This window comes from Lissotriton vulgaris, chromosome 3_1 (genome assembly GCF_964263255.1).
Source record: "Lissotriton vulgaris chromosome 3_1, aLisVul1.2, whole genome shotgun sequence".
Lineage (NCBI taxonomy): Eukaryota > Metazoa > Chordata > Amphibia > Caudata > Salamandridae > Lissotriton > Lissotriton vulgaris.
In genome coordinates, this window is record NC_141689.1 from 1,578,901,050 (window position 1) to 1,578,973,138 (window position 72,089).

Here is a 72,089-nt window from a genome sequence, read left to right on the forward strand (position 1 = left end):
CCGCTAGGGAGACTGTTGATACATAATATTATCTCTATCCATTGCGGAAGTTCATCCAGCTGTAACTGGTCTTCCTGGGACAATTGCTCCTTTGGGATCAGATTAAGATATGTTGCTATATCTTCCACATTTCCTGCTGTATCCTCACTATATAGCTCTTGATAATATGAGTAGAAGACATTTCGGATTCCTGATGGGTCTGTGATCATCCCTCTCATGGGATCTTTAATTTCGACTATTATATTCCAGATTGCTTTTTGTCTGGATCTCATTGCTAGGTGATGCCCAACCTGCTCACTGTACTCATATGCTTCCTCACGCCATATGGTAAGTTTGTCCGCAGTGCTTTCAGGTATTATCTCCATGATTGCTGATTTAATAGCTATCACTTTTGCCTGTGCTTCTGCTGGATCACCCCCATTCTGTAGCACTGTAATCAATTCCTCTTCTGCTATAGCTAATCTGCTTTGCGTATCATTTATCACAAAGCACTTTTTTTGTTCAGGGATAGTGAGAATCTAAGTGTTTCTCCCCGTATTTCTGCTTTCAGTGTATCCCAGACCACTTAAATCCCTGCACTCCCTATATTCTCCTTAAGAAATTGGGGGATCCACTCTCTCATATAATCACAATATTCTTCATTGATAAGGAGAGCATGTTCAAAGCTACATGTAATATCACCCCGCCCGTATGCCCTTTCCCATTAAGTTCTACATTTAGAGGATTTTGGTCTGCCAGTATACGGGGGTTTCTCAATTGAACAGTTATGTAGAAGAGCGTGAGACACTAATACAAAGTCTAATCTTGCTTGTTTGCTGTGTGGATACTAGAAATAAGTAAAGCCGGGGTTGTAGGATTCTGCTAGTTCCAAAGATCGGTGAGCGCATGTTCTAAATATAATGCTCTTAAGGCTCAAAACACCTTAGGTTTTTGGCTGCTATATACCCAACCAGTTTCCGAGCTTATGCTCTTATGGGCAGGCAAGTTTATGTCGAAATAACAGCAAATAATAATCAGCAGTGGCCAGTTAGCTAACTCATTATTGATATGAAGAAACACTGTTGGATCATCTTAGGTGCTGCCATAAATTGAGCATATAGTGAATAAGTCACTGTAATCCTTGTGGCATTCAGTGATTTCCCACCACCCAAGCTAGTCTACTAATGTGCATCTGATTTGTAGTGAACGGTTGGATGTCAGAATCGCAACCCCACATGTCCATGAATTTTGTGTCGTGGCCCCCAGCAAAGTGTTCCCAATAAGTGTATCTAAGCGCTTTCGATGTGTGTTTCCTGCATGCAAATTACATCGGCCTTCAATACCCGAAGTTCAGACGCAGTATTCTGCCTTTTTTTTAATCATTGAGACCACAGATATTAATTGTGGCTATACATAGTTTACCCATTTGTAATAATTAAGGGACTGCGACTAGTGAAAACCCAAAAGCTACAGACCTTCTTCCCTTTGTGCTAACCCCCTTCCCCCATGCGCCACCACCCCCTCGCCCTTTCCCTCCTCCCTCTCCCTCCTATAACTGAGGTTACCTGGCACAGCCTGCGCCAGGGTAATGGCATCTGAGTAATCAGAATCCCGCACCCCGCCGGTCTGCCCCCCCCTCCTTTGAGACACCCTCAGTGAAGATAGAACAAAGGAAGCAAAAGAAAGCAAAAGAAAAAAATGTTTTTTTTACAAATTCTGTCTCAAGTTTTTAGGCAGCGTTAAATAATGTCAAAAATTGGTCATAACTAACTGTAATAGGGTTCTTGAGCTAGTATGCGCCTTAAAAAAGACGCAAAAAGTAAGCAGATATCAAGAGAGCAGAAGATATAGAATAATAGCTTAGCTGGAGTGAACCCCCATACTGGCAAAGTTTTCAAGGCAATTGACCACTAATTTTTGTCCCCCTTTCGGCCGGTGATCTCTTGTAGACATGCCTGGGCCTGTACTTCGGAGATAAAGCTGCACGTAGTCCCCTTATATACAACCTTTAGCCGGGCAGGGTTTTGTAAATACACATTGGCCCCAAGTTGTTGGAGGTGGGCAAAGAGCTGCCTCAGCCACCATCTATGCTCGACAGTGGCATGAGCAAAATCAGGTCTTGTGAAGAAGGTGATTCTGTTGTATTCCCTATGGGTTGTTGGTCTAGCCAGATCGTAAAGTAATTGGCGAAGGAGAAAGTTACCAAAGTATAGGAGCATTGCACGAGGATGCTGAGGAGCAGACGAGGAACGTTTTGAAGGTGTTAGAGGAAATCTATGTGCTCGCTGGATCTCTTTCTCCCAGTCCCAGGTGGGTGATTCCGGGAAGGCCCCCTTGAGGAGCGTGATCATGAAATTCCTGGGATTATTCCCCTCTGCTTCTTCCGGAACACCAAAATGCGAAGATTGTTGTGCTGTTGTCTATACTCCTGTTCCACCATCTTCCACATTAGGTCCTTAACTATACCCTCATGTGTATCTCCTTGTGTCTTCAGGGTGACTTGATCCTTCTCAAGACTTTCTGTCTGTACTTCGACAGAGGCCAGTCTATTTGCAATTTCAACACAGGTTCTGCCCACCTTCCTCACGGCTCCTTGTAGCTTTTTGGCTGCTAGACGTGATATCCGATTATCTAGTTTGACCTCTTCCTGAAAGCCCTTGATTGACTGTAGCACCACTGCGAGCGAAGGTTCATTCTTGGCCCCTGGCCCTCCATCTTCAGCGTTGCCTGTAATTATGCAGTTTACCCTGAGGATACGGTTAAGGCGGACATATTTGAGAGTTGAGAGGCAGAATAATCCCATCTGAGGTCCCCAGCACTTCCTCGATCAGGTGTCTCACATCTCTTTCTCCGGTTTCCCTTTTTCATTTGAAGTTTTTTCTGGTCATGACCTTTTGTAGGTGGATCTGAGTCTGAGCTGCTATTCCAATTATTCCCCTCTCCCTCACTGGAGGCAGATATTCTCACGTCTGAAATTTCTGACTTGTCAGTGAAGGAGTAAAACTTCTCCAGGTTGTCAGGTGTCTTGGGAAAAGAGGCAAAGGGATTTATCAGTTCATGCCTCCGTTTCTTTTCCAGTTACTTTGTTGCCAGCCGAGAGTGCACTGCCGGTTGCCCTTTGCTTTCCTCCTGTGTCTTCATCTTGCTTTTGTAGGTTGTCTAGGGACTCGGGCTGGGAGTTTTGCTGCTGGTCAGTTTCCAGGCTGTGAGTTGGAGTTGAATGCAGGTCAGGGCCTGTGGTGATCACCCCCATTGCAATGGGTGCAGCTACAGCGTTAACGACACCAGTTTGTTCATTAGGCCCCTCTACCCCTTTCTTTCTCTCCATCTGAGCCTGGTTTGTTTTTCCTTCACTTGGGCCAAAGATGTTGGAAATTGATGACGGACAGTTACTAGAGTCCCTGGAGGTTTGCATCTGTGTTTTTTGGCATGTCAGTTTTGCCTGTATTTCCGGTAATCTCGCCTTTGTCGTTTTTCTCCCCCTTGTCCCCCTTTTCAATCTTGTCTCCCACCTTGCTTACCCCCCCAACCGGCCATCCTTCCTTATTTATGGCCAAATCCCTTGTTGCAACAATGTATCCTGCAAGTGTAGGAAGCTGCCTGGATACCGGCGTGCCTCTCTGGAAACTGACGAGTGAGAGGAGCTTCCTTCAGGGCCAGCAGGGCTCTGCAGATCGCCGACAGTATCCTCCTGAGTGACAGCGTGGAATCCCGCCACAGGGCTGAGAGTGTCAGAGATGTTGGATCCAGGCGAACAGCATCAGGATTTGACGGGAGGAGAGATTGCTTCCACACTTAGCCGATTCTTGTTTCCTTGTGTCGGTCGGCGACTGTGAGCAGAATTTGTAAGTATTGAAGCTGCTTCATTAGTTAAAGCTTTGCCAATGCACTCCTCTGCGGTTTGAGGGTATACTGGGGGGTTATTACGGTTTCTAGGGGTCTGACCGGTGAAGCATCACGGGAGGTCCATTACTCAGACGCCATCTTACCCTTGCACCAAGGGAATTATTTCTATGCAAGAAGGGCATAGAAATGCCCCTTACCGCAAGGGTTTCCCTGGTGGTGACGGTCAGTGAAAACTGACCTATATGTTCGCCTATCTAATTTAGGTTATGAGATTAATTCAAGCAATCCACCCATCAGTTTTTTTGCAACACTTAAGTGTGTCCCCCTAAATGTGACGGGTATGCACAGACATGGGTCCTGTGCACACTGAGTCACTGAAACCAAGCGGTACCCGGCTGATGAGCCCATTATTAGGGCAAAACTGGTCCTGGGTTGCTTGTGTTCCAGTTCCGGGAAGACCTGGCTTGGCAGTTCAGTCTGGACTTCTCTGACTGGAGCAGGGTCAAGACTGATTTGCATAAAGCTGCGTCCAAACAGAAGTAACATGGTGTACAAAATAACAATGGATTGGGTTGCAGCTCAGAGAAATTACAAAAGTGATCCATCCATGGCTTTTTTTTGCATACTTTAGTGCATGGGTACTCACAAACATTTTCCGGGGACAGAAAGGTTTGGTCACTGATGGGACCGAGGGCTGCACAGATACCATCACGGAGTGGGGATCAGTGGGGGGCATGGGGGCAGGTGTAAGGTGGGTGTGAGGGGAAGGGAAACATGTGCATCTACTGGCTGAATTGAATTGCACAATGTGAAAACCGAAACCCAGAAACAATCCCGCCTTTCAACATTAAATAAATTGTGTGATCCTGGGCGATTGTTTTAATTTTTCTTTCCCTCCTGTTCCTTCATTTTCACATACAAGAGGACTTCAAAATACATGACTTTAAAATGTGCACTGTATAAACACTTCTTATGGGTTTCATACGATAAACTATAATGTTCATGTATGGTAGCAACCCCAGACACCCAAAGGGTGCACATATTAACTGACTTGCCACTTAAGGCACTATTGACATTGTTGCAAGGATGGTAGAGAAGCATGAATGTTTCTAAATTCATGTTTGAAAACTCTCACCTTTAAAAAAAAATACTTCTCAATGCGCTAATAGAATCTGCTTTACTAAAGTGAAAGGTTGTTTATGTTAATGAAATACACTTTTTGAACTTTGAAGAGACTTTATCATATTTTTTCATGCTTGCTGAAAGATGTCTTTACAAATGAAGGTGTTCCTAGAGTGTAGTAGTTCAGGAAACCCTAGTTATTAGCTCTCTTTAGCTGCAAATAACATTTAAATAAACACTTGCATGTTTGTTTAATATATTTTAATGTTAGAACTCTATTGAGTAAACAGCAGCCCAGGGCAGCTATTCATTCACCAGAGGGCCGCACCTAAAGGTCAGGAGGGTCGCATGCGGCCCCCGGGCCATACTTTGAGTATCACTGCTTTGGTGTATTGGTTTAAGTGGGACGGGTGTGCTTAGACGTGGGTCCTGTGCACACTATGTCACTGGAACCAAGCTGTACCCGACCGATAAGACTATAATTAGGGCGAAACTGGTCCTGGGCTGCTTATGTTCCGGTTAGTAGAGGACCTGGCTTGGCAGTTGAGCCTGGACTGTTCCGAATGGAGCAGGGTCCAAACTGAGGTGACATGGTGTGAAAAAAAAATGACGATTGAGATGCGGCCAAGATTAACTATGTGTTGCTGAGCATTCAAGTACTCCATCCATCACATTCTTGTATGCTTTAGTCTGTTGACCTAAGTGGGATGGGTATACCCAGATGTGGGTCCTGTCCACACTGTGTCATGGGAACTAAGCTGTACCCGGCTGATGAGCCCATAATAAGAGCAAAGCCAGTCCTGAGTTGCTTGTATTCCGGTTCAGGGAGGACCTGGCTTGGCATTTCAGGCTGGCCTGTTCCAAATAGAGCAGGGTCAAAACTGATGTGCATATAGCTGGGTCCAGACTGAGGTGACATAGTGTGCAAAATAACGATGGAATGGGATGCGGCCCAGAGTAATTACCAGTGGCTGAGATTAATTCAAGCATCAATGCACACAAGGGGTCCGGGGGAGCACAAACTCAGCCAATGACATACTGCTCTCTAGTCAATGAGAATACACACAAAACTTGTCTCGTTATGAGGAGGGGAGGAAAATAGGACATAAGGAGTTAGAAGGAGCGTGCTGCTTAAGGACAAGAGCCCTCACTCAACCGAAGGTGACATGCTTCATTGTGGGGTTCCCTCTGTACACCAGAACCATAAGGTGCCTGGTGTCACCTACAGCTCTCAAAAGGAGAGGAGCAGAGGTGTTTTTTAGCAGATGCGCAAAGGGTTATGAATGAGGGGCAGAGTGCATAGAGAAACGTGATATAAAGGTTTATCCTGGTGGGCTCTATCTTTATTTTATTCTGGGCCCCCAGTGGATAGGATTAAAACAAAAGAGAGCCCAGGGGTTTGTAAATAATTCCCCCTATAGATGGTCAACATGTTTATGCCCGTAGGTGACCCACGCAGGTGTTCAAAGACATTCATCAGGAACAAGGTAAAGCTTCACTCTGCAATTAAAGTAAGAAAATACAGGTCTCACAAGAGTAAAGCAGGTGGTTACTAGGGTGCCCCACCATAAATCCGAGGGTCCATCGTCGTACTGGAGCGTGCCAATTAATACCGCTCTCAAGCCTCAGACATCCGCCTGTGCCGCAGAGCTGTAGAGTCACTGACAGCATCTCTCAAGGCGTGCCTGGTGAGAAGATCCTCTGCTCCCCTCCTTTCAAGAGTTGTAGCCCACACCAGGCTCCTTGTGGTGCTGGTGAGAGGAGGGCCCCTAGTTTCTGCACATGTGTCCCATTACACAGCACTATAAATCAGTACCAGTAGGTTAGGTGAGAAACAAATATCATATGGCAATGACACATTTAACGTGGGTCTTATTTCACAAAATACCGTTTTTGAGATTGCAATGATATCAATTTTAAACATAAATAGAGAATATTTAAAACAGAAAAATATTTAATCACAGTATTTTTAACTTTGTGTGCATCATGCAAAGTAAAATGAATGTGTGGTAGTGTGATTTGAACCTACTAAAATCTTCTTTTTATACATATGTCTGTTAAGAAATATTTGGCAAATTGTTGCCTTCTATTTTCAAACTCTCCTGTTCCAACAGGAAAGTCATGGGTTCACTATTTAAAATGGCCCTGCTTTAGAGTGAGTTAAAGGATTCATGCAGGACTCTAGAGTAGCATATTTAGAACATTTTGTCAGAATTTGTCTATATTTGACACTGTTTTTGATGGACATCAAATGGAACCAAATGGCAAACACTTCAAATGCCTCCTTATTGCTAATGTTCTATCTGAACTCTAACAGGATTGCCTGGTGGGATGCAGTATTTGCTCTTAGCATTTGCCTCTAATTTCAGCAGGAAGGAGGGTTGGGGCTAGGAGCTCCCTGCCAGAGAAACAGAAAACAAAAGCAAAGAGTAGGGGGAGGCCTTTCTACTCAACTACCTCTCAATGTGTTGGGGCAACATCTCTGGTTAAAATGGAGCAGCAAGGGAGAAAAAGCTGTCCCTGTCTCCTGTCCTCCGATGACATCGGCACTGGTTTACCGTAAACACCTCAGGAATGCATTGGTGCATTGGTTGAGCCTTGCAATTTACATTGCCAGGTATAGGAATTTTTCAGATTTTTGCTCACTAATAACTCTGCCCCCATTTGATGAATCTTCACAGAACTTTCCAGACATATAGTTTTTTAAAATGGTGGAGCATGGAAAATTTTGCGGTGATTGGTCAAGGTGATGCAAAGATAAAAGGGGGTTCCAGAAATGCGTTCTTCCACCAATGCATTTTCTGAAGACTTTTTTATAGCACATAGCGTGAAAATGTCTGAACGGATTTCCATGAAATTTGGTAGGATTACACATTATGGTGTGCATTATATATGTGTGTGTATATGTATATATGCAGCTGCAACCACATACACATATAAATTTTTTTAGGTCTCGCCTATTCTATCCCCTAGGGATTGAATAGGCGAGATTATAGTAAGCGGAAAAGAAAAGTCTACTTAGCTGCGGATCGCATACAGTTCATGTGAGACAGGCGCGTGGACATCGCACATCGCGCACCCACACCATTGCCAGCCACATCCCACACCATTTGTCTGAGCCTCGGCATCAGACTTCAAAGTAACCCGCTCCCCCGCCCCCCCACCAGACTTCAAAGGAAGCCGCTCCACTTCAAAGGAATGCGCTCCCCCCCCGCACCACAGCAATGCCGAGAGCTTGTTTTGTTTATCTCTGTTTCTTCTCTCGAGTCTGGCCTTTACTGCGTCTCTTCGCCTGCTCTCATCACTACCACATCCTCTAACGTCCCATCCCTTTTGATTCCACTCACCCCATATCTGCTCGTAGCCACCTTCATTGCTACTTCCCCATTCTCCCTGTTAACTTTTTCTCATCCTTTTTCACTTTACTTTACATAAGGCCTTTCTGCAACAGAAGCGTACACAAAGAGCATATGCACACAACTCAACGGTAGGAAATATCCCTAAACCACAAGGGTGTGGCGTAATGGCTTGAGCTGCTAAGTGGAAAGTTGGGGACACATGCTCATGTCACGTCGTGGGTCGCCCCAATGTAATATTGCACAAATCAGTTAATATCTGCGTGCCTTCCAAAAGGATTTTTTTTGTGTGTTTTCAGCCTCTGGCCAACTGGTTATAATTAGGGTTCCGCTAACAATGTATTATTTTTAACAAACGTTTCAGCACTATGTTATGCTTTTCCTTAACATATATTTGCCTTTCAATGTGTCTATATTTTAATTAAGGACTGTTTCCTTAGGGATGCAAGGTGTTTATAGGATCTATTTTACCGTGACTGGCTGAGGAACTGTGGTTCAATGTTACCATGAAGGTTTAAACAGTGGGTTTACTAAGAAAACAGTGTTAGGTATAGTCTTTTGGTAAACTTTTTAACCCAAAGAAAATGACAGCTCAAACCAAAAGAAATCATACAAGTCAAGTTTAAATACTTTATTCGACAACATTGTCATAAAAGCATGTATCCCTAAGCTAAACAGAATAAATACTAATCTAATAATAAAAACGTATTAAATACCATACAATTTGTACTTTGTTGGCGAATAACAATTTAAAGAAATTACACATTTTTGAGGAATATCATCACAGCACAAAGTTTAAAAACAAAGATTAGTTGCTCAAATAGTTCAAAGGAGTTTTAAAGTGCGCATGCGTATTATTCAAGCCCACCCCAAGAATTTAGCCACAGCAATTGCAAGATTAGGGGCACAATTTGATTTCAGGATCCTTAAGGCCTCTAGACATTTCCTTGTGCCCAGATTTCTGCATGCGGGCTTCAACCATCTGTTCCTTGGGGCAGCATATAAGGGGCATACAAATAGAAAATGCGAAATGTCCTCTACATGTGTTTTACAATAAAAGCATGTGTTTACATTATCAGAAGACCATTTGATAGTAAAAGCATTTAAGGGTAAGGTGCCAATTCTGAACTGGAAATACAATTTCCTATCTAGAGGCTTGGAGATCAAATCCCAGTACTGTTCAAACTTTGGGGAAATTTTAACTTCTAAGAACTGGGATGTCAGGACAGAAGGTTGACTAGAGGTCAATGCAGCATTGTTTATCATGTCCCGGTATAACTTTTTTAGTGTAGTCTTTGAAGGAAAATCATCTAGGTCTACTGCAGACCACAAGTGTTCAAGGTGCAGTTTTTGGAGTAATTTCCTCACTTCTTTTAGCCAAAGTACTTTATGGAAAATATCAGAGTTATCAACATCCAAGAGGGCGGCTGCGTAATGACTCAACTCAGGAGTGGTTTTTATGCGCCTCCAATATAGGAGGGGACGCAGTCTGACCATATCCTCGATCCTTTTCCTCCCGAGGTCATGGTGGAGTGGGGTCGAGGGGGTGCTCTGTGGAACACCAATTAAGCCCCGCAGGAATTTGTTTTCTGCCACTGTTAAAGTGTTCAAATTGGTGAAACCCCATAATTCTGATCCATAAAGACATGCACCCAGCACTTTCATGCCATAGATCTCCATTATTGGCTGTATTGGTTTTGTGAATGAAGATTTGTGCTTTTTGGCTATTGCCCCTGCCAACTGGTTAAATTTTAACACTACAGAGTCCATATGAGATCTCCAGTTCATGCTAGCATTCAAAGAGATACCTAGGTAGGTGAAAGCATCCACTTCTTCCAAAAAGGCCCCATTGTGAACCATTTTCCCCTTGAATTTCTTAGAGGGATTCAGATTCATAAATTTAGTCTTAGTTGTATTTATTTCCAAGCCCCGAATCCGGCAGAAATCACCAAAAGCGTTTATTGTCTTTTGTAGACCACTAGGGGTCCGCGAGACCAGCAGGGTGTCATCTGCGAACATTAGTACTGGAACTCGCTTCCCGTCTAATAATGGAGCATCCGTCGGAAATTGCTTCAAAAAGTCCACTATGCCATTAATGTAGAGAGAGAATAAGGTGGGGGCCAGGACGCAGCCCTGTCTCACGCCTTTCTCAACAGGGAAGGATTCCGTGACCTCTCCCTGGACTCCCCACCTAATCCGGGCATAATTGTTCTCATGGAGCCTTACAAGCAAAGTTAGTACTTTAGGACTTATTCCTAAATCCCTTAAAACATCCCAAAGTTTTTGCCGGGGAACTAAATCAAATGTTGACTTCAGGTCAACGAAAACAGCAAACAGAGGACCATTTAGCAGGGTTACATTTTTCCAGTATATAGTTAGAAAGTGGAATACCTGATTGACAGAGCTGGTTAAAGGGCGAAATCCCGCTTGATATGGGGAAAGGATGTCCTTATCAACTATCCAGGCTTGTATCTTGTTTTGAACCATCCTGCCCATCAGTTTTTGGGCGCAATCGATGAGGCTGATGGGCCTATAGTTGCTTGGTAGAGCCTTGTCCCCTTTTTTGTAGACTGGGATTATTTCTGCTCCTTTCCATGTTGCTGGTATCTTTGCCCCTTGTGCAATGGCATTTCCAAGCCATACAAAGTATTTACACCAGCTATCTCTGTCCGATAGGAAAACATCTGCCGGTATACCATCGATTCCTGGCGCCCTACCTCTGGTCACTCCATCCATTGCCTCGTGTACATCTTTTAATGAGAATAATTCATTAGTAAAAAATACCCTTTCTAGGAGGGGAACAGCTTGCGAACCTGAATTGTCTGCATATTGGGGTTTGAAAAAATCCACCCAGGACTCCTTTGCTACATGATTTTTCGGGCAGTCAGCTACACCCCCTGAGCCCCACTTTAGTATGGCCCAGAACTCTTTCTGGTGTTTATCAGCACATGCTTTCTTCAAATCTAGCCAAAGGTTCTCATCCCATTGCTTTTTTGCCTTGATCTGAATTTTTCTATATTCATCCCTAGCATTTAAAACTCCCGTTTTAGATCTTAGTGCAATGCTAAGGTTTTGTCTTGCTATTCTACAGGATTGGTCGTACCATCACTTCTTTATGGGTGGTCCAGTACCATTCCTCTTCTTGTTTGTTTTAAAGAATAGCTTCTGGATGTTAGCAAAAAACTTTGGCTGTGACTCTTCAATTCTTAATTTAAAATTTTCATCTTTCATTAAAACCTGTAGTCTGGCGACTTCATCAATAACTAACCCCTCAAGGACCTGCATATCCTCTGGGTTGCCTGCTAGAGTTATCCATCTGATATGACGGAGATTATTAGATGGAACAACATCTAAGGTCGTAAAGTTCCTAGCTAAATTTTCTATAGTTGCTTTTTGTTCTAAGTTGAATAGCAAAGACAAAGGATTGTGATCGCTCTCCAACCTGGATATGACCTGCATGTCAACCACTTTGCTCCAACCTCTAACATCTATCCGAATATAATCTATCCTACTACTTGATCTTAGGTTATCAAAGGTATGCCTGCCCTGTAAGTCAGAAGGGGTGCGGCCATTGGCTGCCCTTAGTCCTCTGGATAGGCATAAACTTTTAACATGTATAGCTACTTCTGTCCATTTTTTTACCAACGGAAGGTCTAACTGGGGAATTCCCCATTTGGTGTCTTCCTCATGTGTCAGATCGTTATCCTCGCAACCTAGAGGTTCAAATGTTGTGTTTAGGTCTCCACCCACCAGAATAGTGTACTGCGTGGGTAGCATCTCTAGGTCATTGTCTAAAGCTCCTACTGTGTCAGAGGACGTGCCCCCTTGGGTTCCCCTTGCATAGATATTATATATTGCCAACTTGTAACCGTCATTACAAGTGAGCACTATAGAGAGTAGGTCGCTATTAGTAATATGGCTCTGCTTGATAGTGCATTGCAGAGATTGACGTATCCAAATAATTAGACCCCCTGAAGGGCGTCCCTTGGTATTCTTTTTCGCGGGCACATAAAAGTTTAAAAAGCCCTGACGAAAAACTGGTGACACTGACCATGCTTCTTGTAGTAGCACAATGTCATAACAGTCTATAAAGTCACACCATTCTGGAGTCTCTATTTTATGTTGGATGCCCGCAATATTCCATGAGATGATCTTAATGCTACCTTCCCTTTCCATATTCCTCTTATTTAAGGGAATAGTCAGGTTAGGGAGAGGCGCACAAGGTGGAGAACTAACTTCATCTACATTAATACCAGTATGAACAAGTAGTGAGTTGTTCTCTACTGGATTAAAAGTGAAATCTCTAGGGTCAGGTATCTTGCACTCACAACAATCTGTTCCTATTGTCATGGGAATACTAGTATTCCCGTGTTTGACCTTTGCAATCTTTGATTCCCCTAAACTCATTGATTTTTCCAGTCAATCACATTGACTTAGCCCTGAAAGGGCAGAGAACCTGTTTTCTATCGAAATTCCCCAATTGTTTTTATTTACAGGGAGATTGGCTTTTCTTATTACAGGGTTCCATTTGGTTTTTAACAGTGTTGGGTTTATATTGTTTCCCTTTTTTATGTAAAAGAAATCCAACGTTAGTGGCACTATTTCGGTAGATCTACGCTGAGGGGGATATATATTAGCTAGTATGTTTGGTAGGACTTCGGGATCTGAGAAGTGCAACACCACGCAATCCCCCTTGAACTTTTTGATGCCACCCCCGATCCATTCAACCCTTCTAGCTTTCACTACTTCCTGTGCCAACTGATGCCGAGAGCTTGTTTTGTTTATCTCTGTTTCTTCTCTCGAGTCTGGCCTTTACTGCGTCTCTTCGCCTGCTCTCATCACTACCACATCCTCTAACGTCCCATCCCTTTTGATTCCACTCACCCCATATCTGCTCGTAGCCACCTTCATTGCTACTTCCCCATTCTCCCTGTTAACTTTTTCTCATCCTTTTTCACTTTACTTTACATAAGGCCTTTCTGCAACAGAAGCGTACACAAAGAGCATATGCACACAACTCAACGGTAGGAAATATCCCTAAACCACAAGGGTGTGGCGTAATGGCTTGAGCTGCTAAGTGGAAAGTTGGGGACACATGCTCAAGTCACGTCGTGGGTCGCCCCAATGTAATTTTGCACAAATCAGTTAATATCTACGTGCCTTCCAAAAGGATTTTTTTGTGTGTTTTCAGCCTCTGGCCAACTGGTTATAATTAGGGTTCCGCTAACAATGTATTATTTTTAACAAACGTTTCAGCACTATGTTATGCTTTTCCTTAACATATATTTGCCTTTCAATGTGTCTATATTTTACCGTGACTGGCTGAGGAACTGTGGTTCAATGTTACCATGAAGGTTTAAACAGTGGGTTTACTAAGAAAACAGTGTTAGGTATAGTCTTTTGGTAAAGTTTTTAACCCAAAGAAAATTACAGCTCAAACCAAAAGAAATCATACTATTTTGTAACGCAGGTATGAACATCCCAAATTGCTCTTTAAACGACACCCATACGTCCAACTACATTAAAGCCACATATGCATCTCCTACCGCTTATACCGATCTTTACAACTATTTTCTTTATTGTGCCAGGGCAGACTCCCATTCAACCACAGGTAGTAACTATTGGGAGGTTTCACACCATTCCAGACTGGATGGCGGCTACACTTGGTAGTCTTTTAGAAGCAAGGGGTTAGTGCATTTCTAAAAGATTCGACTTACAAAGTTGACTAAATGATACATTCTCCTTCCAGCCAACTAGGAAGCATGTTTCACAAAGAAACTTATAGCAGCTATTCTTACTTTTTTTTACCACTGCCCTTTTTTAAACCACAACTATACAGCGCTTAAACAACGAACTACTTTCTTTAAAACAGTACCTCCACAGAATCGATACCATACAACATTCCTTGCTACTCGAACACTTGGGTAAGTACCATATATTTCTTTAAACTTTTCAACCACTTTGGAATTAAAATTAAGACATAAAAAATGAACTACAAATAAATATTATTTAAAACGTTTATTAATGAATTTACAACTAATTATAAAAGTTTTTCACTCTATCTATCTATATATCTATCTCTCTACCTCACTCTATCTATCGCCCTCACTCTATCTATCTATCTATCTATCTATCTATCTATCTATCTATCTATCTATCTATCTATCTATCTATCTATCTATCTATCTATCTATCTATCTATCTATCTATCTATCTATCTATCTATCTATCTATCTATCTATCTATCTATCTATCTAACTATCTATCTATCTATCTATCTATCTATCTATCTATCTATCTATCTATCTATCTATCTATCTATCTAACTATCTATCTATCTATCTATCTATCTATCTATCTATCTATCTATCTATCTATCGCCCTCTATCTATCTATCGCCCTCACTCTATCTATCTGTCTATCTATCTACTGCCTTCACTCTATCTGTCTATCTATCGCACTCACTCTATCTATCGCCATCACTCTATCACTCTATCTATCTATCTATCTATCTATCTATCTATCTATCTATCTATCTATCTATCTATCTATCTATCTATCTATCTATCTATCTATCTATCTATCTATCTTTCTATCTATCTACCTCACTCTATCTATCTATCTATCTATCGCCCTCACTCTATCTATCTATCTATCTAGTGCTATCTATCTATCTATCTATCTATCTATCTATCTATCTATCTATCGCCCTCACTCTATCTATCTATCGCACTCACTCTATCTATCTATCGCCCTCACTCTATCTATCTATCGCCCTCACTCTATCTGTCTATCTATCGCACTCACACTATCTATCGCCATCACTCTATCTATCGCCCTCACTCTATCTGTCTATCTATTGCCCTCACTCTATCTATCTATCGCCCTCACTCTATCTATCTATCGCCCTCACTCTATCGATCGCCCTCCCTCTATCTATCAATCGCGCTCCCTCTATCTATCTATCACCCTCCCTCTAACTATCTATCGCACTCACTCTATCTATCGCATCACCACAGCATCACTCAGCACCACCACAGCATCACTCAGGGGCACCACAACATCACTATGCGCTACCACAGCATCACTGAACGCCACAGCATCACTCTTCGCCACCACAACATCACTCAGCGCCACCACAGCATCAATCTGTGCAACATTCAACAACTACTGGTTCAATTATGTTCTCTCAATGTTTCAACCTTTATTACAAATGTCACAAAAAGATGTTAATATTTCACTTCTGTTCTTGGATTTTCGTCACAATAAAATACACTGAACATAATCTTCACAAAAGTTATTTACAAAAGTTTAAGCTATTGCCATTATAAATTACAATAACTTTTATTTAAGTATTAATGATTTTAAAAAATTAAAAGCCATTGTTATTTGTAATATCAATACATCTAAGTCACGTAAATACAACACATATTGCATTACAAATGCTATAGGTGTCACACTTGCGAAAGCTACAACTATTGGCATTGTAAATGACAAAGCTATTAAATTCGCTATTTCCAAAACCAACACATAAGTAAAAAATTTGGCATTTACAATACCAATAGCTCAAACGTTCCTAATGCGAGACCTATTGCTTTGGAAATGCTTGTTCTTTGTAAGTTCTCTGGCAGACAACTAAAGCTGCTGTCTCTAGCTAGCCCATAGACAACTTTAAATGTTCAGCTTCAGTAAAGAGGTTATTCGGCATTCCAAAGACCCTCTCAGTATACTTGTTTTTCTCTTATTTTTCGTTACTACACGAGCTCGGCAAAAAGCTATGAGTCACCAAACAGAATCAAGCAGCTATGGAATATTAAAAATAAAAAGCATACGAATTGAACGGAAAGAAAATGCATCAAAATCCCTTCCTTTCCCAAGCATCCTTCATTATTTGCAATATGCTGCACAAGCCTTTTCCAAAAATCCACCCAATCACCTCCCCTCTCGATGTGGACAGTAATCATTATCATATTCAGAGATGAATCTAGGGTAGGATGCAATTGATTGATAGCATTAAGTCCTTTTTAACGGTATCCCGTTTTGCAGCAGTTCTTAACAAATAATCTATCCGGGGTGCAGACCTTTTTTATCAGGCGAAGGCAGATTGCCTGGAGGTCTTATCTCTGCAGGCCAGTTAGCTGGAGCGATCGCTTTTCACAATGAATAGGGGAATCCGACGCTTAGCACATGCCTCACAAGACCCCCTCCTTCCAGGCCCCCTTCCCTTCGCCTCTTCGTCTGTACACCCCGCCAATCATGGACTCTGCAGCTTAGTTGTAAACAGTCCCCCTTTAGCATTGGCAGGCAGCCTAAGTTTCAGACAGTGATGTGACATCAGGTACAACAGGGTTTCCTGAGCAAGGAGAAAGGGGCGGAGAATCAGACAAAAATGTCCTAAAAAGAGATTGCCAGGCACGAAGTTTGTTAGATCCACTCCAAGCCATTTATAAAGCTGAAAATGTCAACATTTGCTTCCTGACACCGGGGAAAGCGGCCAGGCGAGCTGATGGCAGTAAATAGAAAGGCTCTTATGAGTTGACGATTTATTATGAGAAAACTAGCTGCTGCTCAAGTCATGTTTTTTATCCCCAAGCGAGCTATTTTACTGGAAGGCTCGGTCTGGCTGGAGACTTATTTATTTTGGCGCGGAATGGAAGAGCGAAGATATATACGTTTGCAGAGAGTCACAAAGGCGTTGAAGAGTGATGGGGCTCGTCATTGTGGTCATTGTGGTAACACAAAGCACCGGGCAGCACGCTAGAGTGCTTATTTGAGGACCACTGACAAGAAAGACAAGGCAGTGGGTTACATCTTTAAAATATGGGCCTGCAAGTCGAGCCCCTCTGTGAAAACGCATCACACAGATTGAGGCGGCCATTTTGTTACCATCAGTGTGAGGGTGGAAGTCTAGGAAAGCGAGAAAGTGGGAAAGGCGAGCAGTCTGCACAATGAGAAGAACACATTGCCCTGCAGTCATTGCAGGGGATTTGACACTAGCGGAATTGGACGTTGCCTCTGTTGCACTTTGTCTGCCCTCATAGAGAGACAGGATTCCCCCTCGAGCACCCTCAGGACACTAGGCACCCCCCACATCCCCCACTTCCCCCGAGATCACTAGCCTCAGTGTAAGTGGTCTGCTCTCTGGTGAAAATTAGAGATACTCCACGCTCCCTTGACATGGGTGCAACCCTACCAAGTTTCGCTGGTCGGTGTGCTCGATGTGCTGCCCCAGTCCAGGGGTTTAGGCCACAACCTCTGAGTCAACCTGAAAAGTATACTTAGAGTGGCTTCTATATGTAAGCAAGAAGTAGAAAACGGAGTAATCTGTCCACAACACTGATACCAATTTTAGACATAAACTCTGATCCCTGTTCAGAAGCATGCTTACCCATTGGCTGGGATTATAGGCTTTGTGGTTATTTCAGCACGCCTGCATTTTTTCCAGGTGAATTTTCAAGGTCAGACCTGCTGAAATTTACTCATGGAAAAATCCTTAATAAAAAAGATACATATGCAAGATTTGGCAATGAAAGGAGCAACTTCCAAATAGAATTCCAAATTTTCACGGGGAATAATTGAAATATGGGTCCTATATACCTCACCCGTATTGTTAGCATGTAATTTGTGTACTAAAAAATGCCCCCTGCCATCCCATCCAGTACACTAGTAATCAACACCCATGGATAGTTTTGGAAGACCTGAACTTTTTAAAAAGGGAAGGTAGTGTGTCTTCCACTCCCAAACAAAGGGTCAAAAGATTTCTGTTGGGCATGCACTGGCCTGAGTACCATCTGACACTTCCTTGTGGATTGCCAGAACAGGATTAGGTTACTGAATATAGAGGATCATGCGAATATACATGATTGGATTGTTGGATTGTTGGACGTAATAGTGTGGTGCTGAGAAAGAAGAAAACGTACAGGCCAGAATTAACATTGTTTTGAGTACTTGTCAGTGAATTGGCCTAGTATTGAGCTTTTATATGCACTGTTCCCAAGCAGATTAAATAATCATGTGCTACCAAAATCAAACTCAAAGCTGATGCTGTCCTCATAAAAATAGAAATATTTTAAAGTAATGAGAAGCATTTTTATTTCTCAGTCTTTGTTCTGACCGATCTCTAAAAATGTCAGTTTGTTTATCCTTGGAAGCTTGGTATTTTATGAGAAGCCAGGTCTCTCAGTCACCACCTCCACCATATTGTTTTATATCATGAGTGGGTTCTTTGTATGACAATTTTTAGTGCCCTGACATGTTTCGTCGAGATTTCTTTCATTACATGACTATTCTGCAAAAGAGACATGCAATGAAATAAACACAAAACGAAGTGCAGCATAACAGTTAATGAATATGGTGATCATATACTGTTTTCCCCTGCCAAAAATGTACCTGTTTCTCTTCAGTGTACTTACAGCAAACATAGTGCCCACACTTGAAAAATTTATTTGGTTGGTTGTGGATTCCCATACCATTGTACAGCAGCACAATATCACTGAGTGTCACACTGATTCAAAAGATCCTTTAAGCTGGCCCTTATGTTGAAAGCTGTAAATGGATTCTTAGACTCCTAAGCCTTTATGTTCTCATGAAGCTTCAGTAAGGCCAATGTTTTTTTCATAATCAACAGATATGGTTGCTTCTGGCATTATACTTTGTTACACTTTTTACTTCACCATCATTCTTAGATTTCTTACAGAGCTTATTTTTCCCGGCATATCTATGCTCATTTACTATTTGGATTTTATCACCTACTTATTTTATAAATTTATTATAACATCTTCGGCGGAATCTCTCTCTGACTACTACTTCTTTATTCATATTCTTCTGCCTCACTGATAAGCTGTATTTTTCTTGAAAATTCTCCTAATGGGAAATTATTAGCTTGTTCTTTGGTATGCCCATATCTTGCATGTGAAGCACAATTCAATGAAGTAGATTCCAACAGAGTTGTTTGTCTTCCAGGAATTCAGTGTTCTATCTGATTGGTTTGATATGTATTCTCTGTTTGCTCCTAAACTTAGAACAATTAGAAACCCCCCCTCTAGTCAGGGCAAGGAAGTTACATGCTTAAGATAACCCCTGCCCACCCCCTTGGTAGCTTGGCATGAGCAGTCAGGCTTTTCCCAGAGGCAATGTGTAAAGTGTTTGCGCAACACACACACACACAGCAGCAACATCCTAGGCACACCACAAAGTTAACTCCACACAAGGTTATACGAAAATAGCCTTTGTATTATCCAGAACACATTAGAATACTTAACACACAATATACACTGTGCCAACTGGCACTAGGCAATATTTACAGGGGATTATACACACATGATAGGGCCAGTCAGGCCACTGTCAAACCTTTTAGAAAGCACTAGTAACAAGTGGGAATTAACTCAACCAGTCGCTACTGGTAGAATAACGACTTCAGAAAACACAACCAGTTACTACTGGTAAAATACTGTGCACAGCATTATATCACCTTAACAACATAAACACATGATGCATAAATCCTTTTAGATCAGGCCTAATTAGCAGCACAAACACAGTATGCAATAAATCACATTATGCAATAGGCATCACAAACATAAACACATGATGCAATAATTATGGGGCCTAACACACTGAAACTGACCCCAGGCCAACTGGCCTTTCACTGGAGCTCAAATGCCCTGTTAGAACTGGCTGTCTCTAGTTGGCAGAGGTATACACTTCTGACAAATAGGGACAAACCTTTTCTAGTCAGGGCAAGGGGATCACACCCTTTGATAACCCCTGCTCACCCCCTTGGTAGCTTGGCAGAGCAGACAGGCTTATCTCAGAGGCTGAGTGTTAAGCATTTATGACCACATACAGTAATAAAGTGAATACACTACAAATAGACACGACACAGTAGTATTATAAAAATAAGGATTTTTATATAAGGCTTAGCACAAGACCAAATAACGACAAAAATATACACAATCTTAAAAAATACTCTTGGAAGGAAAATAATAGTTCAAATGTAGTTTCTTCTTTAGCACAAAGTCTTTTCGTATCAAAGCAACTCTTCTTCTTGGCAACACAGTTCTTAGCAACAATGTAACCCACACGGGAGTTACACGACGTCGAGGCAAAGTTAATCCAAAGGTTCGGCGTCGACCGCGAGGAGCGCTACGTCGAGCCCGGAGTCACACGGACCCCCAACAACACAGTACCTTAGGAAAATGAAGCACACGATGATCAGCGGCGTCGAGCAATCCGGCGTCGCGTCTTCGGTGTCGATCAGGCCTCAGCAGGCGTCGTTGTCGATGATGCAGTTGCACAGTGTGAGCAGCGCTCACGGCGTCGAGAGGGCACGAGGTCGATGCGATCAGCAGCGGTGCAGACACGAGGTCCCTTGGAGCTGGAGCCGAACTCACTACTCACTGGCGTTGCTGCTGGCGTCGATCGGGCCCGGCGGCCGGCGTCGAGGGAGCGGGATACTGGAGCCGTTACTCACTATGTCGAGCTGGATTCGGCGACGTCCGTCGGCGTCGAGATTGCTGGTTCTTTCAGAGGTGCTGGATTCACAGGTTCCAGCAAATAGCACTTTAAGCAGATGAAGTCCTTTAGCCCTGTGACTTCAGCAGGACACTGGCACTCTTCCAGTCCTTGGAGATTTTCTTAGCAAGCGTGAGAGTACACACACAGTTCCTCTCTCCTGGTTCCTTGGCAAAAATAAAGAAGCACTGCAGGATTCCCCCCAGCAAACAGCACACCGGCAGAAGGGGTAGGCAAGTCCTTGGATCAGCAGGCCTCTTGTCCTTGGTTTCAGGGTTCCTTGTCAGAAGTGATCTGATTTCTTGGTTCAGGGGTCCTTCTCTTATACCCCTTTTCGGCTTTGATCCCTTTGTCCATGCAGGGGAATTTCCCAACATCCTGGGTCTGTTGTGGGCGGAGCCAGGCAGAAGCACCTGGCCTATTCACTGAGCAGGGCTGGCTCCTCAGACGCCCAGCAGGAGGTGGAGCCAGCATTGTCACTAGCAGGAGCAGAGCTATCGGCCTCCTGGTAGGAGGTGGGGCTAGGATCGTCCATGGCAGGCACAGAGCCATCAGCTGCTTGGCAGGAGGTGGAGCCAGCATTGTATCAGGCAGGGCAGGCTATCAGCAACTACTCTCCCCCTACTCTCAACGCAAATGTCCCACTCATCCCATACTGACTCATCCAGACCTCTGGAGCCACCCAGCTCCTGTCACACACACGCAAGACCAGCAGAAACCAGAAATGGTTAGACAAGAAAATAGACACTTTCTAAAAGTGCTATTTTCAAACCCAGAGTCCAAAAACTATCCACACCAACGGATGCGTAATTAAACCCCGAGTTCAGGGATACCAAACTCGACATTGCACCATGCTCCCCGAGCCAACTAGGATCATAGCATTAATAATCCCGGCGGCCCATTCTAACTAATGGAGAGCAGGCTACCTCGCAATAGTGAAGAACGAAGATGGCTGTTGTTCACTATTAGGACATGCCAACTTGGTCAGGCGTGCCCTACCTTATACTTACAACGCACCCTGCCCGTGGGCCTACCATAGGGGTGACTAACATGAAGTTAAGGGAAGGTTTGAGGGACTGGCAAGTAGGTATACTTGCGCAGCCCGTGTGACAGTACCAGACTGCACGTAGGTAGACATTCTTTTACGAGGCCGCTCTTGTGGGTGGCACAACACGTGCTGCAAGCCCACGAGCGGCATTTGGATTTACAAGCCCCGGCACTCCTGGTGCACTAGACTAGGGACTGATAGTAAACCAAATAAGCCAAACATGGAATACAATCGATACATCAATTTAACATCGGGAGCACTTGCGCTGTGGCACTGATCAGCAGTGGCACAGCGCCCAAAGCATATACCAGCAAAACATTGTAAAACAGTGGAGGCAAACAGAAAGAATGGAGGAGAGACTCAAGCCAATGATGTCAGGTCTAACACGTGTCCCCTCCAGCTGAAATGTGGGGAGAACTACCCTTGACCTAGGGAGTCCTCTTCACTAAGGCGGAAAAATCTGGACAGACCATCAGCATTGGCGTGATCTGTACCAGGGCGGTGTTCCACCGTGAAGTCCATCCCCTGTAGGGAAATGGACCACCTCAACAGTTTCGGATTCTCACCCCTCATTTGCATCAACCATCTGAGGGGCCTGTGGTCTGTCTGAGCCCGGAAGTGAGTCCCAAACAGGTAGGGTCTTAGCTTCTTCAGCGCCCAGACCACAGCAAATGCTTCTCTTTCTATCGCACTCCACCTCGTTTCCCTGGGAAGTAACCTCCGACTGATGAAGGCTACAGGCAAGTCTCGGCCCTCTTCATTCACCTGAGCTAGAACAGCCCCCACGCCGTGCTCTGAAGCGTCCGTCTGGACAATAAATTCTTTCTAGAAGTCGGGTGCCTGGAGTATAGGTGCTGTGCACATTGCAGTTTTCAGGGTGTCGAAGGCCGTTTGACAGGCATCAGTCCAGATCACATTTCGTGGCTGCTTCCTGGAAGTCAGCGAAGTCAAGGGGTGCACAATGTTACCGTAATCCTTGACAAACCTTCTGTAATAACCCGTGAGTCCTAAGAAGGCTCTCACCTGAGTTTGGGTTTTGGGCGGCGCCCAAGCCAGGATGGTATCAATCTTGGGTTGCAGGGGGGCAACCTTGCCGCTCCCTACTTGGTGCCCCAAGTACACCACAGAACCCTGCCCAATCTGGCACTTACTGGCTTTGATTGTGAGGCCTGCTCTGCGCAGGGCCAACAACACTTCCTGGAGGTGGCGCAGGTGTTCCTCCCAGCTGGCACTGAACACTGCGATGTCGTCCAGGTAGGCGGCACCGAAATCCTCCAGTCCAGCCAAGACCTGGTTGACCAACCTCTGGAAGGTGGCAGGGGCATTCTTCATCCCAAAGGGCATTACCCGGAACTGGTATAGCCCATCTGGTGTGGAGAACGCTGACCTCTCTTTTGCCCCATCGGTTAAGGCGATCTGCCAGTACCCAGACGTCAAATCAAACGTGCTAAGTTACCGGGCAGCCCCCAACCGATCGATGAGCTCATCTGCTCTGGGGATGGGGTGCGCGTCAGTCTTCGTGGCTGAATTGAGTCCTCGGTAATCCACGCAGAACCGAAGTTCTGGTGAAGCACCAGGCGCGGCAGCCTTCGGGACCAAGACCACTGGGCTGGCCCAAGGACTGCTAGAGGACTCAATCACCCCTAACGCAAACATTTTGGAGACCTCCTCCTTAATGTATGCTCGGACCTTGTCAGTCACCCTGTAAGCCTTGTGCTTCACAGGAGGGCTGTCTCCGGTGTCAACATCATGGACACACCAATGAGTGACACCCGGAACCAAGGAAAACAGATCCGGGAATTGTCCCAACAGTTGGCGACAATCCTGTTTCTGCTCAAGGGTCAGTGTGTCAGAGAGGACCACACCATTCACTGACCCGTCTTGCTCTTTAGCACACAGGAGGTCAGGAAGAGGCTCACTCTCCTCCTCCGTTCCAGCATCTGTAGCTAGGAGCATGCCCACTTCGGACCTTTCTAAGTGGGGCTTCAAACGGTTGACATGCAGGACCCGCAAGGGGTTCCTGGGAGATTTCAAGTCCACCAGGTAGGTGACATCGCTCTTCTTCTCCACAACATTAAATGGTCCAGTCCACATGTCCTTGAGCGCACAAGGTTCCACAGGGGACACGACCCAAACTTCCTGACCAGGCTGAAGCTCTACCAGAGTGGCATTCCGGTCGTACCAAAGCTTCATCTCCTCCTGGCTGGCCTCCAGATTTGCCTGAGCAAGATCTCTGAAGCACCGAGTCTGGTACCGAAAGGCCAGCATGTAACTGTATACATCCTGGGGAGGTTTCCTGGGAGATTGCTCCCAGCCTTCCTTGACCAGACTCAAAGGTCCTCTTACCGGGTGACCATACAAAAGCTCAAAGGGGCTGAACCCTAGAGACTTCTGCGGCACCTCACCGTAAGTAAACAACAGGCATGGCAAGAGGACGTCCCATTTCCGCCTCATTGGTTCTTCAAGACCCATGATCATGCCTTTAAGGGTCCGGTTGAATCTCTCAACCAACCCATTACCTTGAGGGTGGTAAGGAGTGGTGAACTTGTAGGTTATCCCACACTCCTTCCACAGAGACTTCATATAGTTAGAAATGAAGTTGGTGCCCTGGTCTGACACCACCTCTCTGGGGAACCCCATCCGGGAGAAAACATCCATCAGTGCCCGTCCTACCACGGGGGCCGTCACTGTTCGGAGAGGGATGGCTTCCGGGTACCGTGTGGCATGGTCCACCAAGACCAGGATAAACCTGTTGCCCAGGGCTGTCTTGGGGTCCAGGGGCCCAACAATGTCAATCCCCACCCGGTCAAAGAGGGTACTGACCACTGGAAAAGGTTGGAGGGGAGCCTTCTGCTTCCTTCCACTTTTCCCACTTGCCTGGCAAGTGTGACAAGTCTTACAATGGATGTCTACATCCCCTCGCATCTGAGGCCAATAAAAATGGGTGACAAGCCTGTCATAGGTCTTGTCCTGCCCCAGATGTCCAGTTAACAGAACGTCATGAGCCAAACCCAGTAGGAAGGCTCTGAAGCGCTGGGGTACCATCAGCACACGGGCTGACCCAGGCTCAGCAGCCTTAGGCTCGCTATACAGGAGGTCGTTCTCCCAGTACACAAAATGTGACCCTGACTGATCACCTGAGGATTGGGCTGAGGCCTGCTGCCTCATACCCACAAGAGAAGGGCACACTTTCTGCTCCGCACAGAATTCCTCCCTGGAGGGACCACCATCCTGCTGCCAATGGGTCAGCTCGGGCAGGTCTCCCAGTTCGGCAATTTGTTCCCCTGTGAGCTCCAGGGCATCCCCCTCAGGGTCTACCTCCTCCTGGACCACGGGAACTACGGGGGCCGGTTTCCCGCGCCTCCTGCCTCTCCTCTTCACAGCTGGGTCCTGGGCCCTACTTTCAGGCTCCGGGACCCCATCAACACCCTTACTTGCTGTCATCGATCGAGTGGTTGCACACACCCACTCTGGCACACCCAACATTTTCAAGTGCGTCTCCCTCTCCACCTTAGCCCAAGGGGAGTCTTCCAAATCATTGCCCAGGAGACAATCGACAGGCATGGCGGGCCTCACAGCAACCTGAAGAGTACCTGACACCCCCCCCCCCATTCAAAGGAAACCTGAGCTACCTCACACTCTTTCTGGGAGTTGTCGGCAGCTATCACGGGGTAGAATGCGTGGGGAACCACCTGCTCTCTGGACACCAAGTGACACTTGACAGCTGTCACACTCGCTCCGGTGTCTCTGAGAGCTTCCACTCTATGGCCATTAATGGTCACCCACTGCCTATATTTACTAATGTTACTAGGCAGAGGGGGTGGAGGGACCATTTGCATGTCTCCTAGCGAGACCAGGGACATTTCTGCGGGACCCCTCCCACCAGGGACAACCACCTCTTCCCCTCCCAGGGCTACACTCGTCAACTGACGGGGGGGTGCACGCGGCGGTGCATTCGAATTCTTCATGGGACACTGGGGGTCATAATACCGGTGTCCCACCTGCCCGCAAACGTAGCAGGTTAGGGGGCCCCTATGAACAGGTTTACCCGTCGGGCCCCTGGCTTCTTCTCAGGGGGAGGCTGGGAACCTTTCCCTTGGTTCCCTGGGGGATTATTTTGGGGCCCTTTCTGGGACTCCTTCTGTTTACCCTTGTCCCCCCCACTCTTCTGCTGGGGACCCTGCCCACCTTTGGCTGAGTCTCCCACGGGACCCTTGTGGACCCTGGTACTGACCCAGCGGTCCGCCTCCTCAGCAAGCTCTGGAAAACAGTTATTAGACAAATGCTCCCAAGTAAACAAATCATAAAGAGCTTCATAACTTTCCACTTTGCTGCCCTTTACCCAACCATCCATGGCTCTGCAAAAATAAGACACATATTCAACCCACGTCGTACCAGGCAACTTCTTACATTCTCTAAAAACTTGTCTGTACTTCTCGGGGGTTAGGCCATACTGCAACATTAAAGCATTCTTCATATGAGCATACGACATCCTATCCTCAACAGGCATGTCTAACAGTGTATCTCTCCCCTCATTCACAAAGCGACCCCACAACCCCGCTCCCCAATCCTTCTCAGGGACCCGGTGGGCCAACAATGCTAACTCATACGCTTTAAACCACTGACCAATATCTTCGTTCCTATGATAATCTTTTATCACATCTTTGGAAAATAAAACCTACTTTCTGCAGGCCCAGATGGGATGCTGCCACCAGAGGGATTCAATTCTAACTTCTTAGCTTGGATGTCCAACTCCCTCAACTTGGTATCACGCTCCAAAGCTAACTTTTCCCTTTCAAAATCCAACCTTTTGGTCTCCAAATCAGCTTCTTTTCTACCTCTTGCATTTTCTAACTCCAACTGCCCATTTATCTTTAGCCTTGCCATTTCCATGTTGTATGCACGCTCCTTCGCCCTTTCTTCTCGTTCTTCAGGGGAAAGACCTCTGGAGGAAACACTGCTTCCGGGAGAAGACTCAGGCCCATTCACTGGCGCCTCCTCTTCCCCTTCCACTGGCGGCACCACCACCGGATCAGTGGGATCTCTGGCCTCCAACCAGGCCTGCAATGCTTTGAGATATGTTTCCTTAGCCTTGAGACCTTTGGTAGGAACTTTAAATTTCTTGCAAAAGGATTTCAGCTCCTCCAATCTGTAGACGTTTATCTTCGCTCTATCAAATTCCTCCTCAACAACAACAGGGGTAGTGACTCCGGTGTCACTCATGGTCAAAACTGTCAGTGTTCAAAAAAATCAAGCTTCAGAAAAGCGGAGAACCAAAAATGGAATCCTTCCAAGTAGATTGTGGCTGTGCTATGGTCTGCTTTCACTATGTAGCGCACACTAATCACTGCACATGGGTCATAAATGCAAAGTTCAAATCCTCACCGCTGACCCACCAATGTTAGAACCGGCTGTCTCTAGTTGGCAGAGGTATACACTTCTGACAAATAGGGACACACCTTTTCTAGTCAGGGCAAGGGGATCGCACCCTTTGATAACCCCTGCTCACCCCCTTGGTAGCTTGGCAGAGCAGACAGGCTTATCTCAGAGGCTGAGTGTTAAGCATTTATGACCACATACAGTAATAAAGTGAATACACTACAAATGGACACGACACAGCAGTATTATAAAAATAAGGATTTTTATATAAGGCTTAGCACAAGACCAAATAACGACAAAAATATACACAATCTTAATAAATACTCTTGGAAGGAAAATAATAGTTCAAATGTAGTTTCTTCTTTAGCACAAAGTCTTTTCGTATCAAAGCAACTCTTCTTCTTGGCAACACAGTTCTTAGCAACAATGTAACCCACACGGGAGTTACACGACGTCGAGGCAAAGTTAATCCAAAGGTTCGGCGTCGACCACGAGGAGCGCTACGTCGAGCTCGGAGTCACACGGACCCCCAACAACACAGGACCTTAGGAAAATGAAGCACACGATGATCAGCGCGTCGAGCAATCCGGCGTCGCGTCTTTGGTGTCGATCAGGCCTCAGCAGGCGTCGTTGTCGATGATGCAGTTGCACAGTGTGAGCAGCGCTCACGGCGTCGAGAGGGCACGAGGTCGATGCGATCAGCAGCAGTGCAGACACGAGGTCCCTTGGAGCTGGAGCCGAACTCACTACTCACTGGCGTTGCTGCTGGCATCAATCGGGGCCGGCGTCGAGGGAGCGGTATACTGGAGCCGTTACTCACTATGTTGAGCTGGATTCGGCGACGTCCGTCGGCATCGAGATTGCTGGTTCTTTCAGAGGTGCTGGATTCACAGGTTCCAGCAAATAGCACTTTAAGCAGATGAAGTCCTTTAGCCCTGTGACTTCAGCAGGAGACTGGCACTCTTCCAGTCCTTGGAGATTTTCTTAGCAAGCGTGAGAGTACACACACAGTTCCTCTCTCCTGGTTCCTTGGCAAAAATAAAGAAGCACTGCAGGATTCCCCCCAGCAAACAGCACACCGGCAGAAGGGGTAGGCAAGTCCTTGGATCAGCAGGCCTCTTGTCCTTGGTTTCAGGGTTCCTTGTCAGAAGTGATCTGATTTCTTGGTTCAGGGGTCCTTCTCTTATACCCCTTTTCGGCTTTGATCCCTTTGTCCATGCAGGGGAATTTCCCAACATCCTGGGTCTGTTGTGGGCGGAGCCAGGCAGAAGCACCTGGCCTATTCACTGAGCAGGGCTGGCTCCTCAGACGCCCAGCAGGAGGTGGAGCCAGCATTGTCACTAGCAGGAGCAGAGCTATCGGCCTCCTGGTAGGAGGTGGGGCTAGGATCGCACAAAGCTAGAAGGGTGTTCCTACAGTGGCCGTATCATTCAGTAATGTGTGTACATCTGTAAGTAATCAACAAAATAGTGACAGAAGGAGATAAAGTGCAAACGAAGTTCATTCAAAAAATATATATTTATTTACTTATTCTTTTTTATTTTTATATGAATATAAATACATATGAATTTAATTCTTGATCAGCGAATCTTCTTTCTTTTAAGTTCATAGGTAATACATGAATTATTTGAAAAAATTCATAAAGAACACAAAATCGGTTCTAAAATCCATAACAAATTAGTAGTAGTTCCCCTGAAAAACAATCATACACAGCAACTCGCTCACGTGCTAACAGTCATTCTGCATTCATACCACATACAAAGATGAAAAAAGGAACTGGATTCCAATTAGCAAGATGACTACGCTAATGTGGTCCAAGGGCACCAAGGTGTAGTTGTTGGCCCTTGTGGCGGGTCTACGCGCGTTTCGGTGGGCAAGCCACCTTCATCAGGACCTTGTACATCGAATTGTGCAGATAGCAGGGGATCAGACAAAAGGGAAATTGGCCTAAAAGGAAAAGACAAATCTATCACTGTCACATACACAAAAAATCTATAAACAAGAGAGCATTAATACATTCACTGTTGGGTAAGTTGGGTGGAGCCAGCATTGTCACTAGCAGGAGCAGAGCTATCGGCCTCCTGGTAGGAGGTGGGGCTAGGATCGTCCATGGCAGGCACAGAGCCATCAGCTGCTTGGCAGGAGGTGGAGCCAGCATTGTATCAGGCAGGGCAGGCTATCAGCAACTACTCTCCCCCTACTCTCAACGCAAATGTCCCACTCATCCCATACTGACTCATCCAGACCTCTGGAGCCACCCAGCTCCTGTCACACACACGCAAGACCAGCAGAAACCAGAAATGGTTAGACAAGAAAATAGACACTTTCTAAAAGTGCTATTTTCAAACCCAGAGTCCAAAAACCATCCACACCAACGGATGCGTAATTAAACCCCGAGTTCAGGGATACCAAACTCGACATTGCACCATGCTCCCCGAGCCAACTAGGATCATAGCATTAATAATCCCGGCGGCCCATTCTAACTAATGGAGAGCAGGCTACCTCGCAATAGTGAAGAACGAAGATGGCTGTTGTTCACTATTAGGACATGCCAACTTGGTCAGGCGTGCCCTACCTTATACTTACAACGCACCCTGCCCGTGGGCCTACCATAGGGGTGACTAACATGAAGTTAAGGGAAGGTTTGAGGGACTGGCAAGTAGGTATACTTGCGCAGCCCGCGTGACAGTACCAGACTGCACGTAGGTCTCGCAATGACCGACCCGTAGACATTCTTTTACGAGGCCGCTCTTGTGGGTGGCACAACACGTGCTGCAAGCCCACGAGCGGCATTTGGATTTACAAGCCCCGGCACTCCTGGTGCACTAGACTAGGGACTGATAGTAAACCAAATAAGCCAAACATGGAATACAATCGATACATCAATTTAACATCGGGAGCACTTGCGCTGTGGCACTGATCAGCAGTGGCACAGCGCCCAAAGCATATACCAGCAAAACATCGTAAAACAGTGGAGGCAAACAGAAAAAATGGAGGAGAGACTCAAGCCAATGATGTCAGGTCTAACATGCCCTATGTCCAAAATGTCAGGGCGCAGCTGCAAATGCAGCAAAGCAAAGTGCGCAAGGCGCTGGGGCAGAGAAGTATATTTTACTCCTTCGTCTCAAGAACCAAAATGTCCCCAAAGGGATAATGGAACTGGCACTAACTGTGCCTCCGGGGTCCCCACTGGGACTCTATCAATAAGTGACCCCTTGGTGCAGCTGCCCACAATGGCGGTGCAGCTGTGAGGCAAAATAAAACAGGCCAAATGGGCACGGGCACTTCAGGGACCTAGGGAGCATCCAAGTGGCTCAAGTCACCTACAATATGCCTCGGGGGAACCCCACTCTGGGACTCTCAAACATAAACCTGCCCCCATGAAAATAGCACTGGCACTACAGTGCTGCAATTCCCCACTGGGACTCTTCAAAACAAATGTGCCCAATGTTGCAGCTGCCCGCGCTGGTGCGGTGCAGCTGTGAAAAAAGACCTGGCACCACTGTGCCGCCTCAGCCCCACTCTAGCACTCTTCAAAACAAATGAGCACACTTGGATAATGAGCACAGGAACCATGGTGCCTCCAGGATACTGGAATCAGCCTCAAATCAGTTCCGGTATGTCCCCACTCACCGGGGACCTGCAGGCTCCTCAGGGATTCTCCTGTGCAGGTCCCAGCCATGGATAATGTGCCTCGGCGGGCCTTCGCTACCGGCTCTGGTCCTCCTCCCACTGACGGGGCCTCTGCCGATCATCTCCAGAATGTGGGGTGGGCTCCAGCTGGAAGGTCGACGACTCTCTCTCGGCTGAGGGAGACTCCACCCCAACCAAATAAGCTGCCTGGATTCCGGGCCACGGAGGTTCTTGTCCTCGCAGAGAAGTGCAGAGTGGGCACCCGCTTCAAATAAAGGCAATTGTGGGGTGGGCATCCGCTTTTCTAAATGGGCACACAAGTGGGATGGGCACCCACCAGTAGACACCAAATGCGTGGTGGGCACCCGCTCCAAAGCGGCATAAACGTGGGGTGGGTACCCGCTTTTCAAAAAGAACTCGGGGGATTCCCTCCGCTGGGGCTCCCTCCAACAATCTTGGCAGCAGCATGCTGCATGCAACTCACGCTCCTCCCATCTGGGCAGTAGATATAGCGGTCTCTAGAATAAAAGTAAAGCACTCACACGTGTTAGAGTCCAAAGTCCAGGGGGCAAAGGCTGGGCCCAGGCAGGCCTGCACACAGGGACCCTCCAGAAGGGAGGCAGTCCCTCGTGTTGGTTCCTCCTGGAGCCCAGCAGCAGCAACAAGCCCCCAGTCACAAGAACAGCAAAACCTTTCATGGGGTCACAGCTCCTATATTTATATGACATATTTGCTTTGTCTGCCCTTCCACAGGGCTTGGGGGAACCAGTCCCAACTGGTTCTGGGGGGTTTTGGAGCATTTGTTTACAGGGCTCCTCTTCCCCTTTGTCAGGTAGTGGCTTGGTGATAAGACACATCACAGGGGGCAGAGCCAGCATTGAACAGGCTAGGCACAGACCTATTCAATTACCAGGGACTTCTCCTCCCACTACTCCAAATGCAGATGTCCTATTCAGCTTAGCGCGACTCACCCAGCCCAGGCAGGCAGACACATAGCACACAGAAATGCCAACTTCTAAAAGGGGCATTTCTAAAATAGCTATAATAAATCTGCGCACACCATTGGGTAGAATAATTATCACTATTCCAAATATACCAAACTTGACCACGCTGCTCCTCTCATATCAGGAATTACCATTGAAACACTTATCAGGGTATCCCCAATGCATTCCTATGGGAGGGCAGCATCACAGTAGAGAGAAACCAAAATGACTGTTTGCCACTACCAGGACATGTTAGACACTTAAGGTACATGTCCTACCTTTTACCTACAATGCACCCTGCCCATAGGGCTAGCTAGGGCCTACCTTAGGGGTAACCGACATGCAGTAAAAGGGGGTCTCAGACATGGGACACACTTTAGGTGCCACGTCACAGCGACAGTGCGCGTACAGGCTCTGCAATGGCAGAGGCCTGGGATAGGTGTGAAAGGCTACTTTGGTGGGTGGCGCAATCAGAGCTGCAAGTCCACCAGTAGCATTTAATTTAACAGCCCTGGGGTAGATGAGACACAACTTTACAAGGGACTGACAGGTAAATTTAACAGGCCAAACAGGTGTAGACCAATCTTACCATATTTATCACAGAGAGCATGCACACTTTACATTGGACAGCAGTGCTACATTGCCCAGAGTCCTAGAACCACTAACACCATGTCAGAAAAAAGGTTAGAAGAAAGGAAAAAAGTTTAGGGATGACCCTGCAAAAAGGGCTAAGTCCAACACTACCAGAATACTCTGCCTTGAATTTCATGCTACCATTATATTGTATATAAATGTCGACACCAAAAATATTATGTAGGAAAGTGTATATTGGCGGTCGCCAGAAAGTCGTTATAGTTAGGACCTAGTTTCCATAGAAGAATAGTTTATTGACTTGCCTATATCTTTGGCGCTGGTTGAAGAATCTTCATGAAATTTTCCCAAAAAAGTGTGCAGCTGATTCTAGTTGTGTATAACAAGTTTCAGGGTGATTCCTCAAATGGGGCAAAAAAGTGTGTTTCCTATGTGATTTCCCATAGTGATTTCAGACATGGCTACAGCCCAAACCACTTGACGGAATTACACAAAATTTAGCAGAAAGGTAGCTCTTGGTCCAGAAAGAGTTCTTTTTGTTGTTTGGTGTAACTCTATTCAGTAGTTTTAAATATATTAACTGAAACCAAATTTGAATGTCTGGGGACACGGATCCTGAGCGGATCCTTCATGGATCCGTGAGGTGGATTCGCAGATCCAAGCGCCAAATGCAATAGCATGATTGGATGGTTGCAACCTGACTGGGATGTTGTGGCTGCCATTTTATGTATTGTGAAACAGTCCCTGGGGCTGAAAATGTCTGTGTGTAGTGAATAAAGGGGTCAGGATAGAGGTAACCTAACTCCATGGATATGTTAGAGGTGTTCCAGAGGGGCCCATAAAGGCCAATAAATTGCCGGAATCCATAGATCCCCTGCGGTGCTCAGTGCAACCCTCTGTGAGTCCCCTGTGGAACTGCGAATCCTGCTGCAGATCATCAGAGGCCCACCCCCCTTTTCAACCACTCTGCAAACATGCCTCCTGGTGCACTACTCATTGGGGGATGAAGTCCCCCTACCCGCCCCCTTTCTCCATCACTCTGCAAGCAGGTCCTGGTGCACTACAGGTTGGAGAATGAAGTCCACATGGCTGCAGAGGGTCGTTGGGGACCAATAACCCCTCCTGTTAACATCAGTATGTTCCACATAGCGAGATTTCTGAGAGCTCATAGGAGGCCCCGCCCCCTTTCCCCTTACTCCACCAATCTGCAAATGCACGTTCTGGAAGACTACTGTTGGGCGTTTGAAGTCCCTTTGGCTGCTGATGGTCGTTGGGGGCCAAGAACTTCCCATGTTACCACCAGTAAGTCCCACACAACAGAGTTGCTGTGTGCTTGTCGGAAGCCCTAACCCCTTTCTCCACCCTCTGCAAATATGCCTCCTGGTGCACTACTGATTGGGGGATGACGTCCTCTTGGCTGCTAAGGGTCAATGGAGGCCAAGAACCTTTCCTGTTACCACCAGTATGTCTCACACTGTGGGCTTGCTGAGAGCTCATTGGAGGGCACGACTCCTTTCTCCACCAAAGGTACAGACCAATGTAGACACTCACAGACCCATCTATACACTCACAAACCCACTTGCACATCCACACAGCTACTCAGACACCCATGCACAGACCCATACAGCTACTCACACACCCACTCACAAACCCATACAGCCACTAACACACCCACACAGCTACTAACACACCCACTCACACATCAAAGTAACCACTCACACACCTAGTCACAGACACATACAGCCACTCAAACACCCACTCATCGACCTTTACAAACACTCACATACCCACTATGAAAGGTTACAGTTTACAGTTAGGAAATAAAGGGTAAAAAACCTTTGAGATTCACTAAAAAAACAAAGGTTACAGGGAGGTTATTGTTAAGCTCAGATTTCACTCTTAAAAATCTATTTAACTTCAGCAGTTATAGTTACATAAGCTAACTATAACGTATGTCCCCATAATGCACTGCTAATAACCTCACATACAACTTCACTTATGACATGGTCAGTGACATCACTGAAGACATCATTGATGATATCTCAAATTACATCACTTATGACATCATCCACAGAATCACTCACACACCCACACAATCCACTTGTACACCCACTCACACAACATTAAAATGACGCAGATACCCACTCATAGAACCACACAACCATTCACACACCCACTCACAGAATCATACAACTACTCACACACACCCTGTCACACACCCATGCAACTGTCAGGACACCAAACACTCTTACCTTTAAGGTGCTGTAGTGTAGTTCCTATATTCCCATAAGGTCTGCGCATTGGAATAATATAAACAGCAGTGTAGACGTAGGACTGAGGTCGACTAGGTCTCTACTGACTATATACGACTTAATTAGTTTTGCCAGCTAGCTCAGAGGTCACTAGAAACTTTCTCGAATGTTCAGGAAAGAGTTAACTCTCCGGATTTAGACAAGAAGGGATTAGCTTCTGACAACCATACAAACATGACAACTTTGCTCCCTCAGAAAAGAGTGTATCTCTAGAGTTGTGTGAAAACAATAGGCAGCTATTTCACTTAGTCAACCGTGCATACTTAGTTTCACCAGAGTGCAGAGAAATAGAGAAATAGAGAGACGGGCGTTTTCAATAAAAGGTGTTATTTATTGAGCAGTCTTCTTTCTCATGCAAGAGAAATGAATTGCCACAATTGCAATACTTATCATAAAGTAAAGTGCGTACAGTAAAAGTAGTATTATGAAATAATACTGTAAAAGCATTGATATGGTTTCTTAGCCATATGGTACTTTAAAATGGATAAAATATATACATACATAAAAACATTGACTAACGTACTCAACTGGTGCTTCTAACTACGCCTTCCCCGGTGTACCTGACCTAAGCCTAATACTTGGGAAGGAGTAAGTAAGTAGCAGTTTAAGTTAAGTTGGTTAAGATTGTTTTGCCAAGAATCTGCATCAAGAATTCTCTTAAGGGTTTAGTCAGCTCCGTACCTTGGTAATAGAATGTGGGCCCGCAGGTATATACTCTTGGCAGTATTTAAACTGGAAAGTTGTTATCGGAATTGTAATTGTTCTGTGTATTATCCATTCAATGACAGGTCTCTCCAATGCTCAGAATCGTATAGTCTGCTCCTTTTTGTGCCAAACTGATTTGTTTATCAGTAAGGTTAAAGATACCGAATAATGACGTTGTGTTGATTAAACGCCATGGTACATAGCCTGAACGCAGATTTTGCAACGTCCAACCAAGCTGTACAATAGAACGTAATTGAGACTGACCATGTTGTAACATTAGTAAGTCCTGCTCTATTATATCAAAAGCAGATGATACAATGCTGTCCAGTGAATATATTCTGGAGGACAGAGTCGTTAACCCATTGTCCACTACAGAAAGTGATTTTTCCAAATTTATACGATCAATTTCTCGTATTTTTTCTGTTGTTTCAATTTGCATTACTTTCCAAGCTTCGTTGTGTGCAGCGTATATACCGACTGCTATGAAACGTTTTTGACGCTGTTTGCGTGGTCCCAATATGAAATCACGCAAGTCAGCACCGTCTTTAAGTAAAGTCAAGTGTTGCTTAATTTCAGCCAGTGTGGATTTCTCTAGCCACTCAAGGCATAGTTTCCCTACACTGTATGTTGTAACTATCCCTGGATGTTGTCTCTGGGAGTATATTGTTATGTTATGTTATGTTATGTTAAAAATAAGCTTATATAGCGCACGGCTACTCTAAAAGAGTGTCCCGGCGCTTTCCACAGGCGGCTCAACATAACAAGAAAAAACTAATACAGGAAAGAAAGAAAAAGCCCACCAAAGAAAACGATTAAACATTAAAAAGTCTTCAGGCTCTTCCTGAATTGAGGCAGATTAGGGGTACTGCGTAACGCCAGTGGCAGAGAATTCCACAGCTGGGGCGCCTTAAAGCTGAAGGAACGGCCCCCAGTGCGGACCTTCCGCACACGTGGAACCACGGCCGTAAAAAGAGATTCGGACCGCAGTGAGCGGGCTGGGCGATAGAAGGCCAATCTACGCCGAAGATACCCGGCCCCTGAGCCAAACAGGGCTTTGTGCATCAACGTAAGGGATTTAAACATGATCCGCTTACGGATAGGCAGCCAATGGAGCTTCTGCAACAACCCAGAAGCTCGTGAACGCCTGTGCAAGCCAAAGATGGCGCGGGCAGCAGAGTTTTGTGCCACCTGTAGGCGTTGGACCAGGTAATCCGGGAGGCCAAGAAAGAGGGCATTGGCATAATCGAGCCTGGACCCAATAAGCGCCTGCACGGTAATCCGCCTGTGCTCCGCAGAAAGCAGTGGAAGAAAGTTGCGGAGCATCTTCAGAATGCCGAAGCAGGATCCGGCCAGACCAAGGACATGCGCTCTCAGTGACAGCTTATTATCAAGTTTGACGCCGAGATTTTTGGCAACTGCAGATGACTGTACGGGAGGGCTCATTTCAGATGGCCACCATTGCCGCCACTCAGGGTCGGTGACACAGCCAAAGAATAGGACCTCCGACTTACTGGAGTTGGCCTTCAGGTTGTTGTGCTGGAACCAGTCGAATACCATGCCCAAACAACCCCGAATACTCTCTCCGTCAAATGGTTGATCTTTACCGCAAGTGAAGAGGAGTTGCTTGTCGTCGGCGTAGGACACGATCTGGGCCCCGTAAGCCTCCACCGCGCCGCCAGGGGGGACATAAAGATGTTAAACAACGATGGGCTCAGCACAGAGCCCTGTGGGACCCCAACCCCCAAAGGCGTCACCTCGGTGGAGCTCTGGGAGACCCAGATCGTCTGGCGGCGGCCTTCAAGAAAGGATGTGAACCATTTGAACACCGTCCCCCTAATGCCGTTGTCATGGAGCCTGGCGAGGAGCGCCGCGTGGGGGACGGTATCAAAGGCCGTCGACAGGTCCAACATGACTAACATGGCCTTGCCACCAACATCCAAGGTCTCCCTGATGATCTCAGAGACCTCCAACAACGCCGTTTCCGTACTGAAGTTGGGGCGGAAACCGGATTGGGAAGGATGGAGCAGATGGTTGGTTTCAAGAAAGCTCGACAAGACGCCATGGACATGTTTCTCGGTGATCTTGGCCAGAGCCGGGAGAAGTGAAATTGGCCTATAATTGGCCAAGACCTCGGCATCAAGACCCGGCTTTTTCAAGAGGGGGATCACCATCGCCCTCTTCCAGGTGCTAGGCACCCTCCCCTCCCTCAAGGAGGCATTAAGGATATGATTAACCAGGGGATTCACCACCGCCGCCATCCCAGCCAAGAATTTGGCAGGGCATGGGTCAAGTGGCGAGCCTGATTTGAGGCTGGCAAGCAGCACCCGCGACGCCTCGCTAGTGACAGCAGGAAAGTCTGCCAACACTGCGGCAGGCGTGGGTGATAGCTCAAGTTCCGCTCCGGGGCCCAAGCCACCTTCCTCAACGCTCTCCGAGAAGGAGGCCTGAATCGCCTTGATCTTATTAGTGAAAAAGCTGGCGAGATCACACGCCCAAGCCTCCGATGGCACTGGTGGGGGTGAGTGGGAACTGGGGGTCGTGAACTCCTTCACCACCGTGAAGATCTCCTTGCAGGAGTTCGCCGCCACCTCAATCCTCTTAGCAAGGTATTCTTTTTTGGCACCTAAGATGTCCCGGTGATAGGCCTTTATAGCCACCCTGTAGGCGAGTTTGGCCTCCTCGTTGTACTGAAGGCGCCAGGCCCTCTCAGCAACCTTGCATTGGCTGCGAGCCACCCGCAGCGCCTCAGTGAACCATGGCGCAGATTGCCGTAATGCCGTGGACCGAGGGGCTGCCAGTGGGGCAAGATCGTCCAGCCTTTCAGTCAGCCACGACTGCAGAACCTCCGTGTCTCTTTCCAGATCACCCGAGAGATGGCAGGGATGTTCCCCGAGCGCCTGCTCTAGCATATCAGATGTCACTCTATGGAACGCTCTCGAGGCCGGTCTAGGTAGCATGGGGGCAATGTTATCCGGCCGCCCATTCTCAAGCACAGAGAACCTGATCAGTCTATGATCCGTCCAGAACACAGGCAGTCTCTACATCGGCAATCGGAGCTGATGAAAACACTTGATCGAGGGTATGCCCTCTCTCATGCGTAGGACCTGACACAAACGGTACAAGGCCCAGCGGAGATGTAATGTCCAGATAGATTGGGTCTGGCCTGGTCATTTTGAACCCCTGTGTTTTGTTCAGGAATCTATCTTGACAGTTATTTGTGTCTGTTGGCCAGATCAACCACTTTTTCCAATCAGGATGTGTTCTGTTTTGTTGTAAAATATGGGATACGTCTATCTCCAAATCTGTAGTGCTATCACTATCAGTTTTGGGTTTCGGAAAAGACGGTGTATTTAAGTCTTTTATATTAGCTAGGCCAAGACAAGTAGTTTGTTGAATTGTGTCATTCAAGTATATCATTTGTTCTGGGATCATGCAGGCCCTAAATAATGCTTCTAGCCTTGTACTTGCCAATGTTTGGTACCCCAGATCGTTTTTGTTTCAATGGTGTTTTTCCAAAATTCGAAACCAAATGTAGACATTTTGTCATAACATTTTTCTGAATAAATCAATTTAGTATTTGTCAACATTGTTTTTATTCCTGTCCTAATTAACATTTTAAAATAAAACGTTTCTGGATCACTGTTGTCAAACCCTGAGAAGTATTGGAATTTTTCATAAAATGTTTTCGAGCTGCCTTTTGGCGGAGTTGGACAGTGTTCCCATTGGTTATAAGATAAAACATTTCTAGGCTGAGCAGTTTTATGCAAATAGTGATCATCAAAATGATTATAACAGTATATCTCTTCATAATTCGATGAACCCTGTAAGTAATCATGTTCTGTAAATTTGGCTGACCTTACTAAATCTGACATCATATTATTAATGTTTTCAAAGTCCCAATGATCAGAGAAGGTACTTGGTGTCACAAAGTCACTTAATGAAACCTTGAACTGATGTAGACATTTCAAGAGCTCAACCGGGCCAAAAATGTCATAATCAGTTCTGTCCCATGCTACCCCACCGGGTACTGGATTGGCTGAGATGTTTACTGATGAGAGTTCTCTTTTCTCGATGTGGGAGGATGTGTGAGACTTTAGGACCAAGTTGATTTTCTGACTTGCTGTGTCCATTGTACTATATTTTCCATTATGAATTTTCCCAAACATAGAACCATGATGAGCCAAAGCAGGATAGTAAGTACACCTAACACAATCCAAAATTCAATCCATGGTGAAATTAGATATGTTTCTTTTAGTTGGTGAAAAAGTTCAATTACTTTGTCTTTGAAAGTTTTTGTTGCAAGCGTTTCTTCATGCTCACTTGGATCTTCAGAAAAGTCGTCGAAGTTGATGAAGTAGCCAGATGCAGTTCTGTCAATTGTTGGAATTATTTCCGGATTTTCATTTGTTTTTGCATTTTTATTTGTTTCATTAGCATAGTCAGAGGCTACATCATTGTAGACTGGTGTTTCTTGACGAACTGTTGCAATTTGGGTTTCAAGAGGCACAAGTTCCATGGCATTATTGCATAGTCCTTTGTTATTCACTGCAGGTTTATCAAATGTGATTAGTCTCTCAGTTTGAGCCTCTTGGATTGTAGCAAATTTTGGTATTCTGCTATTTCTTGGGAGTCCACTGGGCCCACTACTTATTATTGGCCACATGGTTGTGTTTTTACCAGGTCGATGGTTACAACTCTGTTCTCCTTTTTACCAGCAAGGGGCGGTAGTACAACTGATCTTGTTCCGCTGACAGCTAAGACAGGTACTGCTTTTCTGTAAGAAGGCCCAAATTCCTTCTTCACCGCGATCTTCTCTCTGACCAGATCCCCAATCTTTGGAATCAAGACAGGTCTTGCTGGGACAGGTGGTTTTTCTTCAGTGGCTGGCGGCTGTTGTTTCAACTTTCTGTTACTCAGGTTTTTTCTTGTTTCATTTAAATCCTGTAAAACAGCCAAATGGTCTTTGATATCAAAGGATTTTTCTTCTAACACTGAAGTGTGACAATCAAGATCCTGAATGTGCATTCTAGTACCGAACAATAGTTCGTATGGAGTGAGACCTTTTAGAGAATTTCTTGGCAGATTATTAAGACTACGTTGGACACTTGTTAAATGTTTGACCCACCCATTACCCGAACCTAATACCCTCGCCGTTATAGATTGCTTTATGTCCCGTTTTTTTCTTTCCACTACCGCATTTCCCTCAGGTTGGAAGGGAGAAGAGTACCACAATGCAATGCCCATGCTGTTCATGGCATCTTTGTAAGCTCGACAGCTATACGCAGGACCCTGATCAGAATGTAGCATGCCAATTGCGTATGTGCCGATAAAGACTTGCAAATCTTTTATAACAGTTCTGGCGTCAGCCGAGCGCTGGGGTCTACATTTTAAGTGAATTCAATCTTAATAATTATGGGGACGCATTTCTCCGGCTGGATTTCTGCGCTATAGATCACCTGATGCTCTCTAATAGTGGTAACTGGGCTGTTGTCTGGTCCGGTTCACAACTGCGATCTCTGTTGCAGTCCTCACAATTTCTTGCAAAATTGTAGATATCTACGCTCATTCCTGGCCACCAGTACTTTGATTGTAATTCTACCAGAGATTTTAGCATCTCTTGGTGCCTCAGACCCAATCCCCTGTGTGAGTCTTCAATCAAGAAAACTCTCCGGTTCGTGTTTGGAATTACTCTATCCCCCACTCCAGGGATTTGAGCAAAAGGAACGGAGTTTTCATCAATTATGTATGTATTAATGAGTGGATAGTTGAGAGGTAATGCTGCATAATCGCCTTTTAATGAGGCTTTTACCGCCAGCATGATTTCCTCATCTATGTGTTTTTCTGAACGCTTTTTAGTGGCTACGGAAGCCGGTTGAACCGCTTCCGCTGTGGCTGTGTTAGCCAATTAATTCCCTGCAACGTGAACGCCATCACGTTGATGACTCAGTGCGTGTATCACGTGAGTCTTTTGTAGTTCTTTCTTTAAAAGAACTACTTGTTCCCAGAGCGTTTTATGCTTTATTGTGGCACCTGTGTCATCTATGTAACCGTTTTTACTCCATGTCTGCATGTCACTGTTGTATGACTTGAAGCAGAAATACGAATCACACACTATTAGTGTGGGGAATTCGCGATCAGCATTTTCAAGCGCCATCTTTACAGATCTTATTTCAGCTCGCTGAGCTGAACAGTTTCTGAGTGATTCAGTTCTGGTGATCATCGGTTTGAATTTACCAGAGCGCCAGCGACCTTTAACAATCGCGCACGCTGCATTGTAGGATTTTTTATCTACATCGTAGTGTTGTGCGAATCTGTCCATATAGATTACGCAGGTATATTGTTCCAGAGGCAGAATTTCGATTGGCAGAGGATATTCTTGTTCATATTCTAGATCATCTAGTTTTTTCAGTTTCGGGTCAAAATAGTATTTCACGTCTTCTGTACCAAAAGATTTTTCCCATTGTATCCATTTTGGATCTAATGCCACTGTATTCAGATTGCATGGACTTGTTAATGCCTCAAGGGCTGATTCCGCTGTATAAACAGATATTCTCTTGCCTTGGGCTAGGGATCTTTCTTTTGCTACAGCAGTTTGAACCGCTGTCAGAATTTTTTCTGTAGAGCTGAATTTCATTTCAGCTTGAGTGTACAAATGTGATTTGTAAGCTATAGGTACCGTTTCTCCCTCATTAGAGGTCAGGTATGTGAATCCGCATCTTCCTGGGATGACTCAGATTACAAGATTGCGTATGTTTTCGCGAGTTTGTAATTTTGTTTTAGTTAACATGTCTGTTTGCAATGATCTCAAAATCTCTGTGTGTTTCTGAGTCCAATTGATTGGTTTGAAATCTGGTTTTATCAATTCATAGAGAGGTTTAACCCTCTCTGCATAATTTAGAATGTATGGTCTTCCGAAATTCAGGAAACCTAGTATTGATTTAAATTCTTCAGCGTTTTTGGTGCTTGGAGTACAGCACATTTCTCTAAGAAATTGTAAGCTAGGCTCTTGCCTTCACTTGATAATTCATATCCTAAAAACAGGATAGTTAGATGGGCAATTCGTGACTTTTTAAAGTTGAATTTGTAACCCTCTGATGCGAACCCAAGTATTATGGTGTTCACTCTTTTTAAGTGAGTCTCCAGGTCATCATCTGCGAGATAGATGTCATCGACATATGATAATGCCTCATCATCATATATTTGTAGTAACTCTGTTACCCTTGCTGAGAATAATCCTGGGCTATTCTTGAATCCCTGTGGGAGTCGGCAAAATTGTTTTTGCGAACCCATTATTGAGAAAGCGGTCAAATACCTGCTTTCAGGTGCAATGTTTTGACAGAAGAATCCATTAGAGATATCTAATGTTGTTTTATATTTTTTGCGCACAATGTTATTCATTAGTGCTGCACTATGTGAGTTTTGTACTGAAAATGTTTTACAACAGGAGTTAAGGTGTCTGTAGTCCAAAACTAGACGATATGAATCGTCTGGCTTGGAGACAGGAAACAAAGGATTGTTCATTTGTGAGGTGCATGTTTCAATCACCCCTTGATATTCAAGTTGATCTAAGATTTCCCTGACTTGCTTTTTAGCTTCTTGTTTAACTGGGTACTGCCTTTGTGCAGTGGGCTGATTTTTTAGCTCACCCATAGTGAGTACCTCCCATCCTGCTTCTGAGTTGTATTCGACCTTGAGTAGGTTTGTGCGAGATGCCAGGTAAGAAATCCGCCCTGTGTTAAGGCCACCAATGTTCACACGCTGCTCCACTGACACCCTTGGTTTTTCGGGTGCCAAGGACTCGCTACTTCTGCGATGGGGCTTTCCGTGACCAGGCCGGCCACTTAATATTCCAAATGCAGACACCCAAAAATTGGAAAGCCTCACGGAGCGTGTTGTAGCATAATTTATTGGCAGCCTGCAGATTTCCAACAAAGCCGTTCACACGCGGTGTGCCTCATCTGCCATACGAGTTTCTGGATACAAAATCTCTTGTTCACTGGCTGGGCAATTAAAAGCTGGGGAGGCAAATAGTGACGCTGCACTCGCAGCGTGATTTAACAGTCTGCCGTAGTGGGCGTGGCTCTCAGGCATTGTGGTATATTGAGTCGCGATTCAAACACTCATAGTGAGTACCTCCCATCCTGCTTCTGAGTTGTACTCGACCTTGAGTAGGTTCGTGCGACATGCCAGGTAAGAAATCTGCCCTCTTGTAAGGCCACCAACGTTCACACGCTGCTCCACTGCCACCCTTGGTTTTTCGGGTGCCAAGGACTCGCTACTTCTGCGATGGGGCTTTCCGTGACCAGGCCGGCCACTTAATAAACCAAATACAGTTACCCAAAAATTGGAAAGCCTCACGGAGCGTGTTGTAGCATAATTTATTGTTAGCCTGCAGATTTCCAACAAAGCCATTCACACACTGTGTGCCTCATCTGCCATACGCGTTTCTGGATACTGCCTGGCACGGGACTACTGATTAGAGGTGAGAAAGGTATCTTGGACTGTCCTCAGTTTGAGACTAGAACCGTCTGGTGTATCACACATTACCAGCTCAACAGTAGTTCTGATTGTTACTACTGTTGTTCTCCCTCTAGGGACACTATGTGGTTACTACGTCATCGCCATCAAACCTTGTTGGACTTGTCGATTGGATATTGAACAGATGGTTTGACCAGCTAGACACTAGTGCAAGATTACCATTCATTTTCTGGTAGGTCCTTGTTGATTTATTTGGGATCTTTTTAGTGCTATATTACCACGGGTACTTTGTAAAATGGTTTATATAGATCAATAACATTATTTAGAATGCATCTTATGGTGTTTATATTGGGCAGTCACCTAGATGGTATCAACCCAAATCAATATGTTGGATTTGGTAAGAAGGTATTTGACTAAGATCATATTCTTAAGATTGCAGCTAGTGGTGTGTTTTTTTGACATGCTACAGGTTGTGCTTCTACCATGCTTTGTCCGTTGTGTCTCCCACCATTGGACATAGTTGCTCTCATTGTTTACCATAAATGCTTTATTTCATAAAAAATGTTGTACTAAACATGCTTTCAATGAATATTCTGTTTTGTGTTCTGCTTGTGATTTACTGGAGCATATCATGATTCTAGCCTACAATACTGATAGGTTATGATATGTACTAGATTACTGTTCGCAAATATGGGATATTTTAACATATGTAGGAACATTGTATTGTATTGTACTGTTTGTGTGTGATTGTGATAGTGGTTTGTCTTTTTTAATATTGATTGAATATTTATTGTAAATCTGTTTGATACTTCCAGCCTTGAAAAAGTCTCAGAAAGAGACGAAACACGTGTCGGCGGTGTGAGCTGAGAAGTCGTATTTATTTATGAACTTTTAATAAAGAATTTGAAGAACATGCCTTGGCTTGGATCTCTGAATCCGTTGAAACTTACAATAAAAGGACATTGTTCTAACTTGATTTCGAAACCCATGTCACATGGGGTGGGATTCGATTGTTCTCCAATGGAGATCTAGGACTACCTGGAGCTGACAGTGTGATTAACATTATTGGTGTGCTGATTCTTTTTTTTTTTTAGGCATTGTGGTATATTCCCGATTCAAACACCCATAGTGAGTACCTCCCATCCTGCTTCTGAGTTGTATTCGACCTTGAGTAGGTTCGTGTGAGTTTCCAGGTAAGAAGTCCGCCCTCTGTTAAGGCCACCAACGTTCACATGCTGCTCCACTGACACTCTTGGTTTTTCAGGTACCAAGGACTCGCTACTTCTGCGATGGGGCTTTCCGTGACCAGGCCGGCCACTTAATATTCCAAATGCAGACACCCAAAAATTGGAAAACCTTCACGGTGCGTGTTGTAGCATAATTTATTGGCAGTCTGCAGATTTCCAACAAAGCCGTTCACACGTGGTGTGCCTCATCTGCCATATGCGTTTCTAGATACAAAATCCTTTGTTCACTGGCTGGGCACTTCAAAGCTGGGGAGGCAAATAGTGACGCTGCACTCGCAGTGTGATTTAACAGTCTGCCGTAGTGGGCGTGGCTCTCAGGCATTGTGGTATATTGAGTCCCGATTCAAACACCCATAGTGAGTACCTCCCATCCTGCTTCTGAGTTGTATTCGACCTTGAGTAGGTTCGTGCAAGATGCCAGGTAAGAAATCCGCCCTCTGTTAAGCCCCCTCCTGGAGCCTTGTGATGGCCCTAGGGACCACCACCCTCCAGGGCCAGCTCCTGCAGTGTTCCGGGGTGCCCACCCCCGGGACACTGTGGTTTGCTATGGCAGGGTGGCAGCCTCGGGGCTCCCACCCTGTCATAGCAAACTGCTTTGCTATTTGGAAGAGAGAGCAGGCAAACCTGCTCTCTCTTCCAAATAGCAAAGCAGATTGCTTTTCCACAGGGGGAGCAGCATGTTAGCTGCTCTTCATTTGGAAAAGCAATGCCGGCTCCTGCAGGACGCGGGGAGTCGGCTGGGACCATGGAGGGATTGAGGACCCCCCATAGCCCCAACGAAGAGGGCCAGGATGGGGTCCCCGGGGCTATTAGTGTCCCGGGAGGGGGCCCACGCGGCCCACCTTCCCAAAATGTAAATAAAATAAATAATAAAAAAGGGCCGGCCCAGGGGGATGGGGTCCCCGGGCCATAAGTGGCCACAGGACGGGGGCAAGGAAGCCCCCCTCCCCCCAATTTTTTTTTTTAAAAGTCCCATGCCCCAGAGATGGGGTCCCCGGGGCAGATTATGGCTTTGGGAGGGGGGCCCCATGGCCCCCTTCCCAATTTTTTCATTTAAAAAAAAATTGGGGGCAGCCCTAAGGGATGGGGTCCCCAGGGCCCAAAAATTAGAAAAAGAAGGGGGGCTACACAGCCCCCCTTCTTAATTATTAACGCCCCCTCATTGCCCACTCTGCAAACGCGCCCCCTGGCATGTTTGCAGAGGGGGAACATATTCCCCTTGAATACTGGTGGTCCCTGGTGGCCAACTAGCCCACCAGGACCTTCCAGTAGGCGCCAGGGAGCTGCATTGCAGACAGGTGTTCTGAGGCCATGCCCCTTTTTACACCTCTCTGCAAAGCAGCTCTGTGGCGCTTACTGGAGGTAGCTGGTGGGCTTTTTGCCCCCCAGGTACCCTCCGTATTCAAGCGGAGTTAAACCCCCAACTTAAAACGCGCCACGGGGCACGTTTGCACACTCGCGAAGGGAGGGGGCGGGGCCTGAGTTCACATATGTGCAAACACACCCTGTGGCGCGGTTTAAGTTGGGGAATTAATTCCTTGTCAATTCTGAGGGTCTCTGGGGTCCAACTAGCCCACCAGGTACCTCCAGTAAGTGCCACAGAGCTGCGTTGCAGAGTGTTGTAAAAATGGGCGTGGCCTCTGAACACCTCTCTCCATGCAGCCTCCTGGCGCATACTGGAGGTACCTGGTGGGCTAGTTGGCCCCCAGAGACCCACAGGATTGAGGAGGAATTAATTCTCTAACTTAAAACGAGCCACAGGGTGTGTTTGAAGACATGTCACCTCAGGCCACGTCCCCTTCCTTCACCACTGTGCAATCACGCCCTGTGGCGTGTTTTAATTTGGGGAATTAATTCTCTTTCAATACTGAGGGTCCCTGAGGGCCAAATAGCCCAACAGTTATCTCCAATATACGCCAGGGAGCTGCGTTGCAGGAAGGTGTTCAGAGGCCACGCCCCTTTTTACACCTCTTTGCAATGCAGCTCTGTGGCGCTTACTGGAGGTACCTAGTGGGTTAGTTTGACCCTAGGGACCCTTAGGATTGAAGGGGACTTAATCTCTCAACTTAGAACGGTGACAGGGTGCGTTTACACAGTGTGAAGGGAGGGGACGGTGCCTGACGTGATGTGTGCAAACACGCCCTGTGGCGCGTTTTAAGTTGGGGAAAAAATTCCACTTCAAACCTGAGTGACCGTGGGGGCCAAGTAGCCCACCAGGTGCTTCTAGGAAGCGCCACTGCGCTGCATTGCAGAGAGGTGGTGCAGGCCGTTCCCTTTTTTACATCTCTCTGCTACGCAGCTCTGTGGTGCTTACTGGATGTACTACGAATTCCAATTTACTCACCTGTTATCAGAAGAGACCTCAGTGCTGCATCTTTGAGCCCAGTACTTATCCTGAAAAGTAATTCTAACCATACTTACCAGTAACTTGCATTTCCTTCCATAGGCTAACATTGACTGGTTTCACTTGGAAATTCTTCTAAGTGTGGAGTTTTGGAACTTTTAAATATTCACCTAAAATCATCCGAACAACGAATTCCGATTTACTCACCTGGTATCAGGAGAGAACCCAGTGCTGCATCTTTTAGCTCAGCACTGACCCTGAAAAGTACTTCTAACCGTACTTACCAATAACTTGTATTTCCTTTCATAGGAATCCATTGTCTGGTTTTCACCAGAAAAGTTTCTATTTTCACAAACAACAAATATTCCTAAAAAATTGCCTGTATGACTTTAACATATTCTTTCAACTGTTTACAGGAGATGCACCAGTGCTGGATCCAGGATCCACCACCAAGTAAGAAAAAGTAACGATAACACTAATTACCTGCCATAGGGTAACATTGACTGCTTTCACGTGGAAATTCTTTCAAGTGTGGAGTTTTGGAACTTTAAAATATTCCTATTAAATCAGCAGAACTACGAATTCCGATTTACTCACCTGTTATCAAGAGAGACCTCAGTGCTGCATCTTTGAGCCCAGTACTAATCCTGAAAAGTAATTCTAACCATACTTACCAGTAACTTGAATTTCCTTCCATAGGCTAACATTGACTGGTTTCACTTGGAAATTCTTTTAAGTGTGGAGTTTTGGAACTTTAAAATATTCACCTAAAATCATCCGAACAACGAATTCCAATTTACTCACCTGTTATCAGAAGAGAGCCCAGTGCTGCATCTTTCAGCCCAGCACTGACCCTGAAAAGTAATTCTAAACATACTTACCAGTAACTTGTATTTACTTCCTTAGAAATCCGTTGTCTGGTTTTCACCAGAAAAGTTTCGAAGTGTTGATTTTCACAAACTACAAATATTCCGTAAAAATCGCCTGTATGGCTTAGACGCATTCCTTCATCTGTTTACAGGAGATGCATCAGTGCTGGATCCAGGATCCACCACTGAGTAAGAAAAAGTAACGATAACAATACTTACCTGCTTAGTGAATTTCCTCCCATAGGATAACATTGGTAATTCTATGTGAAAAAGTTTCTAAGTGTCAACTTTTAAAATACAATAATATTCCTTAAGAATCACTACAGTAACCAAAATGCATTTACTCAACTGATTACAGGAGATGTCCAAGGACTGAATCTAGGATCCAGTCCTAGGTTAGAAAAGTAATCCATAAAGTAACTAATTGCATTTAAATAGAAATTCACATTGAGCTCAATGTTGCATTGTGTTTGAAATTGTGTTGCCCATTGCTACAACTGTAACTACTGTACTTAAAAGTCTATTGCCTGTTTACAAAGTACTTAAACTAAAGTCATTCATTCTGAGAAGGTATAAGTTGTAATGTAATGTATAATGTAATTATAATGTAATTAAAAAAATTAAATATCTAACAATAAATAGTTTAAAAAAATGTAGTAAATCAGTATCAAAAAAATAAATATAACAATTAATACATTTACAAATTGTCATTTACAAAACCTTTCAAATTCACTGAAAAAACCATAAGTTTCAAACATGTTATAGTTAGGAATTAGCATGTAAAAAACCTTTGAAACTCACTGGAAAAAACAGGTTTGAGGCCTGTTATAGTTTGGAATTAGCATTTAAAAAACCTTTGAAATTCACTGAAAAAACCATAGGTTTTAGGGGTGTTATAGTTAGCTGGACTTTTCACTCGTACTAAACCATTGAAATTCCTCCGATATAGTTAGTTTTACTAACTATAACTCGCCGCCCGCAATCCACTGCTGATGGTGTCACATATTACATCATTCATGACATGGTCAGTGACATCACTGATGACATCTCAAATGACATCACTCTGAAAGTGCTGTATTGCTCAAAGTGACATGGTGCTGAGATGAGATGCTGTACACTCGGGTATGAAACCGAGAGCCTAAACCGTGAGTTCATTGCTGTAAAGTGATGTGCTCTGATCTTTGTTGCATATTTGTGCAAGTAGTGTTAGTAGGCGTTTATACCATACAGGGAGTGGGAAGCGAGCTACTGACCGCTACCATGCATTTATACTATACCAGAAGTGAAGTACTCACGCCTACCGGTGTGAAGACTTGGGGATCAAACCGAGCTGATTGCTGTAAAGTGATGGGCTCTGGGCGCTGTAGCATACTGTGTAAGTAGTGTTAGTATGTGTTTATATTATACAGGGAGTGGGAAGCAAACTACTCACCCCTACTGGTCTGAAGACTCGGGGATTAAACCGTGAGCCTAAATCGTGAGCCCATTGCTGTAAAGTGATGTTCTCAGGGCGGTGTAGCATACCTGTGGAAGTAGTGTTAGTTTGCGTTCATACAATACAGGGAGTGGGAAGCGAACTACTCACCCCTACCGGTCTCAAGACTCATGGATGAAACCATGAGCTCATTGCTGTAAAGTCATAAGCTCTGTGTAGTATTGTAATGCAAGTCATAGTAATATGTTAGGGGCTGATTTACAAGCCGCTTGCGCCTCTTTTACGCCGCCGTTGAGTCACTTTTGTGAAGCAGCGGTGGCGCAAAAGATGCGCCATGGTGCGGGATATTTACAACGTGACGCATCTCCCAGATGCGTCACGTTGTAAAGCCCTGCGCCAGAAGGAGGCGTTTCATCGCAGGGGGGGGGCGTTCCAGCGCAGGAACGCCTCCCAAAAGTGATTGAGTGAAATCTACAAGATTTCACTCAGTCACTTTTGGGCCCATGCTGCGTCAAAACTCTGCGCCTGCTTGAAGCAGGCGTAAGGATTGATGCAACATTGTGGAGATAGATCCCTCCAGGCCTTGCTGGAGCTGCGTCGCACTTGCGACCCAACTCCAGCAATGCGCTGCTTTTACGGCACAGATGCGTGACACATCTGTGCCGTTTTTGCCCCATGGTGAGCCGCATTTTAAATGCCGCGCATCCAGGGTGGTGGAGCTGCGGCGCACAATTACTGGAGCATCCCTGCTGATATGCAGGGATGCGCCAGTAATTGTAAATCTGCCCCTTAGTATCTAATGCTAGTAGAATGTAAGTATGTAATGTTAGAATGTAGGGATGTCATGAGGGGAACCTTGCGGAGTTTATACACAGTGCTGGAGAAGACGGTTGCCTTGCTGTCTGCTCCTGTTTGTGGCTGTTTAAGCTGTTGTTTTCCTGCAATAAATCTATTTATCAGATCCACTGCTGTCTGCCTCTTCACTACATAAATTTGGCGACGAGCCGGAGAAAGTAAAAAGAAGGCAGCACTCACTAATATTTCGAGCTTGCTTGTGTTGTGCTGAAGACCCGTTTTCTTCGTGGAGCTGTTTTTACTCATCCCAGGGTCGTCGGCTCATTGAACTATGTCATCCGACCTCTGGTAGGATTTATATTTTTAGATTTTGGGCTTCCTCTGCCTCTTCATTACACTCTGGTCGCTGGACTACACTTGTGCAAGTAGTGTTAGTATGCGTTTATACTAATTCTGTAGATATGCAGTAACCAATGCATCATGGTCCTAGGGAGCGCCACCTCCCACAGATAGCTCATACAATGTCCTGGGGTGTGCATCTGCGGGACATTTACGTTTGCTAATAGAGGGCGGGTACATGACTTCCACCCTGTGATAGCAAGTCCTTGTTTGCTTCGTTGAAGCGAGAGGAGGAAAACCTCGTATCGCTTTAGTAGAGCAGATCCAGATGGTAAAAATGGAGAGAAAAAAATGAAGCAGGTTTCAACCGTTCATTTAAATGAGCCCCCTGGTGGGTAATGTTCTGGGGCCAATCCTAATATTATATTGCGGGGTCTCTGCAGCACGGGGGACCTTAATTTCACATGTAAATTAGGCGCGGGAGGGCACAGAGACGTTTCGCAGCTTAAGGGATTGCCACGTCCCCGGGTATAGTTTACTAATTGTTCGGGTGGCTTTGAGGCCAACTCAAGTACTTGGATCACCACCCTCCGAGGCTTTGCTTAAATATGCAGGGTGGGCCTCGCCAATCCCTGAAACCTTGGTGGCTCTAGGCACTGCCTTATTGGTTTTGTAATCACACGGGCAAGTCTCATGGTGTTATAAAGTGATACACTCATAGAACCCTTGCAGTTGTAGAAGTATGCAGGCTTCATTTGTGTAATAGTCTGTTTGTTTATATTTGGTAGGTGCACCGCAAAATTACAAATGTTTTCCCTCATAACCTCCTATAAACAGCCGATTTTCACAATAAACTACAGACAAGTGTTCTCAGAAAAAGAAGACCCATACACTCACCTATTTATTGGTAAAAAAAAATCTTTATCAAAACAACAGAAATAAATGGAAACACAACTTTATTTGAACAAACAACAGTATAACATGAAATAGGTGGGTGGGACTCCTCCGGAAGCAGTGTACAAAATCTGCAAGACAAAGAAGAACATAAGTATGTGTGCCTTGTCCAAGAGAAAAAGAAAGATAGTCAGAATGAAAGGAAGATATGAAAATGGGACAGAGAGGGAATGGGTGGAAGGGAGAAGGGGAGGGAGAATCAAAAGAACAGAGGGAGGAGGAGACAGAGCGTCGGCCTACTGCACCCAGCCCTCACTGTTTACCTCCCATCACCCATGTGACTAGGACGCTGGGGTCCGTGAGAAAGAGTGCGGTCCAGCAAGTCCTTAAAATGAAACAGATAGGAATGAGGCCAGAGATTACATTATTATCTACGGCAACATCGCTTGCCTGCACCTGTGCACCCAGGCTGCTGCACCCCAGCCCCTTCCCTCGCACTGTGCTCAATTGCAGCTCCTGCGCACCGAGGCTTCACTGCTCACCTGCCACCACCGGTGTGTCCAACAAGCTGCCAGTGCAAGCTCCGACTCCGGGGTGCCTCTGTCAGGGTGGCACAGCAGGTCTCTGGTATGGGACGGGGTCTTGATACTACGATGGAAGGCATCAGAATTCCCAGGGCACCGCTCCATCCATTTTGGCGCTAGCAACTCATTGTCTGAAAAGGGAGACATAATATAATGCTGGAAACGTCTTTCAGGTAAATGAAGGTTTATTTCAAGCTTAATAGAGAACACCAGTTGAATGCATCCTTCATTCCTGAAGTACGATCTATTTGTGGTTCAAAGAGGAGTTAGAGTGCACAGGAATAGACAAGTTTAAGTAAAAAATGTTATGCCAAAGTTTACATACAATGGAACAGAGCACATACTAAAAGCATAATGTGCGTGTGTAATGCAGTGGCGCAAACCTGTGTGCATGTACACTTACTAATTAGCTCACTACAGTTTTCCAGAAGCCAGCGCCACGTGTCTGTAGGGCAACAGTGCCCGCTGGCTCAGGCCTACAGTACGGTCCAGCAGGTCCTTAAAATTAGACAGAGATGTGACTGAATGAGGTCAGAGATCACATCATTACGCACGGCAACATCGCTTGTTTGCACCTGCGCACCCAAGCTGATGCACCCGACCCCTCCCGCAGCACCGCGCTCAATTGCAGCCCCTGTGCACCCAGGTCCCACTGCTCACCTGATGTCATTGTTGTGTGCCCAAACATGACGGGCAGCAGTGTTCACAATTCATATGTAGTGTGGATTGCAGGATGGTGTACATCTCATGGATCCCTTTTTTTAATTGCGCATTGTGATATGTGAGGTTGATGCGGCCATATCACCTGAGGCAGTGTGGAAGAACTGGGACATGTGACATCGTGGTTATCCTATTTATACGTACGCAAAGTTGGCTCTGCTTGCATACGCTAGGCCAGCGTAGGGTTGTGAATATTTATTCTGGGTACCTGGGCGTTCTTCAGTTCCTGCCTGGCCAGGAAGTGTACTTATGTGTGTTTCTGTTGCAGTTTTGACATCGCAGAATGCGCAATTTACATTAATGTAACATGTACCAGGAGGGTGGCTACTATCTCCAATGATATGCTGTTAGAAATCATGGAATGGACAACATCACATGTCGTTGTCAAGCTTCTGGATTGTGCAGAGCCGCATGTCAATGGTATGCAGTATTATTGAAAGTGTTGCTATCACAAGGTGCACACATGTGAATGTGCTCAGATGGAGGGAGCATCAGTAGTGAGGCTACGTCATACATAGTGATAACGCTCATTGCAGTCAAGCAATGCATGTCAAACATGAATTTGAAAGTCTCACATATGACACTCCTATACTGGTAAAGCCTGACAACAGAGCATACTGCAACACAAATCTACACATTACTACAGCCCATGGCTGATGATACCCCTTCGAGCCACCAATACCCAGGCTAAAAGGCAGCACAATAAGGTGCACACAAACACACCAGGGGCATTGTGTAACACACATTTGTTTTTTGATGTAACGTTTCAGATGCATTGGCATCACACGTGGAAGGCTAATGTACAGACCATGAATATTGATCAAGAAGATCGTTGCATGTTGTGTGTAGTATAAGATATGTGTACACAGCAAAAAAACTTCATAAAAGCTCTCTAAGCAGAAGGGGTGTGTCTCATCAAACGCTGTAGAGAGAATGACTGAAATGGGTGGGGTCCTCCAACTGTTACAATGGGAAATGTTATGAACTAATCAAATGCTTTTTTTTAAGGTCACATGGCAATCACGCATCAAGCGCGCAAGGAGTCCACACCCGACACGATTTTGAGAAAATACATTTATCATAATATAAGTTTATTACAGTTAGAAATATATAAATGTTTAAAATATTTTAGATTATCGCTTGCTCTCATATACACTTTAAAGTTATTTAGATATAGTTTTGAGACATAAAAAAAATGAGGGAATGGCGTACCTGGCGTGACAACATACGTCTATGACGTAACACAGGGCCTGGCAGCATGCACTAGTCGCATACGCGATGCGCAGCGGGCGCAGCCCCATACGAACATGACGTAACGCGTAGCGTGGTACTGCGCAGATGTGGATACCAAAGTAGCAGCTGCCGAGACCTTACACGTATATGATGTTACGCAGGACGCAGTGCCACGATCCCGTCGGATACGAAATGCGCATCATTTGTGAGTATAGCAATATGGCGGATAGGATTCGCATGGTGATGGAGCTTTGTGCACTACCGGTATGGGACTGCAGTTTTCTAAACAAATATATACATACATATTTTTGGGGGAAGATATAAAACATTACATAATTTTGGCGGGCGTGGCCACGGAGGTGACCTAGATGGCTGCCTCCGATTGAAGCTCCGCTGGTGGGGCTTCCTAAATATACATTTGCCATGGAATTAAGCTATCCTGCGCTCAGCAGACTTCCTCCATCCTACATGAACGTCCGAAGCAGCTGTCTGGAGCCCTGCTAGACATTTGCGGTGACGGGGGTACAAGTGCGGCGGAGGGGATTAAGGGCCTGCCTGCCCTCTCCTCGGAAGAATCAAGCTGCGCCCGGCTCTGTGGTGAGTGCTGTGCTAGTGGGGTCCGCGCTACCCGGTGCGCTGTCTCGTGGGACTCGGGGCTTCTCCCACCTCCCTTGCCCCTTCCTTGGCAGCTCCGGTCTGGGTCCCGATTGCCAGGACGTGCTCTTGGCCTCCCGGCCTTCTGCGCGCCCCCGCGCCGGGGCCTAGGTTTCTGTGTTGCGGCGTCCGGCGGGTGGTGCTGGGGCGGGGACCCTGTGATTCACGGTTGGGCGTATTGGTGACGGCGGGCCCTGCTGGACGCGCGCTCGCCCCTGCCGATCGGCGGTCCCGCCAGACATTCGCTGCCCACTCCTCTGTCAGCACTACAACTGTGTGCTACGTGCCGGGAGGGAAAGATCCGGCGGTCTCCACCCTGCTCCCGTGATTGTTGATGCCGCCCTGTCCTGCCCCCTATGCTGCCTGAGTTCTCCCATTCAGCACAAGGGTCAGGCGACCACTACGCACGCGGGTGGACACCAGCAACTGTCTGATTTGAGCTGGGGCGGGCCTGGAGCCATCTTCTGAGCCGCCAACAAGAGATCCACACCATTTCCCTTGCCAACAAACATTCTCAATATTCCTCCACTCCTCTGCTCTTGGCAACACAGCTCGGTGTCATCCCCGTTGTTTAGCTGTACTGCTCCATCTCCACGAACTTTATTTTATTTATTTTTTGGGTGCCTACCTGCTCCAATACTAGCGCTGTCGTTGCGCCTACCCTGGTGCTTGTGTTTGCCGTAATCACTCTGCCTGCCCTCCGTTTGAGTCCTTGGGGGATCCTCTGTTTTGCCTGGTCCCCCGACTCGCGTGAGTGTTTTTTGGCCGCCATTTTACTTCTCTGCCACCACTTCCCTCCTCCTGTATTGCACTATGGAGAAAAGAGACCCTAATCAACGAAAGCTGAGCTTCGACAAAACTTCTTACCCCACCTCGGAGGCTCCCCCTGGACCGTCCTCTGTTGCAGTGTATTCCAACGACCAGAATGGCTCGACTTCTTTAGTCATGGCTATGATGGGTGAGATGAGGGCCGGCTTTAAGTCGCTGGACAGCCGCTTCAACAGCCTCGACTAAAAACTGGCGGAGATGGGGTCTAAGGTGCAGGTCTAGGACCAGCGGTTGGATGTGGTGGAGTCTAGAGTCTCGGATATAGAAGAGGGCGCTTCGACTTCGCTGAAACGACTGGAGTGCGTGGAGAAAATTCTCAAGGACATGGCCATCAAGAACGAGGCCCGCAACCGAAGTAACAATATTCGCATCCTCGGCGTGGCAGTCAACTTCCACTAGACGAATGGACATTTTTGTGGAAAAATTGCTCATTGAGTTGTTTGGCAAGGATGTGTTTACTCAGGGGTTTGTTGTAGAGTGGGCCCATAGATCCCTGGGTCTTCGTCCCCATCCTGGCCTGCCTCCATGTCCCATCATTGCAAGACTCATGAATTTTTCGAGATCGGGACGCTACTCTTTGCACAGCTCTTGAGCTGGGTTGATCCTGTGGCAAGGTAGCAAATTGTCTTTTTTTCCTGATTTCACCTTCATGATCTAGGAGGCACGGCGTAAGTATAATGGTGTTAAGGCAACCTTGAGAAATCTTGGACTCAAATATGGAATTCTTTATCCTGCAAGGTTGAAAGTGGAAGTTGCTGGTCGGTTTCGCATTTTTGACTCACCCACGGAGGCACAGGTATTCTGCCAAGGTTATAGAAAGAATGGTTCGAACGCTGCTGCCGATCCTAGTTCGATCTCTCCATCCCAGGGTGACTCACAGAATAGTGTTGACCTCTTTTCGGATCCAGTGACTGGTTGATTGTTCCTTCCTTCATGTCCTCTTAAATCTGCTGTGTTGCAAATTGTCATACATTTCTAACATTCACTTACAATATGTTTTATGGATATGCCTGACCGTCATGGCGTTGCTGCGCCCCATGGCGAATGCTTTTGACTTCTTGATCGCTATGGTTTATTGTGGAACTGTTTATTTTTCTCCCACTGTGTTAGTACCATATATACCGTACTTGTGCCTTAACTTGATTATGTGGGTTTGCTTCTTGGGGATCTGCAAGAGGCTGGGTGGTGGGTGGGGGCGGGGTTTTGGTTCATTTCTAATACTTGTGATTCATACACTGTTTATTTTGCTCTTTGGGTGCATTGGTGGAGCGTGCATTTCAGACTGATTTTGATCTTGATTCTCGGATGGCTAAGCTAGGCTTACAGCCCGGGCCTTCCGGGCTTTCAATTATGTCTTGGAACGTTCGAGAACTGAATAACACCAAAAAATGCAAACAAGTACTAAACTATATCGTTAGACACAACATTGACATAGTCTTTCTACAAGAGACTCGCTTGTCCTCTCCTGACTCCTTACATTGCCAGAAGTTGGGGCTCTCACCGTTCTTTTTCTAATTACAGCATGTATTCGAGAGGGGTGGCCATATTCATACATAAACGAGTCCTGTTTGCACTGTCCAAGACCATGACTGACGTGGAAGGTCATACTTTGATTGTCACAGGGACCCTTATGGGACATAAGATCACTCTTGTCAGGGTCTACGGCCCCAATGTGGACTCCCCAGCTTTTTTCCATGATTTGCAAGTGCGGCTTCTTACACTGAACCCTGGGCTGTTTATAGTCAGGTCGACTTTAATTTGCTATTGAAATCCGCTAGGGACAGTACATCCTCCTCCCCTGATGTCAAACCCCGATCACGCTTGGTTCTTCTTGACCAATGTTCTCACTTTTCATTAGTTGACATTGAGGAAAGATTACACCCACACCTCCCTGACTTTACCCATCATTCAGGGTTTCACAACACTTGGACCAGAATAGATTATTGGCTACTTTCTCCTGGGGTCGTCGGCTGGGTAGACGAGCTCCATACACTCCCACGTACACTTTTGGACCACTCTCCCATTGTTCTTAAATTAAATATCCCCAAACTGGGTGGCTATGAGAGGCAGTGGCGGTTCCCCGGGAAGGCATTACTTGACCCTGTTTTTACAGAGGAAGTTAGACAGGAGATTGAGAGCTATTTCGAACTCAGCACTGGGTCGGTAGATACCTGGGCGGTTCTGTGGGAAGGGTTCAAGGCGTATATTCGCGGAGTCTGCATTGCCAAACACGCAGGGGTGTTGAAGACTATACGATCCACATTAGCCCTAGTCAAAAAAGACATTGCCTATTTAGATAGAGAACTATTTCTGTCTCCCTCCGATGTGAATGAAGCCAGACGATTGTCACTAATGCTGGACTTTAGAGACGAGGTGGACAGAGAGCTTCCTTTCTTACTACAAAACTTTATACACGCCCAAACTGTCAGGTGATTTGCAAGATCAGGGTGATTACCTTGCCGAGATTGCCTTGGTTTTTCTGGAAAAACACATGCAGGATTTTCTAGCTTCCCCATTACGCAGGATAGCATAGTTGAGGCTATTGATGCACTGAGGGGTTCGTCGGCGCCCGGGCTGGACGGTTTTTCCACCGGGTTTTATAAAACCTACAAGGAGATCTTGGTCCCTCAACTAGAAGAGGTTTATGCTGAGGCGCTGGAGGCGGGCCGCTTACCTCCTACATTCAGAGAAGCGGTCATTATCCTACTTCCTAAACCGGGTAGAGACTCCAAATTATGCAGCTCTAACAGGCCTCTCTCTTTGTTAAATGTCGATTATAAGATTCTGGCTAAGGTCGTCGCTATCCGCCTCTCACTATTGATGGAGGCTATCATCTCCCCAGCACAGTCAGGCTTTGTGCCGCATCATTCAACTTCTCTGAATTTGAGGACTCTGTTCACGGTTTTACATAAAAGCAGAGTATTCAATTGGAAGGGAAGATCGTCAGCTGATCCTGATAGCGAAAGGGACACACAGGGACACACCATAGGGAGATGCGGACCCGGTTCTAAGCTTGCAAATACAACCACAGAAACTGCAGAGATAGCCAAAGCTGGCCATCTGACAGGAACACCCACACAACAACCCACTTGCACGCATCACAGATCGGAAGAGGGAAAAACTAGACCCGGACACATAAATGGGGACTCTACAATCCTCCGTTCGCAAACGAGTAAAACTTACAAAGCTATGCTATCCGAGATTAAAGATATGAAAAACCTGCTGTGCCTATCAGAAAAATGGCTTGCTAAAATGGAGATCCTACAGGCTACCTGGAGGGAAACACTAGCTAAGCACAGGTCCACCCCCATAGTGACATCTAACAGAACTTACCGTACTCGCTCTCAACTCAATTGCCTGACAAATAATGAACTATTATACCATCTCGCGTCATATGAACCTACTCCCGCGGCCCTCAATAAGACCGGAGAAAATAACATCCAAACAACCGAAACAATCATAATGAATGGAGACCGAACTTCCCAATCCAAAGATAGAGGGCCTAACACCAACAACCTTAAGAATGTGACATTAATGCCTGAACAAGCAGTATTGGCTAGGATGAAGGAGCATGAACACATAGGGTGTATACTACTCAACTGTCGTTCAGCAAATAAACACGCGGCTGACATAGCAGACATCATACTGAACCAGGAAACAGATGTTATCATCTTAACTGAAACATGGCTATCGGACTCGTCCTCGCCAAGTCTAGACCTGTTAGTCCCACCGAACTACCAGATTATGGACAGAAATGGAGGAAGGGGTGGAGGTATTGCCTGCATTCACAGATCAAACATTTCCATCACAAAAATTCATGCTGAACCATTAGAATCTTGTGAATATATGGGCATGTCACTTAGATCAAATGACAACCAAAATTATAAATTTCCAGCTCTTTACCACCCCCCAGGTATAAAGACCAAATTCATAGAAGAGCTAATTGATATCTTTACCACCAACTCCAACCTACAATCGAACAATATCTTCTTAGGAGACTTCAATATCCATTGGGAAGATGAGGCAGATACTCAAACTAAAATCCTTAAAACATTCTTGGTAGAACAATCACTAGTCCAAGTATGTAATCTCCCCACCCACTCTAAAGGATCCACCTTAGATTGGATTCTAGCTAGAGAGAAAGCGATAGAGAACATTGTAATCACACCATGCGACTTGTCCGATCACCATATAATCACATTTGAAATTCCACTCAAGAAAACCAAATCGTCCTCGCAAGCTACTAAAACAAAAAAATGGATGAGGGACACTCGAGAAACCAATATGGAAATGATAGCCGCACGCTGTTCATTAGATTTACAAGTACTCAAAAACATGGTTGAAGTCAATGACCTCACTTTGCACTATAACAAGACTATGTCAAGTATTCTCGAGGACAAAGCCCCTCTAAAACTGAAAATGGTCACTGACAAAATCAAAAACCCATGGTCCAACGATGCCCTTAATGAAGAAAGAAGATCAATGAGACTAAAAGAACGCAAATGGCGACAACATCCTTCCTCACCCCACTTACTCCTACTAAGACAATCGAGGAAGGCTCACAATAAAAGCATTATTAAATCTAAAAAAGACTTTTTCACGAAAGAACTGGACAATGCAGTAAATAGAACTAAGAAACTCTTTGATCTCCTTAAATAACAATCCAATAAATCTGCTAAAGTAGCACCAGCCATCAACATTAATAGCCTAAAGAGTGAGGATTTCTCGACCTTCTTTACAGATAAAGCTGACTCGTTGGAAAGGGTGTTAAAAAAAGCAGCCGAAGACATTGAAAGTACGATGGATTCGAAGGATGAAGAACTGACTCAACAAGAAGTTAAGAAACCTAAAAACAATGCCAGATGGTCAGATTTTAAAGTGGTCAATGAACTTGCCAGCAAAATGCTGGCCCCCTTAAACCATTTGCTAATCCCTTTGTGGACAAAGATCATAAATGCCACACTATCGCAAGGTCTAATCCCAGCATGCCTTAAAACAGGACAAGTCATCCCTTTACTAAAAAAACCCACAGAGAACCCCTCTGTGCCAAACAATTTCAGACCTGTAACTAACATCCCCATGTTAGCCAAAGTCCTGGAAAAATGTGTCCAACAATAATTGAGTCGACACATTTTTGAGTTCAACCAACTAAATGTTTGCTAATCGGGTTTCCGTCCAAACCACAGCACAGAAACTGCAATCGTAGATGACGCACTGCTGGTTCTTGACCACAATGAAACCTGTCTACTAATCTTGCTGGACCTGTCATCCGCGTTCGACACGGTGAACCACAAAAAAATTATAGACCTGATGAAGAACAGAATGGGCCTAGAAGGTACAGTCCTTAACTGGTTCAGCTCCTTTCTTAAGAACAGATCACAAAAATTAATGGTCAACCAACCCCTTTCTGGCCCAACAAATAATACAATAGGAGTTCCACAGGGATCAACGCTCTCACTGGCGCTATTCAACCTTTACGTGGAACCACTAACAGAAATACTACAAAAAGCAAACATAGCCTTCCACATGTTTGCAGATGACACCCAGTTGTACATCAAGGTGGCATCAACAAAAGAAATTAAGACCATGAACCATGCACTATCAAGAACCCTGCAATGGCTAACCAAGAATCACCTGAAACTAAACCCACAGAAAACCGAATTCCTACTGATTACACCACATAAAAGCAATCTAAACGTAACAGAATGGACCAAACTTATCACTGCTCTAAACTGTACTCCAAAGATTGTAGATTCCACCAAGTCACTGTGAATTACCCTAGATAAAAACCTGAATATGTTAGCACATGTTAATACCATGGCAAAAAACACCAGGTTCCACTTGAGCTATTTGCGAAAACTTAAACCTTTCCTAAGCAAAACACATCTTAAAACCGCAGTACAAGCGCTGGTCATATCAAGGATCGAATATGGGTGCACTACCCTGGCTGGTCTCCCTAAGATCTCAACTGCCCCTTTGAAAGCTTGTCTTAATGCAGCCACAAGACTGATAGCGGGATCAAAAAAATTCGACCACATCTCACCTCGCATGAAAATGCTAAACTGGCTGCCGTTAGAAGCAAGAATTCAATTCAAATTGACATGTATCACTCATAATGCAATTCACCACAAAACTCCAGGTTACCTGGCCCAGAAACGTATGCCATCAGGAGGTAACCGACCTTCCAGGAGCAACTCAGACTTCCTTTTGAAACCAGCTCGCTTCTGCAAGAAAAAGACGTATGACCAAGCATTCTCAGGAGCAGCACCGAGAATTTGGAATGCACTCCCACCAAACATCAGAAGAATTACATCCATTGCAACCTTCAAAAAGGAAGCAAAATTGTACTATATGAGCAAATTTCTTCCATAATGACCATAGGGGAGGCCTGCTATCCATAAACTGCCCAAATTTATTACTGAATGTATATATGTCTATATGCTATACCGAAGTGTAAAACATTATGACGGATGAAACACTATTTTAAAAAAAGCTATGTTACACCACACTGGGTCATGATCATAGGTGATCATGGATTTTAACTGGGCCATGACAACTTTATTATTGAATGTATGTATGTCTATATGCTAAACTGAAGTATGAAACATTAACAACTGATGAAACGCTACTGTAAAGTGCTCTGATACCCTACACTGGGTCATGTTCGCGCTATAGAAAACACGAAATAAATAAATAAATAAATACATAGAATTGACCCTTCCACTCCGGCCGCCGCTGTCCTTCTCGATGCAGAGAAGGCATTTGACTATCTTGAGTGGCCCTTCTTCTTGTCTATCATGAGACGCATGGGCATGCCGGAATGTTTTGTCTCTAGAGTGACTCTATTATACACTGCTCCTACTGCCAGGTTGCGTCTTAATGGCACCATCACCAAGCCTTTCTCCTTATCTCGCGGCACACGCCAGGGCTGCCCTCTGTCCTCATTGCTTTTTATTCTGGCAATGGATCCTCTGGTCCGTCATTTCCAAGATAGACATCTACACCGTGGGTTACAATTTCGCACTGGTCCTCTCCTGATTTCACTGTATGCAGATGACATGATTCTATATGTCAGGATGCCCCAGATCAATCTTGAACCTCTTATTTCGGAAATAATTCGTTTTGGTAAATTTTCTCGCCTAAACATCAACTGGCATAAGTCAGTTATCTTTCCACTTACCTCTAGCACGACTGCTTGGGATTGCTCCTTCCCCCTTGAGTGGTGTCATGAATTGGTTAAATATTTGGGTGTGCATATTCATCTCGATACCGCCACCATGATTATATTGAACTATGGTGGTGCAATCAGTACATTGGAGACCCAGATAGAGAGATAGATACGTCTTCCATTATCCATGGCAGGGCGTATTGCTATAGTTAAAATTATTGTCCTTCACGGTTTCTATACCTTTTTAACAATATTCCGATCCCGCTCACAAAAATCTTTTTCCCTCAGTTGCGCTCTTTGTTATTGCGCATGGTATGGGGAGGTAAATCTCCGAGGGGGATTTGAGGTCCCTGATTTTTACCTTTATTTCCTAATAGCACAATGCTCCTATGCATACCCCTGGTTCCACCCAGACGCTCGCATTTTATATTTGAAACCTGAAGCTGATCTGGTATCTCCTAGACTCCTTTCTGCTATCCTCCCTACGGGATTCCCACACGACCCTCGCGACATACAGACTGTCTTGACCACCTGCTGGGCCTGGGACAGACTGCGCAAACTATTGGATCTCACCCAGTTGTATTCGCCGGCCCTACCACTGCCCAATCACGATTACGGGAGAATTAGTGGTCAAAAAAAACTGGAGAAATTTCGCATTCTTATCATCGGTGGCCTCCTTCCGGAGGGCCACACTTTTTCCATTTCAGAAGACTCCCAATTTTCCCAACGCTCCTTCATGGACTCCTTGGTTTTGACCCGTTTACGATCCATGCTTCGCGCCTCTTTTGCCGCATTCCCACTGGCTCCGGACCCAGCGCCCCCACTTACGCTCCTTATCCAACATCGTTCTGGGGCACACATTGTCTCTAAACTATACAAACTGTGCAGTGACTCAATTCCCGTTTCTGACTAAACCTATCACAGACGACCAATGGGAGCAATGTTGTAGAGCTACCAAAGAAGTTTCCCTAAACAATAGACAAAAACTCCTTAATTTCAAGTTTCTCCGCAGAATGTACCATATTTTGTATGCATGCTCCCCTTACTGCCTTCATCTATAGATTATGCTATGTAACACACATTTTGTTATTGTACTTCTATGTGAAAAGGGAAAATAATGTTTTTTTTTAAAACATTACATATTTTTTAAGTTTAAAAAAACAAGGATAGTAGAGTTCCAAAATATTACAAATAAAAATAGAAAAAATACAGGTTTTATAAATATTAAAATATGAAATTAACATTTAAAAAACCTTAGAAATTCACTGAAAAAACCATAGGTTTTACAGACGTTATAGTTAGGAATTAGCATTTGAAAAACCTTTGTAATTCACCCAAAAAAAACATAAGTTTCAGGGATGGTATAGTTAGTTGGACATTTTACTCATATAAAACCTGAGAAATTCGCCTGTTATAGTTGAGCTAACTATAACTTGTGCGCCCGCAATGCACTACTAATGATGTCACATATTACATCACTCATGACATTGTCAGTGACATCACTGATGATATCACTGATGGCATCTCAAATGACATCATCCACGTGATAATCTGATGCACATACTGATGCCCTAATAGAACTTTGATACGCCTATTCTAAAATGCAGACTACTATTTTTGAAACCATACACACAACAATGCCATATACTACATACCACTCACTATTTCGTAGGTCTACACACACATCCAGTCACTTATACATGTAGTTACTCATCAATACAGTACTATAATATGCACTCATACATCTATACATGCAGTCACACTCTGCCACTCATCCATAGAGTTACTCACACACCTAGTCAGTAATGCAAAGAATAGATCACATACCCATTTACTCATGTATACAGTTATACACACCAACTCCGTCATTTATAGACAAACCACATCACTTATTTATATAGATACTAACACATATTTACTGTCTGATACAATTACTGATACAAGCAGACACTCATTTATATGTGCACTCTTCAAATACCTTACTCTCACGTACTCCCTTCCCGCCTTCCAAAAGTTCAAGAACTGTTTCCGGTTTCCCAATTCTTGGGGATTGTGTTGAGAGGGGGTGGCGGGTATCTCAGCCATATACCACTGAGACATTCATTCACTCACCAACACACCCACACACACACTAAGTCACCCATACAGCCCTTCCCAGGTGCACTTTTGAATCCATACAACCAGTGAATCACCCACTCAGACATCTATGCACAGAGTCATACACCCCCCCACCCACCCACACAGTAGGCCTGGGCGTCAATTCCATTCCGCTCGCGGAAATTGCGATAATTTGAAATTTTCGCGTTCTGCTGAATCTGCTAAAATGTCAACATTTCTGCAATGCGCATCTTATCGGAAATTTTTGTCTTGCTCGCGCTGTAAAAAAATACATTCTCGCGCGCGCCTATCGCCTTACCTGAATCCCCGCGTTCGCTGACAAGTTTTCCCGATCCGGTCGTGTTCTCCACAAGATGTTGGATTTTGGTCGCCATTTTGCGCTATCTCTCGAGAGTTTGCGCCCGCATTACCGTCATTCGTCGCGCGATCACGTGATTTGTCGCGCGATCACGTCTTTCTTCTCGCGATCATGCACCGTGAGAGTATGAGATGATTGAGTTATCGAACACGTCATTCTCAACCACAAGCGAGAGTGTGAGGATGCGGACACATCATATCGAACACGACAAGGAGCGAGAGAACCCGAACACGTCATATCCAATGCGACAGGGAGCGAGAGAACGCGATCAAGTCATTTGGACGTGCCGGTGGAAGTAATGTGAAATTTTCAATTCGGAGGAGAATATCAGCTCTAGCAGCATGAAACCTTCTGGAAATGTTGATTTGGATGAAAAAACTCCTCAGATTGACATTTGGCTGTTCTTTTTTGTGCAAGGAGTCCTTTTTTTAAAAGGTGGGGAGAGGGAGGAAGTGCCACAGAATCTCCATCTTCCTGTTCCTGTCCAGCAGGCTCCTCCTAGTGCTTTGTCCATCTCCTGGTCATTCTGCCTTTGGATTTTCAGCTGGAAAGATCACTCTTTTTGTCTGCTGCATCATTGCAATTGGATTTGAGGATTTTTGAATTGGATATTTACAAGTAAGTGGTTGTTGTGTCTGTTTGATTGGGGCATTGCAGTTGTGGCAACTACAATTTAATTTTGGTAACTATCATTCCTTCTTTTTAAAATGTTGTGGGTAGTAGTAGTCAGTAGTAGGCCAGAGCTAGTCATGGTCTCATGGGTGTGTGCATGATGAAGCAACTGTTCCTTTGGTGTTTTTTTAATGTATTTCATTTAGGGCCTGGATGGCATTGGATTGAGTTGGGGAATGTTTTTGGGGTGGACTTTCTGTTGTTGGGCCTGGCCTAGTGACTGGTGGCCATTTAGAGGCCTAGGCCTGCAAGCATGTCTGGCCTTGTCTGCCAACAGGCCTGCTTTCATACAGTAGGCTCAGAGCAGGTAGCCACAGCTTTATTAATCAAGTGTTTCTGTGTGTGGGCTGTTGAATTTAGACATCATTTAGGGCATGAATGGCACTGGATTAAGGTGGGAAGTGTTTTTTTTTGGGGTGGGCTTTCTGATGTTGTTGGGCCTGGCCAAGTGGCTGGTGGCCTTTCTTTGTGTTGGGAGTTAGTAGTGTCCTGCTTTTGGCATATAGCCCGCATGGTTTTCCTATTGGCTTACTGCTTCCATCCATCCACCCCATTTTCCAGCAGCAGCTCCATGAATGATGTGATGCTCTTATAATTTAATGGCAAATAAGGTCCACCCCACTTCCATTAAATTTTTCATTTGGTGGTTCTTATTCTCTTTCCTATCCTTCCTGAGAGTGTAGTGTGTGTGTGTGTATACACAGTAGTATAACATAGCCCTTGTTGACAAAGTCTCAGAAATTGCTAGACTATATCTTTTGTACAGTAGTAAATAACTTACCCACACAACAACAAATGCAACATTTCACTGATGTTCTTCTCCTGGCTTATTTGCTTTTAGGTGCACAAAAAGCCAGAGGAGGAGGTGTCATCATCATCACCCGTTGTACTGCCAGCCAGACAGAAGTCCTGCTGCGCATTATGTCCACGTGTGAACACAACTTGTTGTGCATCTGCGGTCTGCCTGACATCTGAAGAAGATGGCCCCAAAGAAAGTTACCAGGTCCAGTACCAAGAAAGTTACTGGTGAGAAGAAGGAACAGACAAAGGAAGTGCCATTAACCACAACTGGTGTGCCAGCCAATGTTTTTTTTGGGAGCAAAAAAGTTATGCCTGCAGCAGCGTTGTCCAGGAATCAAGATGGGAGCAGCACCTCCGAACCAGCGGTCTAACCCCACCAACCTAAGCCCAAGCCCTTCAGTGTTACAGAGGTAGCCAGTCTACTAACAAGCAGCGATGTTGAAATGTCATCATCGCAAAGTAGTACACAATCAACGCAGGCAACTCAGCAGATAAGTGTGCAGCAGCAACAACTGCAACAGCAGCAGCCGCAGCAGCAGCCGCAACAACAGCAGCAGCCGCAAGAACAACAGCAGCAGCAGCCGCAAGAACAACAGCAGCAGCAGCCGCAAGAACAACAACAGCAGCAGCCACAAGCACAACAACAGCAGCAGCCGCAAGAACAGCCCACAATAGTAGTTGTTGCTCCTGACGTAGGGGCATTTCAGGAAATCAAGCTTCCTGCAGACAAAGTGGAGCAAACCATTGTTTCGGAAGATCTATTGTCTTCCAGACCATCAGCAAGGAAAAGGAGGCTTAGTATATCATCTTCTTCTTCATGCCCCGCTTTTGATGACCGTGATGCCACTTGGCAGCCACCAGCTCAATCTGAGAGTGATGCACTCCACAAGACAATGCTTCTGAAAAGGAAGGTTCCCAAAAAACTTACAGTTATGGAGGTAGATGTAGAAGAGGGGGGTGATGTTGTTAATGAAGAGGACGAGCCAGTCATCACGCACATCACTCCCGCTCCAAAGGGGATGCAGGACAACATTCTCACCCTATCCAGAATGGCTGCTGCTGAGCAGGATGTAGCACGGATACCACCAAGGCAGGTTAGAGTCAAGTCAAGTCAAAAGATTTATATAGCGCGCTACATACCCATAGGGTCTCAAGGCGCTTGAGGAGGGGTGGGGAATTACTTGTCGAATATCCAAGTTTTAAGTTGCTTTCTGAATGGTAGGTGGTTCTGAGTAAGGCGAAGGTGAGTAGGAAGAGAGTTCCAAGTTTTAGCTGCCAGGTAGGAGAAGGATCTGCCTCCCATGGTGGTTTTGTTGATGCGAGGTACAGTGGCAAGAGCTTGGTTGGAGGATCGTAGTTGACGGGAGGGGGTGTAGAAGGACAGTCGTGTGTTGAGGCATTCAGGTCCAAGTTCGTAAAGTGCTTTGTGTGCGTGGGTTAGTAGGCGGAAAGTAATTCTCTTATTTACGGGGAGCCAGTGGAGGTTTTTCAGGTGACCAGAGATGTGTTCTTTACGCGGGATGTCTAGTATGAGCCTGGCAGAAGCGTTCTGGATGCGTTGGAGTTTTTTCTGGAGTTTTGCGGTGGTACCGGCGTAGAGGGTGTTTCCGTAGTCCAGGCGGCTAGTGACCAGTGCGTGGGTGACCGTTTTACGAGTTTCGGTGGGGATCCAGCGAAATGTTTCTTTGAGCATGCGGAGAATGTTGAAACAAGATGATGAAACGGCGTTGACTTGTCTGGTCATCGAGAGTGAGGAGTCCAGGATGACGCCCAGGTTCCGTGCGTGGTCTGTCGGGATAGGTGCCTTTCCAAGGGCTTCTGGCCACCAAGAGTCGTCCCAGGCGGAGGGGGAGGTGCCTAAGATGAGGACTTCTGTTTTGTCGGAGTTCAGTTTCAGACGGCTGTGCTTCATCCACTCGGCCACTTCTTTCATTCCTTCGTGTAAGTTGGTTTTGGCGGTGTTAGGGTCTTTGGTGAGTGAGAGGATCAGTTGAGTGTCGTCAGTGTAGGAGATGATGTTGAGGTTGTGTTGGCGAGCGATGGTTGCAAGGGGGCTCATGTATACGTTGAAGAGGGTAGGGCTGAGAGAAGATCCTTGTGGTACGCCACAAATGACTTCAGTGGCCTCTGACTTGAATGGTGGGAGGCGGACTCTCTGGGTTCTTCCGGTGAGGAATGAAGTGATCCATTCCAGTGCTTTTCCTTGGATTCCGACGTTTCTGAGGCGCTGTAGGAGGGTGCTATGACAGACTGTGTCGAAGGCAGCGGAGAGGTCGAGGAGGATGAGGGCGACTGTGTCTCCGTTGTCCAGTAGAGTTCGAATGTCGTCAGTTGCAGCGATGAGTGCGGTCTCAGTGCTGTGTTTGGCTCGGAAGCCGGACTGTGAGGAGTCAAGGGATTTGTTGGTTTCGAGGAAGGCTGTGAGTTGGTTGTTGACAGCTTTCTCGATGACTTTGGCCGGGAATGGAAGAAGCGAGATGGGGCGGTAGTTTTTGAGTTCGGTGGGGTCAGCTGTGGGTTTTTTCAGAAGGGCGCTGAGTTCTGCGTGTTTCCAGCTTTCCGGGAAGGTGGCGGAGTTGAGGGAGCAGTTGATGACATCTCGGAGGTGTGGTGCTATGATGGAGTCTGCTTTGTTGAAGATGTGATGAGGGCATGGGTCAGTTGGGGATCCTGAGTGGATGGAGTTCATCAGGCGGATGGTGTCTTCAGTGGAGATTGGGTTCCAGTCGTAGAGGTTGTTCAGGGGGGGTGAAGGTCCTGCAGAAGGTTGTGTGGGTTGGTCTCCGGGTCGGTTGTCGAAGCTGTGGTGGATGTCTGCGATTTTGTTGTGGAAGAAGGAAGCTAGGGAGTCGCAAAGGGCTTGGGAAGGGGTGATGTCGTTGGAGTTGGCTGATGGGTTGGTGAATTCTTTGACGATGTTGAATAGTTCCTTGCTGTTGTGGGCGTTGTTGTCTAGTCGGTCTTTGAATGCGGCTTTCTTAGCGGACCGGATTAGTTGGTGGTGTATGCGGGTGGCGTTTTTGAAGGCGTCCTTGGTGCTGGTGTTTGGGTCTTTTTTCCAGGCCTTCTCGAGGGAGCGACAGAGTTTCTTCGATTTCTTAAGATCATTGTTGAACCAGGAGGCGTTTTTGCTGCCTGGTTTGCTTTGACGTTTTTTCAGCGGGGCTAGGATGTCGGCGCTGTTGGATATCCATTGGGTGAGGTTAGTGGCTGCTTGGTCGGGGTTTGAGGAGTGGACAGCAGGGTTTTGAAGAAGCGATGAGGAGATCTGGTCGATGGTGATTTTGTTCCAGTTTCTTCGCATGGTGGGTTGAGGATGGTTGTAGATTGTGGACCTGTTGTATGTGAAGTGAACGCAGCTGTGGTCCGTCCAGTGAAGAGCTGTGGTGTGACTGAAGGAGACATGTTTGCTGGAAGTGAAGATAGGGTCTAGTGTGTGGCCAGCAATGTGGGTGGGGGTAGTGACCAGTTGTTTGAGTCCGAGGTTGGCAAGATTGTCCAGAAGGGTGGTGGTGCTGCCGTCGTTGCTCTTTTCCAGGTGAAAATTGAGGTCTCCCAATAGAATGTAATCCTTGGAGGGGAGGGCGTGTGGGGTGATAAAGTCAGTGATGTCGTCACTGAATTGTGCACGGGGTCCTGGGCGCCGGTAGAGGAGGGTGCCTCTGAGTGTGGTTTTGGGGTCGATGTGGATCTGGAAGTGGAGGTGTTCGGCGTTGGCGAGGTAGGCGTCAGAGCTGGTTGAGATGCGGATGGAGTTCTTATGGACGATAGCGATTCCTCCTCCAGTTTGGTCGGTGCGGTCCTTACGGATGATCTTGTATCCTTCCGGGATGGCAATGGTTATGTCTGGGGCTGATGAGGCGTTCATCCATGTTTCTGTTAGGAAGGCGACGTCCGGTGAGGTGGTGTCGAGTAGATTCCAGAGGTCGATGGCGTGTCTGTGGACCGAGCGGGTGTTTAGCAGGATGCATTTTAGGTGGTTGGTGTCAGGTCTCTGAGTGGTGTTGGTGGATGAGGAGCTGGGTTTGGTGCCGTCGAACTTGCAGGAGTTGCAAGAGAAGGGTCCATGGGTGAGTCCAGGAGCGGCTTGGACGCAGTTTGGGGAACGGCCAGGGTTAAGGGCTAGGAGGGTGGAGGCGTCGTAAGTAATGCGGGAGGGGTGGGCAGTACGAGGACCAGGGGCTCTGGCACTGGGCGCGGACCAGGCGCGGACGGGCGTAGACGGGCTTACCTTTGGCGCACCTTCGGCGCAACTGGGGCGCGAAACACTGCACGTGAACGCTGCGCGCTGATGCATTAGTCATATATGGATGGTGGAGGAGGCGGAGCGTGGGAGGGGGAGGTGGGAGGCGGGAGCGAAGGGGGAGGGACGGGCTGCAGGCACAACAAAATGGAAGGGGAGATAAACAACAGGACCGGGAAGTGCGAGCTGGCGCTGGAACACGGGCACAGTAACAGATTGAATTAAGTGAGAGCAATGCACACCTTTCTTAAATGCTATAAGCAAATCTGGCTAAACTATGCGTAAGATCACAGTTCACATGTACAACACACTACAAGCAGAGTAATGCTGAGCGCTACGCAGATAGAGCTAGTGCAGATCCAATTAGTTAAATAACAATGATGCCAGAGGTTTGGGAGCAGCGCTACGATACCACAAGCAGCGCTATGAATCCAGGAGGGAGGGTGGAGCGGCCGCCTCACACGGAGTCAGGCAAATCACAAAGGTTCAACAGCTGAGACGTCCCTGGTATCTCGTGGGTGGGAGGGGGAGGTGGGAGGCGGGAGCGAAGGGGGAGGGACGGGCTGCAGGCACAACAAAATGGAAGGGGAGATAAACAACAGGACCGGGAAGTGCGAGCTGGCGCTGGAACACAGGCACAGTAACAGATTGAATGCCTACAGTTGCATGTTTCCGAGTTGCCATATTTTCCAAGGCCCGGCAGGGACCTACATCCAGGTCAACCATCTCAGAAGGTAGTAGTAGTAAAAGTTACAGTGTAGCTGCACAGAGTCACATTCCAAGCACACCCTCCAGGTTATCTGGTATTGAAAGAGGCACATCCAGCAGTGCCAGAAAGTTCTCTC